At 36.9% G+C, this 72,089-nt stretch overlaps 2 protein-coding genes across 2 annotated transcripts; one reads left to right on the forward strand and one right to left on the reverse strand.

The window, feature by feature from the left end:
- Positions 1 to 27,887: 27,887 nt before the first annotated feature.
- Positions 27,888 to 55,465, forward strand: LOC131167919 (uncharacterized). Its single transcript, XM_058126996.1, has 9 exons — positions 27,888 to 28,284; positions 31,031 to 31,171; positions 35,233 to 35,425; positions 45,181 to 45,233; positions 52,009 to 52,099; positions 52,177 to 52,895; positions 53,621 to 53,848; positions 53,932 to 53,988; positions 55,031 to 55,465. The coding sequence occupies exons 1-9, from the start codon at positions 28,276 to 28,278 to the stop codon at positions 55,235 to 55,237; spliced, it is 1,698 nt and encodes a 565-aa protein (XP_057982979.1). The 5' UTR covers positions 27,888 to 28,275; the 3' UTR covers positions 55,238 to 55,465.
- Positions 55,466 to 68,047: 12,582 nt separating this feature from the next.
- Positions 68,048 to 69,835, reverse strand: LOC131167920 (lysM domain receptor-like kinase 3). Its single transcript, XM_058126997.1, has one exon. The coding sequence runs from the start codon at positions 69,711 to 69,713 to the stop codon at positions 68,274 to 68,276; it is 1,440 nt and encodes a 479-aa protein (XP_057982980.1). The 5' UTR covers positions 69,714 to 69,835; the 3' UTR covers positions 68,048 to 68,273.
- Positions 69,836 to 72,089: the final 2,254 nt, after the last annotated feature.

A 72,089-nucleotide genomic window follows, 5' to 3' on the forward strand; every position in this document is an offset into this window, starting at 1 on the left:
CATCATGTTGTGCAATTGTTTTTAATAGGAATAAACTCATGTAGTCACATGCTGATGTAATATCTTCCACCTTACTGAGAAGTGTCTCACCCCAATCTCACAACCTTTGTTTCAGGTCCTACAGGACAAAGGTCCTAGTTCTTCTGGAGGGACTTTGGTGCGTATAGTATTGTTAGTAGACGTAAGTTTTTGTATCTGTGCTAGGTAGTTATCCTGGTAGAATGTCAGTAAGTGTAATATGTTTATGTTTTAGACATGGATTTTTTGTACGGAGAAATATAGGTAAAACTCTGGTATATGTTTAATAAAACCCCGAATGGGAATGTTTATGTTTTCCGTTGTGCATAAATACAAATATGCATGAGTTACACCTGTTTGTCCCTATTTAGGGCGGGTTGTTTATGTATGTTTATCAGATACAGGTATTCCGTATGTGTAGTAGCACTTTGGGTTTGTATAAAGGACCAGAGCATTACAGTATGGTATCAGAGCCCTTAACTAGTGGGAAGTGTGATGCGATTCATACTGCCTAGTTAGGGGTATACTCAAAGCTTAGGTTACTAGGTGCAGGACTTTGGTACTTTAGTTGACAAAGTCACCGTAGTTGAGGAGAGTATGCAAGAGGATGTCGGGGGTCGGATCTCGAAGAACAGACTTGCACCTTCCAATTCTTATGGAGGGGCAAGGCAGGGCAATTGGAAGAAGAAGAACCATAATGGTGCTTCATAGAGTACCATATCCACTTCTGTTTATTCTACGTGTGGGAAACTTCATGTAAGGCAGTATTGGAGGGCTACGGGGGCTTGTTTACGATGTGGCAAGATGGCACATCAGGCGAGGGACTGTAATCTGCTGAGATACGGTGGAGCTCCACCACAGCCTTTTAGAGGTGGTGCGCAGGTGCCACGAGATGGACAGTTAGGGGTTACTTCTCAGGCTAGGGTGTAGTCTTTAACTCCAGGTGATGCAGAGAAAGTTATAGATGTGGTAACAAGTAATATTTACATGCTTTCCAATAAAGTTGTTATATTATTTGACTTGGGAGCAACACATTCCTTTATCTCTCGAGGATTTTTTAAACTATGTGGATTAGAGATGCAAGAGTCTGGTTATGAACTGGTAGTGGCTACGCCATCAGGATCGGCAATTGTACGTAGCAAAGTAGTCTGTGACTTTCCAGTAATGATCCAAGGAAAGGTATTACCAGTTGGCCTTATAGTATTTGACATGTATGGCTTTGATATCATCCTAGGGATGGACTGGTTGTCTTCTAGTTATGCGAGTATCGACTGCCATAGGAAAGAAGTGATGTTTAAACCTCCAGAGGAGTAGGAATTCAAGCTTGTAGGGTCATGCGTGCGTTCTGCACCACGGATCCTTTCAACTTTACAAGCTGATAGATTGCTTCGGGAGGGATGTCAAGGGTATCTGGCGTTTGTGAAAGACACGCTGGTAGAAGAACGTAAACTGGAGACCTTTCCTGTAATGAGCAAGTTCTCTGACTTGTTTCCAAAGGACTTGCCAGGATTACCTCCAGACCGTGAAGTGGAATTCATTATAAATTTAACTCCAGGTATGACGTTGATATCAAAAGCTCCTTATCATATGGCTCCAACTGAATTGAGAAAGTTGAAAGAATAGCTCCAGGAGTTACTAGATAAGGGGTACATTCGACCGAGTGTTTCTACTTAGGGAGCACCTATGCTATTTGTGAAAAAGGACGAGTTGATGAGGATGTGTGTCAACTACAGAAGAACATAACAAGGTAACGATAAAGAACAAATACCCATTACCCAGGATTGATGATCTGTTTGACTAACTACAAGGCACACAGATTTTCTCTAAGATCGATCTAATGATCTGGGCATCACCAATTGAAGGTGAAAACGGTGAATGTCCCAAAAATAGCTTTCTGAACTCGGTATGGCCATTACGAATTTATAGTTATGCCGTTCAACTTGACTAATGAACCTGCAGCATTTATGGATTTTATGAATAGGGTCTTTAAAAAATACTTAGATAGGTTCATCGTGGTATTCATTGATGACATCCTAGTATATTCTAGGAGTTCTGTAGAGCATGAAGTTCATCTGAGACTAGTACTGCAAATGCTTAGAGAGAAAAGGTTATACACTAAACTGAAGAAGTACGAGTTCTAGCTGGAACATATGGCATTTCCAGGGCACATAGTGTTTAAAGAAGGAGTATCAGTGGATCCAAGTAAGATAGAGGCAGTAGTGGACTGGGCCAGACCGAAGAATGTTCAGGAGATCAGAAGTTTCTAGGTCTTGCAAGTTACTACTGATGGTTCGTAGAAAGGTTCTCTAGTTTAGCAAGTCTTTTGACACGACTCACGAAGAAGAACGTGAGGTATGATTGGACTGATGAGTGCGAGCTAAGTTTCTAGGATCTAAAACAGCGACTAGTTACTACTCTAGTTCTGACCATTCCATCTGGGGATGGTGGATTTGTTATTTACAGTGACGCCTCTAAGAAGGGTATTGGCTATGTTCTAATGCAACAAGGCAGAGTAGTTTCTTATGCTTCTCGTCAACTCAAAGAGTACGAGAAGAACAACCTGACACATGATATGAAATCGGCAGCGGTGGTCTTTGCATTGAAAATCTAGAGGCACTACCTGTATGGTGAAAGGTGTGAGATTTTTACTAATCATAAAAGTCTTAAGTACATTTTCACCCAGAAAGATCTGAACATGAGACAACGTAGATAGATTAAGTTAATAAAAGACTACGACTGTACTATAAGTTATTATCTAGAAAAAGCAAATGTGGTAGTTGATGCTTTGAGTTAGAAATCAATTGATGCGTCAGTTTCTGTAGTGGGAGTTCAACATCAGATTTGTATCGACCTGGAGAGATTAATCTTGGAGGTAGTAGAAGGAAATCATCAGGATATTCTTGCCATCTTGGTGGTACAACCGACCTTACAAGAGAGGATCTGAGCAGCACAGAAGGAGGATCTAGAGCTTGTTGAGGTTATGGTAGGAGTCTACAGTGGGTTAAAGTTGAATTTCAGTATCTCTAGTGATGGGATTTTGATATTCCATAACAGAGTATGAGTACTGAATGACGTTGGAATTAAACGGGTCATTCTGGAGGAGGCACACCGTTCACTCTACACCATACATCCTGGTAGTACGAAGATGTAATAGAATCTAAAGGAATCTTTATGGTGATCCAACATGAAAGAGAGATTGCTCATTTCATAGAGCAGTGCCTGACATGTCAGCAGGTCAAGGCAGAGCACCAGAGGCCAGAAGGACCACTTCAGACACTTGACATTCCCAAGTGGAAGTGGGAACATATTTCGATGGATTTTGTGACAGGATTACTTGTAGCGGTGCATGGGCGGAATGCCATATGGGTTGTAATTGATCGACTGACTAAGACTACACATTTCATTCCTATTAGACTCAGTTATTCCTTGAATAAGTTGGTAGAGCTATATGTGCAGGAGATTGTACGAATCCACGGTGTTCCTATTTCTGTTGTTTCGAATTGAAATCCACATTTTACATCTTATTTCTGGAAGAGTTTACAGGATGCCTTGGGATCACAACTGACGCTCAGTACATCTTTCCACCCGCATACGGATGGGCAGTTCCAAAGGACTATTCAGATGTTAGAGGATATGTTGCAGGCTTGTGTACAAGTCTTTGGTGATAGTTGGATACAGTATCTACCACTTGTTGAGTTTGCGTATAGCAACGGTTACCAGGCCAACATAGATATGGCACCTTACGAGGCATTATATGTTCTTCAAGTGTCGATCTCTATTGTACTGGGATCAGGTAAGTGAGCGACAGATACTGGGCTCATAACTGATTCAGAAGGCCTCTGCAAAGGTCGAGTTGATCAGTGAGAGAATCAAGGCAACTCAGAGTCGGAAGAAGAGTTATGCTGATACTCGTTGACGAAAGCTGGAATTTGAGGTAGGAGATATGGTGTTTCTAAAGATCGCTACGATGAAAGGGATAATGAGGTTCGGAAAGAAGGGGAAGCTAATTCCTTCGTATATCGGGCCTTTCAAGATCCTGGAAAGGATGGGTTCGGTAGCTTACCAGGTGGCCTTACCCCCAGCACTATCCAGAGTCCATGACGTATTCCACATGTCACTACTGAGGAAGTACGTGTTAGATCCATCACATGTGCTGAGTTACGAACCTCTAGAGATCAGTGATGTTTTATCATATGAGGAGATACCGGTGCAAGCATTAGATCAGAAAGTTCAGTAGTTATAGGTTAAGGAAATGCCTCTAATGAAAGTCTTGTTGCGGAACCATGCAGTGGAAGAAGCTTCATGGGAGTTAGAAACTGAGATACGTCAGAAGTATCCTCAGTTGTTTATAGACGGATGAGCTATTCAGGTAAGTGAATGTGTGTATGTTAGTGTGTTTGGTAAGTAGATATGACCTTCGGGAGAGTTTTGTATGTATATTGTAAGCTCCCAAAGCTTTACATTGTAACCACAGTATACCTTCGCAATAAATGACGGTAAGTAAAAAATTTGGGCCGGAGCTGCTTTATGGGTAGCTTCCGACTCTTCTATAGATCTCTGACATAAGGTAGAGTGAGTTTGGTATCGATTAGTGAATTTCGGGGATGAAATTCTTATAAGAAGAGGAGATTGTAGGGACCCGAATCTGGGAAATAAATAAATAAAAGAGAAGGGAAATTAAAAAGGATAAAATAATAGAGCTCGTCGATGAAACTCCATCTATCGTTGACGAAATCTCTTCAGTTGCTCGGCAATGAGACGCAAAGACCCGTCGATGAGGAGATACTGAGGGATTTTTAGACATTCTGAAATCTCAGGCTTGTTGACAAGATCACCTTCTCGACCACGAGTGACCTTCTTTGGCTCGTCGACGAGAACACCGACTTGTCTAAGTTATCCCTTCTCTCTCTCTCTCTCTCTCTCTCTCTCTCTCTCTCTCTCTCTCTCTCTCTCTCTCTCTCTCAAGAACTCGAACCAACCCTCTCTCTCTCTCTAGGATTTCGTGTCTTCTGCTGCCGAAATCAACAATCCGACATCACTACGTGGATTATGAGGGGAATCTCTACAGTTATAACGAATTAGATTTTCGATCTGAGGATTTTCGGATTTTCCCTAAAATTGTGGTAAGGATCTGATTTCATTTCTGATTCGGTAGTTATGTAGTGGTCGAGATTATAGACAAGTTATGTTCTTCGATTTCTAGGTTTCGAGGATCCCAGGTCGTTGTTTTGGATCGATTCGTTCGTATTTCTATTTTTGGGATTAAGGTAAGGGGATTTTTTTACATTAGTATTTTTAGAAAACTAAACTGCAAGAAAGTTGGCTTATACCTTTATACACATTTTGACAACTTATCTGCAAAATTTTAATGGGTATAATTGTTGTTTCTTACGATTTTACGATTCTTAGCAAAAATAGGGGTTTTGGCATATGAACTCCAAACATTCCAAAACTACTTTAGCTGTTTTAAAACTAAAGTAGGAACTGCTTATCACCCATGTTTGCGGTCCAAATGGTATTTTTTGAATTATACACTATTTATAGCGGATTTTGATGAAACAAATGTGACATATGATATGAAATGGAACATACTGAACTGTATATTAGTAAATGAACTATGAAAACTAAAATTTCGTTCTGTTATCTGAAAATGTGGAAAACAGGTGCCGGTTAATCACGGAGCTTAATTTGTAAAAAGGGTTGAATCGAGAGCGTTTGTGCCGGTTAACACCACTGACTGACAGAAAAGAAAAATGCATGAAAGATTGCTTGATTACGGTTATGAAAATACTAAAACTGCACAGGTTGTTATGTTTTATTGTAAATTATATATATGATTGATTGGAACCACAACTTGTTACTAAAGGAGTTGAAAGACACTCTGAAGGAGTTGAAAGATACTCCAGGTTATCTAAGGCTTTAAATAGCTAGAGGTGCGGTTCCATTGCTAGCTCAGGTACAGTGCAGCCATACATGTGAATTAGTGTGGGTATCGAGATAGTCGGTTTGCAGGAGTGCATGGGCCACTGGTGAAATAATAGACTAGGTGGGCCAGCCGGACTATATCTATGATGCTTGACACTGCCTGTAAGAACAAGGCACTGTCAAAGTAATCAGTGCATAACCCGTGCCATAGGGTAATTAGGCATATTACTGAAAGTTCCAAAGTTGGTTATTGTCCTAAACTTTCATATACATGATTTAAAGACTAAAATGGGCAAAGTCACAGGATTGAGTATCGTGTGGAGGGAATCATACAGCGTATGAGCCTATACCCTACCCTAACCTCGAGGATTCTTGCTTGTAATGATGTCGTATTATGTTTATATATCTCTGATAGTACTGTATTGTGTGTGTCATACTGGCAACTTTTTTTAGCTGGAATAAACTCATGTAGCCACGTGCTAATGTAATATCTTCCACCTCACTAAGAAGTGTCTCACCCCAATCTTACAAATTTTTTTTCAGGTCCTATAGGACATCGGTCTTAGTTCTTCTAGATGGACTTTGGTGTGTATAGTCTTGTTAGTAGATGTAAGTTTTTGTATCAGTACTGGGAAGTTAGCCTGGTAGAATGTAAGTGAGTGTAATATGTTTATGTTTTAGACATAGATCTTTTGTACTAAGGAACATAGATAGAACTCTGGTATATGTCTAAAAGAACCCCGAATGTGAATATTTATTTTTCCGCTGTGCATGAATACCTATATGTATGAGTTACACCTGTTGTCTTTGTTTAGGGCGGGTTGTTTATGTATATTTATTAGATACAGGTATTCCGTATGTGTAGTAGCACTCTGGGTTCGTATAAAGAACCGGGGCGTTACAGTATGGTATCAGAGCCCTTAACCAGTCGGAAGTGTGATGCGATTCATACTGCCTAGTTAGGGGTATACTCAGAACTTAGGTTACTAGGTTCTATAGTTTAGAATATACTGGAGTTTAGGATGTGAATAAGATTAGCGAGTGTTGCTTTGTATACCTAAAGACAGAAATCCATTGACAGACTTTTGTGCTTTTTTGGATCATTTGAAAGGTTCAGAAAATCACGGCAATCTATTGGCGGTTTTGATTCTAAGTGGAAGGGCAGAACTCGAGTCAGAATAAGAAATGTGAATCATTAGGGTACGTCTGTACTAGGACTGTTATTTTGGGAAGTAGGTTTGTAGTATTGCAGTGCTAGTTGGTCAAGCTTCTAATTGGTTTCCTCAATTGTTTTCAGGATGGAATCCAGGAGTAATACTACCAATGTTGGAGGCGGTAGCAGTGAGGGAGTTGGCCCTGAGGCTGGCAATGATTCCACAAATGTTCTGCGGGACTTCGCTCGGCAGTTGATGGCTGAGGTGGTTCGGACAAATAGGGGGCAGGATCGTCTTGTGACTGAGTTGGGTTGTTCTATTGATTAGTTCACACGATTGAAGCCTCCTATTTTCATGCGAAGTGCATACTCGATTCGAGCTGAGAATTGGATTGGGGAGATTAAGAAGATTATGGATGTCCTGAACTGCACTGAGAAACAAAAAGTAGCCTTTGCAACGTTCAAGTTATCGAGCGAAGCAGAGAGATGGTGGAAATATGTAAAGATTCTTGAAGAGCATCAACCCATCCTTGTAGTAGTGATGTGGGCTAGGTTCAAGGAATTATTCTTTGAATGGTATTTTCAAGCCACGGTCAAGAATGCCAAGATGGAGGAATTTATGAGTCTGGAGCAGGGGCAGCTGACAGTTCAGTAGTACGCTGCCAGATTTCAGGAGCTATCCCATTTTTCTCCATTCATGGTTTCGGACGAGGCAATGAAGGCCTGGAAATTTCAAAGGGGCCTGAGGAAGGAGATTCGCAGGCAGACAACTATCTGACAGATGCAGGACTTTGTTACTCTGGTTGACAAAGCCACCATAGTTGAGGAGAGTCTGCAGGAGGATGTCTGGGGTCAGATCTCAAAGAAGAGACCTGCGCCTTCTAGTTCTTATGGAGGGGCAAGGTAGGGCAACTGGAATAAGAAGAACCGTAGTGGTGCTTCTCAGAGTACCACGTCCACTTCTATTTGTTCTACGTGTAGGAAACTTCACACAGGGCAATGTTGGAGGGCTCTGGGGGCTTGTTTATGATGTGGCAAGATGGGACATTAGGTGATGGATTGTAATCTGCTGAGATACGATGAAGCTCCACAGCAACCTTTCAGAGCTGGTGCGCAGGCGCCATGAGATGGACAGCCGGGGGGTACTGCCCAGGCTAGGGCGTACTCTTTGACTCTAGGTGATGCAGAAAATGCTAGAGATGTGGTAACAGGTAATATTTACATGCTTTTCAACAAAATTGTTATATTATTTGACTCGGGAGCAACGCATTCCTTTATCTCCCGGGGATTTTTTAAATTGTGTGGATTAGAGATGCAATAATTGGGTTATGAACTGGTAGTGGCTACGCCATCAGGATCGGCAATTATATGTAGCAAAGTAGTCTGTGACTTTCCAGTAATGATCTAGGGAAGCGTATTACTAGTTGGCCTTATAGTATTTGACATGTATGCTTTGATATCATCCTAGGGATGGACTGGTTGTCTTCTAGTTATGCCAGTATCGACTATCATAAGAAAGAAGTGATGTTTAGACCTCAAGAGGAGCAGGAATTCAAGTTTGTTGGGTCGTGCGTGCGTTCTGCACCACGGATCCTTTTAGCCTTACAAGCTAGTAGATTGCTTTAGGAGGGATGTCAAGGGTATCTAGCATTTTTGAAATTCACGCCTACAGAAGAACGTAAACCGAAGACCATTCCTATAGGGCATGAGTTCCCTAACTTGTTTCCAAAGGACTTGCCAGGATTACCTCCAGACCATGAAGTAGAATTTGTTATAAAGTTAGCTCCAAGTACGGCGCTGATATCAAAAGCTCCGTATCATATGGCTCAAGCTAAATTGAGAGAGTTGAAAGCACAGCTCCAGGAGTTGCTAGATAAGGGGAACATTCAACCGAGTGTTTCTCCTTAGGGAGCCATTGTGCTATTTATGAAGAAGAAGGATGCGTCAATGAGGATATGCATCGATTACAGAGAACTTAACAAGGTAACGATAAAGAAAAAATACCCGTTACCCAGGATTGATGATCTGTTTGACTAACTATAGAGCACGCAGATTTTCTCTAAGATCGATCTACGATCTGGGTATCACCAATTGAAGGTGAAAATGGAGGATGTTCTGAAAACAATTTTTCGAACTCGATACAACCATTACGAATTTATGGTTAAGCTATTCGGCTTGACTAATGCACCTGTAGCATTTATAAATTTGAAGAACAGGTTCTTTCACGAATACTTAGATTGGTTCGTCATGGCATTCATTGATGACATCCTAGTGTATTCTAGAAGTACTGTAGAGCATGAAGTTCATTTGAGACTAGTATTGCAAATGTTTAGGGAGAAGAGGTTATACGCTAAACTGAAGAAGTGCGAGTTTTAGTTGGAACAGACTGCATTTCTAGGGCAGATAGTGTCTAAAGAAGGAGTATCATTAGATTCGAGTAAGATAAAGGCAGTAGTGTACTGGACAAGACCGAAGAATGTTTAGGAGATCAGAAGTTTTCTAGATCTTGCAGGTTGCTACCGATGATTTGTAGAAGGGTTCTCTAGTTTAGTAGGTCCTTTGACGCGACTCGCGAAAAAGAACATGAGGTATTATTGGACTGATGAGTGCAAGTTGAGTTTCTAAGAGCTGAAATGGTGACTGGTTACTGCTCCAATTCTGACCATTTCATTTGGGGATGGTGGATTTGTTATTTATAGTGACGCCTCTAATAAGGGTCTTGGCTGTGTTTTAATGCAACAGGGCAGAGTAGTTTCTTACGCTTCTCGTCAACTCAAAGAGTACGAGAAGAACTGTCTGACACATGATATGGAATTAGTAGCGATAGTGTTTGCATTGAAAATCTGGAGGCACTACCTATAGGTGAAAGGAAAGAGATTTTTACTGATCATAAAAGTCTTAAGTATATTTTCACCCAGAAAGAGCTAAACATGAGACAATGTAGATGGATTGAGTTGATAAAAGACTACCAATGTACTATTAGCTATCACTTAGGAAAAGCAAATGTGGTAGCTAATGCTCTGAATCATAAGTTAGTTGATGCGTCAGTCTCTGCAGTGGGAGTTCAACATCAGATCTGTATGGACCTAAAAAGGTTAGGATTGGAGGTAGTAGAAGGAAATCATCAGGCTGTTTGTGCTAGCTTGGTGGTACAACCAACCTTACAGGAGAGGATCCAAGTAGCATAGAAGGAGGATCTAGAGCTTGTTGGGGTTATGGAAGGAGTCCATAGTGGGTTAAAGCCGGAGTTTAGTATCTCTGGTGATGGGATTTTGAGATTCCATAACAGAGTATGTTTACCGAATGACGTCGAAATTAAACGGGTCATTCTGGAGGAGGCACACCGTTCACTGTACACTGTACATCCAGGTAATATGAAGATGTACCAGAATCTGAGGGAATCTTTCTGGTGGTCCACCATGAAAAGAGAGATTGCCCATTTCGTAGAGCAGTGTCATACATGTTAACAGGTCAAGGCAGAGCACCAGAGGCCAGAAGGACTACTTTAGCCACTTGACATTCCCAAGTGGAAGTGGGAACACATTTCGATGGATTTTGTGACAAGATTACCTACAGCGGTGCATGGGCGGAATGCGATATAGGTTGTAGTTGATCGGCTGACTAAGATTGCATATTTCATTCCTATCAGAATCAGCTATTCCTTGAATAAGCTGGCCGAGCTATATGTGCAGGAGATTGTACAACTCCATGATGTTTTTGTTTCTATTGTTTCGTATCGAGATCCACATTTTACGTCTCGTTTCTAAAAGAGTTTACAAGATGCCTTAGGATCACAACTGATGTTCAGTACATCTTTCCACCCACAGTTGGATGGGCAGTTTGAGTGGACTATTTAGACGTTAGAATATATGTTGCGGGCTTGTGTACAAGACTTTGGTGACTGTTAGATACAGTATCTACTGCTTGTTGAGTTTGTGTATAACAACAGCTACCAAGCCAACATAGAGATGGCACCTTACGAGGCATTATATAGTCGTCAGTATCAATCTCCATTGTACTGGGATCAGGTAGGTGAGCAGCAGATACTAGGCCCATAACTGATTCAACAGGCCTTTACAAAGGTCGAGTTGATTAGTGAAAGAATCAAGGCAGCTCAGAGTCGGCAGAAGAGTTATGCTGATACTTGTTGCCAAGAGCTGGAATTTGAGGTAGAAGATATGGTGTTTTTGAAGATCGCTACGATGAAAGGGGTAATGAGGTTCGGAAAGAAGGGGAAGCTAAGTCCTAGGTATATCGGGCCTTTCGAGATCCTGGAAATGATAGGTTCAGTAGCTTATTGGGTGGCCTTACCCCCAACACTATCCAGATTCCATGACGTGTTCCACGTGTTAGTGCTGAGGAAGTATGTGTTAGATCCATCACACGTGCTGAGTTACGAACCTCTAAAGATCAGTGATGCTTTATCATATAAGGAGGTACCGTTGCAGGTGTTAGATTGGAAAGTTCAGCAGTTACGAACTAAGGAAATACCGCTAATGAAAGTATTGTAGTGGAACCATGCAGTGGAAAAAGCTTCATGGGAGTTAGAAACTAAGATACGTCAGAAGTATCCTCAATTGTTTAGAGACGAATGAGTTAGTCAGGTAAGTGAATGTATGTATGTTAGTGTGTTTGGTAAGTAGATATGACCTTCGGGAGATTTTTGAATGTATATTGTAAGCTCCCGAAGCTTTACGTTGTAACCACAGTATTCCTCCATTATAAGTGAGGGTAGGTAATAAATTCGGGCTGGAGTTGCTTTATAGGTAGCTACCGACTCTTCTGTAGATCTCTGACGTAAGGTAAAGTGAGTTTGGTATCGGTTGGTGAATTTTGGGGAAGAAATTCTTATAAGGAGAGGATATTGTAGGGACCAGAATTTGGAAAATAAATAAAGAAAAGAGAAGGGAAATTAAAAAGGATAAAATAATAAAGCTCGTCGACGAGGCTTCATTTCTCATCGACGAAGTCTCTTTAGTTGCTCGGCGATGAGACATAAAGACCTATCGACGAGGAGATACCAAGGGATATTCAGACATTCTGAAATCTCAGGCTCGTCGACAAGGTCACCTTCTCGGCCACGAGCAACCTTCTTCGGCCCATCGACGAGAACTCCTACTCATCGACAAGGCTGGCCAGGCCAATCATTATGAATGGAATATTCATTACTTCCATGCTAAGTTATCCCATTCTCTCTCTCTCTCTCTCTTTAGAACTCAAACCAACCCTCTCTCTCTCTTTAGGATTCCGTGCCGTTTGTTGTCAGAATCAACAATCTGACATCACTGTGTGGATTAGAAAGAGAACCTCTATAGTTATAGCGGATCAGATTTTCGATTTGAAGATTTTCGTGTTTTTCCCTAAAATCTAGGTAAGGATCTAATTTCGTTTTTGATTTGGTGGTTATGTAGTGGTTGAGATTATAGTGAAGTAATTTTCTTTGGTTTCTTGGTTTCGGGGATCCTGGGTTGTTGTTTTGGATCAATCCGTTCGTATTTCTATTTTCGGGATTAAGGTAAAGGGATTTGATTACATCAGTATTTTTAGAAAACTGAACTGCTAGAAAATTGGCTTATGCCTTTATGCACATTTTGATTGCTTATCTACAAAATTTTAACGGGTTACAATTTTACGGTTTTTAGCAAAAATAGGGGTTTTTGCATATGAACCCCAAACATTCCAAAACTACTTTAGCTGTTTTAAAACTAAAGTAGGAACTGCTTATCACCCGTGTTTGCGGTCCAAATGGTATTTTTCGAATTATACACTGTTTATAGCGGATTTTGATGGAACAAACGTGACATATGATATGAAATGGAACATACTGAACTGTATATTAGTAAATGAACTGTTGATTTAGGTGTAATCTCAATAGGGGTGAATTTGGTATTTTAATTCTTTGAATCTATTTACCACTTAATCCCTATTTGTATATTTAACAAATCAATTGTAGGCATTTAAAACTGAATTAAATTTATTTTATCAATAAGTTATTTTTACCCAATTAAGTGTGTGTAGAGTTATTCAACATATACATGCAATATGATTAATGAAATGTAGTGCGAAAAGTAAAGAGATAAGGGAAGAGAGAATGCAAACACAATTTTACGAGGTTTAGCCAACCCGGTCTACATCCTCGCCTTGAGGAACCCACTCAAGGATTCCACTATAATCCCTTCTCCTTAAATTGGGACAGAGCTTCCCTTACATCCGCTGCTTACAAGAGGTATAGCTTCCTCCTAATCCGTTGCTTACAATAGATATAGCCCTCTCCTCAACCCTAGTTCACAACTCGAATCGTGATTACAATGAAATTGGTAAAACACTCAAAGTTGCTTCTAACAAAGCTAGTGAGTACAATTGAAATTCCTAATACAAATCATATGATGAAACTCGAAGTTCAGAATGAATGTAATGATATAATCGTTATATGCAAAAATATGATTCACTAACTTCCCCTTTTATCAAATTACCCAAAAATATTTATATAAATCAATGTTTTGTAGGACTTAGGTTAAATCTTTGAATACACAAACAGTTTTGAAGATTGCAAAGATTTGAAATACACTTTGTCACAACAATATTTATCTCAAGTGTTATAGATAACCTTTAGACTTTTCAATCAAATAGATTTTGGAATATTAAAAATATCAAGTCTTTGAATGAAAACTCACTTGAATAAAAAATATCTAATCAATAACAAAAGCTTTTCTCAAGTGGTAATCTTATCAAAATGATTTAATATTTGCATACTCAAGATCAAACTCATAACAAATATTCAAAAGTAGATTTTGCAATGACAAGCTCTTTGGAGAATAGATATTAATTAGTAAATCAGTTTAGATGAATAAACTATAACATCCTCAAAATTCTTACCATTTTTTTTTATATATATGTATATCTACATCCATACCTAAGCAACGGAAACACAAATCATATAACCATTTATATATATATATATATATATATATATATATATTAATTAGTAAATCAGTTTAGATGAATAAACTATAACATCCTCAAAATTCTTACCATTTTTTTTTATATATATGTATATCTACATCCATACCTAAACAACGGAAACACAAATCATATAACCATATATATATATATATATATATATATATATATACATACTATACAATACCAGAATCCAGCATATACAAGCCATAACCATACAAAATAAACCCCTCTAGCATCATGTACCTCAAAAATACAAAACTCTATCTTAACTCACCCTACAACCGGGGTAATCAAGTAAACTTCCTATCCGCGAGCCTAATCTGCTCGCCTAGTTGTCTCACCTGAAAAATGGTAAAGTAATGGGGTGAGTTGACCTCAGTAAGTGGAAATATGCTATTACTAGTGTGTGGCGACCAAGTCATAAAATTATAATAATGGTATTTAAAAACTGCATAATTTGGCAATTCTGTACAACACATGTATAATATCTTAAAACATTTGTATCATCTGAACTTTCTATCATTCATAGTGCTACATCATGCTATATACAATAAAAGATGTAAAACTGTAGACATATACATAACTGTGTTCTTTCCCTGGGACTCTGTATGTCATGATTTGACCCCTCATGACAGGGTTGTGTGGCCTGTAGGCAGGACTTAACCTGGTCGGCCTTCCAGGAAAATCACTATACTCTACACTACCTCAGTCCAGCCAAATTGCATACTCTCCTAGGCGCGGGATTGGCTGCTACCTCATCAAACCGGCCCCCCTCAACCCAGCAAACTGGGGAGCTGCATACTCTCCAAGCACGGCTGACGATACCCACACACTATCTGAGATATGTGGTTGCACTCTATCTATATCTAGCAACGGTATCGTGCTTTGTATTCTATATCTATGCTATATTTGTCTGTAATCTTTCCACAGGCATCTGATACAATATATATACATACTATACTTTTTATATTGTTTTCATTATATTTCCAAAATAGCCATAACACTATATTGTTGTACTGTAAATACTATAATATATGTAGCATCTTAATGTTATAAGTATGTAATCTATTTGTACTTTCTTTCTATATAATTTGTCTGTACTTTCTTTCTATATAATCTGTCTGTACTTTCTTTCTATAAAATCTAAGTGTTATGGCATTTAGGTAAACATAACTTTCTATATACACTGTATATATTGTTCTGAATAAATATTTGTATACTGATATATATATATATATATACATATATATATATGCAAATTATATCTGTATAAAATCTTCAATTATCTCACTATATTTGTATAACTTGAAATACTGAAAAACTACATAAAATTCCATATCAATATCATATACTCAGGCTACACATGCTGTAAAAATTCATATCCTGTATAATATCTGGTATACATGCATGCATATATAAAATTTCTGATAACGTAAGTAAATTTCCTAGCATAACATATTTTTTTTACCTTAACTCTGAAAAACCCCTATAAAATTCTGGCTCTATACCCGCAGGGTTCCTAACTCAACATCCTAAAAACAATATCCCCAAAAATAAAATATCAGTATTTTCTTACCTACAACATTTCTTATAACTACAAGGAAAGCATAATCTGAACAAAATACCTTACCCTAGATTTCAAATCAACTTTCCCCATGATCTGCTCTAGCAGACTTGCAGAGAACTTTGCCAGGAGTGTCGTGGTGGCCTCGGATCTTTAATCCGGTGAGAAATGGGGCCAAGATCGAAGAGAGAAGGGGATGGAGTCATAGGAGAGAGAAAGAGAAGGGTTTTGCGCTGAAATTTGATAAAAAAAATCCGAGTTTCAGCTATTTATAGGGCTGGATTCATCGGCGAGACACGTCACCTCGTCGACGAGTCCTTCAGTAATTTCGTCGACGAACTTCCTCCCTCGTTGACGAATTTTAGACTGTCCTAAAAACCCTTTTCGGTATCTTCTCGTTGATGAAACTTGTCTTTGTTGACGAGGTCCCCTTATGCTCTCGTCGACGAATTTCCTGTGTTCGTTGACGAGGCCCTGTGTAAGAATCCTGGGTTGTTATAGAAACTCTATGAGAATACCTCTTAACACATAGTGTGATTTACCAAACCTCAATATCATAAAGAAATCAAGATGTGTATATAAAATCCCTTTGATTTTCTGAGTTGATTTGCCCAAGCTTAATGAGTATGAGCTGGCGTACAGGCAATCGTATAGCTATATGCTTAAGTTTCACAATTCTCTTTCAAAAAAAATGTTTCCTTCTCTTCTTGTTGATCTTCGCTCTTGCACTAGGGTTTAGATGATGTATAAATAGGTATCTTACCCTTAGAATCAATCCTAACTGTTGGATCAAAAAATAGCTCATGTGTTCTTTCATTTAAAAATTAGATTTTTAAACTTTCCTGCAAGTTCAAGCGACTGAGGTTAAAAGCCCAAATGACTGAAGTTCTTTAGAGCTTCAAAAAATTAACTTGGACACAAGGTCAAGCGATTGAAGTTGAGGATTAGGCGACTGAAGTGACGAGTTCAGGCGACTGAAGTTGAGTTCAGTCTACTAAGGTGTCTCGGCCAGGTTCTGTGTTTCACCATTAATTTTCAAGCGACTGAACTTAATCTTCGATCTCCTGAAGAAATTCTTTAGACGAATGAACGTTGAGTTTAGGCTACCGAAGTTACCAAATCCTAGATTTTCCTTTTTAGTTCAAAAAATCTACTTTGCTCTCTTTCTTGGTTCTTTTATAAAACTATTTTCCGAAGTTTTAAAAATATTTCTAAGCCCATAAATATCCCCTTATGATGTTCATGAGATGCATGAGTCATAAGGTCATTCTAGGGTATATGTTGAGCCTTAAATTAAATCATATGAAAATGTAAATACATTAGTTCTAAGTACCCATTCCCATGACGCTATTGAACTTGTTACTTGCATCTTCATTCTTGTACTCTTTGAGTTCCATGGATTGGGCCAAGATATGTATGCTTTAATCTTCATGGCTTCCATGACTTTTTATCCTTCCGTGCATGCTTAATATAGTTCATGTTCACAATCTCAATGCACAAATGAAATACCAATTGATTTGTCATTATCAAAGTAGGATTGGACTCGTAGAATTAACATGAACTATGAAAACTGAAACTCCATTTTGTTATATGAAAATGTGGAAAACAAGTGCCGGTTAATCACCGAGCTTAATTTGTAAAACAGGTTGAACCGAGAGCATTTTTTCCGGTTAACACCACTAACTGACAGAAAAGAAAAATGCATGAAAGACTGCATGACTACGGTTATGAAAATACTAGAATTGCACAGGTTTTTATGTTTTATTGTAAATTATATATATGATTGATTGAGACCACAACTTGTTCCTAAAGGAGTTGAAAGACACTCTGAAGGAGTTGAAAGATAGTCCAGGTTATCTGAGGCTTTAAAGAGCTAGAGGCGCAGTTCCGTTGTTAACTAAGGTACATTGCAACCACACATGTGAATCAGTGTGGGTATCGAGATAGTCAGCTTGCAGGACTGCATGAGGCCACTGGTGAAATAATAGACTAGGTGGGGTAGCCAGACTATATGTGTGATGCTTGACAGTGCTTGCACGAACAGGGGCACTGTCAGAGTTATCAGTGCACAACCCGTCCCATGGGGTAATTAGGCATATTACTGAAAGTTCCAAAGCTGGTCATTGTCCTAAATTTTCATATACATGATTTAAAAACTAAAATGGGCAAAGTCACAGAGTTGAGTACCGTGTGGAGGGAATCGTACAACGTATGAGCATGTACCCTACCTTAACCTCGGGGACTTTTGCTTGTAATGATGTCGTATTATATTTATATATCTCTAATAGTACTGTACTGTGTATGTCATATTATGCAACTATTTTTAACTAGAATAAACTCATGTAGTCACGTGATGATGTAATATCTTCCACCTCACTAAAAAGTATCTCACCCCAATCTTACAACCTTTGTTTTAGGTCCTATAGGACATCGGTCCTAGTTCTTCTAGAGGGACTTTGGCACGTATAGTCTTGTTAGTAGACATAAGTTTTTGTATCAGTACTGGGTAATTAGTCTGGTAGAATGTAAGTGAGTGTAATATGTCTATGTTTTAAACATGGATCTTTTATACTGAGGAATATAGATAGAACTCTAGTATATGTCTAATAGAACCTCGAATGTGAATGTTTATGTTTTCCGTTGTGCATGAATACAGATATGTATGAGTTACACCCGTTTGTCCCTATTTAGGGTAGGTTGTTTATGTATGTTTATTAGATAAAAGTATTCCGTATGTGTAGTAGCACTCTGGGTTCGTATAAAGGACCAGGGTGTTACAGGTAAGAGTCAAAAAAGTTGACTGTGGTTCGGGCGACCGAACCCAAAATGAATACACTGTTAACGGTCGACCGAACCTAAGGGAGGTCACTTTTCACCTTCTCCGGGCGCTTGAACTCTAAGTTCAAATATACCCCATGCGACCAAAGTATGAAGTTCGGCAAACCGAACTAATCACTAGGCATCCGAACCTCAAGCGTTTTAAAAATTGCCTTAGCCCAGCCACCTGAACCTTCACTCGGGCGCCCGAAGTCAGAAAGTGAACTTTTCTGATTGAGTCTATTCGGGCGACTGTTCCTAAGGACCGGACGATCGAAACTCTTGGGTTGCCTTATTTTTACCGTGGTTAATTAAGGGTAATTGGGGTTAATTTTTAATTAAACTTTTTCAAAATCCCTAATAGGTCTCCAATGGTCAAAATTTGAGGGATATCTATATATACCCCCTTATTTGCCTTGATTAGAGAGAGATTAGCAATTTGATTAATCAAAAATCTCTCTAAGATTTTTATACTCTTAAATTTCAAGCATATTCTACATACTCTTATTCATTTGTGTTTTCTTGATTATTTTAAAAGAGAACATCATCTTCACTCTCCTTAATTTGTAAATCAATTGCAACTTGAAGGGAGTTTTGATATTCATTATTGAGCATATTCATATATCTTCTCTTGGCATATACTCTCACTTAAACATACACATTTGAAAAAACTTCTTAAGAGTTTGCTATTGTGATTGTTCCTATATTATTTGATATAGATAAATATTGATTGGGAAAATCTCATCCTTGCTTCTGATTCTTAGCATCTTTATTGCAAGATTCAAAAGCTTGCATATTATTCTTTTGATAAAATCTTTGCAAGCTTAAACCCTAAGATCTATTGTGCTTGATACTTGAAAAACATTTTTGAGATATTTGCTTAGGGTTTCTGAAGGTCCTTTGATTATTCACTTGTTGAATATATTATATTGAATCAAAGGTATCACTCTCACGTATATACATATATATACATACACATTGGTTGAGAGTTGACATATAGTTTGACCTAGTCTCACTTAAGCATAAATCCTATCATTTTGTGAGTACATTGATTACATTGTGTTTATTGTAGTACAAATCTGCTTATTGAAGAAGCATGTACTTTTGTACACGAAATTTGTTTTGATTATTTGTTGTATTCCAGGTGTGGCCTGAAGGGGTGATAATCTAGTCTGAAAGGATTGTCTGTAAAGGTTAAGGTTAGCCCTAGTAATTTGACCTAATTGTAACCATTGTCGCTCCACCCGTTAAGTTAGCCGTTGTGGAATCCTCATGCTTGTGAGCTGAGGTGGGGACGTAAGTAGTATTGGCCAAACCCCGATAACATATCATGTGTCTACTTTTAATTTCCAGCACTTTATATTCCTTTACATGTATGTTATATTTGATATATTGTGAATGTTGCGTATGATTTAATTTCTGCATAATATTATTATCTGCGTAATTGGTATTTGCTTAGAAAGACCCTAGGCTGTGTATTACTAATATCTGGTTTAACTTAGGAGGAAGTTTTAAAATTTCAATTCACCCCACTCTTGGGAATACACCAATTCCAACACGGCCAATCCTACCTATGTCCCTGCCTCTAGCTTGCAAGCCCGAGGATTCCACTAAGGCTCACTTCATGGGTGGAGTGATACCGAATATAATACCAGGTCAAATTCCCATGGCTGACCTCAACCTTTACAATTAATCCTTACGGGCTATATTATCACCCCTTCAGGCCACGCTTAGAATACAACTGATAATCAACACAATTTCGTGTACAATTTTAATGCTTCTAACACAAGCAGATTTGTATGATATTACAATCTAAAATATATGCACTCACAAATGATAAGATCTAATGCTCAAGTGAGATTTGCTAAAACACTATTTCAGCTCTCAATAACAATGTATATATGTGTGTATACTTGAGAGTGATTACCTTTGATTCAAAACAACTAAAATTAGTATATGTAAAAGGAACTTTGAATCTCAAAGAGAAAATCTCAACACAATATATTTCAAGTGTAAGCACAAACGAGATTAGGGTTCAAGCTTGCTCAAAAATATTTTATTGAAAATGCAAGCAAACTTTCGAATCTGGTAATGAAGATGCCAAGACTCAGAAGGTACCAAGAGTTCTTCTCAAAAAGATATTTATCAGTTAAATATTTTGAGAAGAAACCCTAACTTTACTCTATAAGAAAATTATCAATCAATATACGAAAATGAGAGTAATGAGCTTCAAGAATAAATCTATGTAAGCACAGAGCAAGTAAAAATCAAACTCCCTCTAACTTGCAATTAGTTTGCAAGAAAAAAGTAAGCAAAAATTACTCTCTAGCTTTCAAAAGAGTTTTCAAGCAAAAATATATGAGAGTATGAAGTATAGGCTTGAAAAATATGATATGTAGGCTGAGGAAAAAGCAGAGAGAACTTTTGTCTAATTATGTTGCTAATCATATGCTAATCTAGACAAATGAGGGGTATATATAGAATTCCCTTAATTTTTGAATGTTATGGACATGGAGGGAATTTATGAAATGTTTAATTAACAATTAACCCCTGTTTAAAGCTAATTACCATGGTTAAAAATATGACAACTCGAGAGTTTTGGTCGCCCGGACCTTAGGGTTGGTCGCCCAAATAGACTCAGTCAGCAAAGTTCACTTTCTAACTTCGGGTGCCATAGTGAAGGTTCGGGTGGCTGAGCCAAGGCAATTTTCCAAACGCTTGACATTCGGTCGTTCAGTGGTCAGTTCGATCTGCCAAACTTCATACTTCGGTCACCCAGTGTATATTTGAAATTGGAGTTTGGCCGCCTGAGGAAGGTAAAAAGTAACACCCCTTATGTTCAATCGACCATGAACAATATGTTCACTTGAGTACGATCGCCCGAGGCCACAGTCAACTTTGTTGACTCTTACTTCTTCGGTCGATCGAGACGTTTTCAACGTCCCGAGTTCGGTCACCTGATGCCTATTCAAAACTAAGGATAGGTCCAATTTTTGCTTAAGTTTCACCCCTACTTGCATAGATATGACTTGTGAGTTAAAGGGGATTTTCTAAGTGATGTGTAAGGACTTAAGGTCAGTCTAAGACCTAGGCTTTTAAGTTAAGCCTAAAATTCTAACGTCGGTCGACCGAAGCCCTAAGGTCAAACAATGACCTTTGATTTCCTATGGTCAATCTATGGTTCTGTCTGAACATTAAGACCCTATCATGCATATAGATGCAGTTATTACAAATTATAATATTATTACAGACCCAAGAATAATGAATGTATTTACAAATAAAGATGAACATGTCTTCTTCTTTTCTCTTCATATTTCCATGGAATATGTCAGGAGTATGTACTCGTTTAAGGTCTTTTTGGCTTCCACTTTACTTTCATGTGTATGATCTGAATGATTAACTTGTTCAAGTATTTAGGCACACACATTAGTAACTTGCGGTTTGTCATTATCAAAATCAAGGATCAGACTCAAAAAATCAACACTAAACCTTTTGCTGCAAGAGTTGGTTGAACAAATCCTCCATCTTCTTATGGGAGACTTCCATTCTCCTTTGGAAGGCGGGAAATTCCTCCTTGGTTACTTCTGAATGATCTCCGAACGTGGAGTGAACAAACTAGGGCGACTCTTTATTGGCGGCAGGGCTGGAGCTTGAGCCATGGATTGTTGTTATTATTCGAGAATCGGAGGTCAGAAGCAAGATGAGCACCTCTCAGAAGCGGTTCCCACAGACGGCGCCAACTGTTGTGGGATAAAAATGGCGATGACTTGCGACGTTGCTCTATGGCTTCCGATGACCTGAAAATGATGAAAACAAAACAGGCCCAGGGTGTACTCCAGGGGATCACTCTGATGCCTAAGTAAGGGACCACTTCAAAAAGGTTAAATGCAACAGTAAGATCGGGTTAAGAATGACTTACCTTGACCTATTGCCCGAGCCCCTAATTATAGTGGCCGAAGTTGACTCGAGGGTGTATGGATATTTATTGGTGAGCTATGGCGCAGAAAAGAATTGCTCTAGCTTTTTAAGGAGCCAATTAGAGCTGTCTGTGATCGCTCTGGCCTGCATGGGGTGGTCACCTTCAGAGCAGCTGTCCTTGAACGATAATGGCCCTGATTGTTGTTGTACCTTAATGCTCCTTTATGGCAGATGGATATATATTTAGGGTATATCAACATATATATATATATATATATATATATATATAAACATTTGATTTTTAAAAAAAATATTAATCATACTAGGACAAATTTATTCTTAATGATTTTTGAATATAAAGAAAATATAAAACAATAAATTTCCTTCTTATTTTTCTTTTCTGGAGCAAATCCTTAATCTATTATAAAGGAATAGTCTAATTTTATGTTTTAACTTTAAGAATTAAGATATTTAGGATTAGAAATTGATTATTCATCGTATATAAATTCAATGAATCTTTTAATAAAATAGAAAAAAATTTAATTAAAATAAAATTCAATATTAGCATAGGGACAGGTGGATAGTACAATAATTATCCTTGACTCAGATTGTTGATTACATTTTATTATATTTTTAATTTCACCATCCTTGTTCCTATTACCCTAGTTTTAGTAAAGGGTAAAATTTAGCAACACCTCCTCACATTTCAAAATATAACACTCTATCTCTTATGTTTTTGAAAACTACCACAAAACCCCCTAAAATTTAATTTTATTGACAAAATAAATCTTTCGTTAGTTGACCGCTAGTTAATAGTTAAATATAGCAAAAAAAAAAATCCTTATTAAAATGATAAATTTATCCTTCCACTCAATTTTTATAAGATAAATTAAGAAAAATTGGTCATTTAATTATACTATGTTTTAAGAATTAAACTTATAAATGAATTAAACACCCATCAATAAAGTTAAATCAATTAGTTGACATAAACATGACAACAATTAAATTGTTAGTTTAAAAAATAAAAATATAATAAATAATAATTTATAAAAAATCACTTAAATAATTATATTATTACAAAATCTTTGCTATATATATTTAATGAAAATTAAATGGCACATATATCTTTAAAAAATAAAACATAGTTTAAAAATCAATTAGAATTGGATGGTTTGTTAAATTGTGGCTTACTTTTTGAGTCTCATTGAGTATCATATTTAATAACATAGCAATTCAAATAAAATTAGGAAAAGTTGATGAATTGTCTCAAACAATAGTCAACTAATTAATATGAATTTGAGTTTTCTTTATTCATTTAACAATCACTTTTTTACACAAAAAAAAATTATAATTTTAATTTATAAAGAATGAACTTTAAAATTTTAGTTTATCTTTTTTTAATACTATATTTGATAAGTTACTTGAATTTAAAATTATTGAACTATGTTTTATTTATTTTATGACGTGTTTATCCATTACATTTGTAGTATTATAATTATTAGGTATTTTTATAATTTATTTAGTAATTTTTATTTTCTCATTTTTTTTTAAAAAAATAAAATAATAATATTTTTTTTTGTTATCTTGATGTTAATGGGTTGATCTAAACCAATTGTATTGAATAGACCAATTAATTTGTAAATTAATTAGGTCTTTGAGTCACTTAATTAGTTTTCAAGATATTATACTAACTATTTTTTCAATATAATTTATTAAATATGTATTATTTTAAAATATTATTTCATTATGACTAAAATTAATTTTTGTTTTCACATATATTTAATAGTTGACTAACGATCAAGTAGTAGAAGATTCATTTTGTCAATAAAAATTAAACTTCCAAAGATTCTTCGATAATTTTTAAAAATACAAGGATAAAGTGTCACTTTTAAAAAATTTAAAGTGAAACTGTTGGAATTAGTATATTCCCAAGAGGGGGTGAATTGAAATTTGAAAACTTCTTCCTAAGTTAAACCAAATATCAACAGTATTTCGCAACCTAGGGTCTTTCTAAGCATATACCAATTGCGCAAATATAAATAATATGCGGAAGTTAAATCATGCGTAGGAATATAAAGTACAAGAAATTAAAAGCAGACATACAATGTGTTATCGAGGTTCGGCCAATATTACTTATGTCCTTGCCTCAAACTCACAAATAAGAGGATTCTACTAAGTTGCTTACTTGCGGGTGGATCGACACCGATTACAACACTTTAGCAGAATGGTGCACCTATTTATCTTAACCGGGTCTGAACCAGTCCGGTGCTCTCTTAACCAAGTCAAAGCAATACGACACTATTCAAAGGGTTATTCTCCCTCTTTCGACAACCTGTCAGAAATACAACAGATAATCAAAATTTTTTGTGTACAAACATACATATGTACTTCCAAACGAAGCACATGATGTACAATAGTATGCTCAACATACTCACGTATGATGGGATATTAAGCTCAAGTGAGATCTGGTTTAATAGTATGTCAACTCACAACAATATGTGTATCTATATGTATATGTGTGAGTAAGTGAGACCTTTGATCCAAGCTAATATATTCACAATATGAATAGTCAAAGAGTCTCTACAATCCTAAGCAAATATCACAACAATATTTTTCAAATATCAAGTACAATGGATATTAGGGTTTAAGCATGCTGAAAATATTTTTATTAAAACACAAAGCAAGCTTATGAAACTTGCAATAAGGATGCAAGTTCTTAAGCAAATAAAGAGTTTTTCTTAATCCAATATTTATAAGTAAAATACAATGGGAAAAACTTTAAGCTACTCTCCAAAATGAACAAACGACAAATGCAAGTTTGAGAGAGAGTTTAGCTTGCAAAAAGTATGTGAAGAACAAAAATGATCTCTCTAAAAAATATTTAATTGAATGAGTATGAGAAATAGATTTTAGTAATATGTTTGTATAAGGTAGGAGTATGAAAGATTTAGCCCAATAAAATTTTTAGAGAAAAATTGGCTAATTGATATGCTAATCTTGTGCTAATTAGAACAAATGAGAAGGTATATATAGTTTTTTCAAAAAATATAACCGTTGGGGACAACAAGTGTATTTTGAAAATTGTTTAATTATGTTTAACAAAAATTAACCATGTTTTATTGCGATAAAAATTTTGTCAACCCAAGAGGTTCGGTCGACCATATTTAAAGTTCGATCAACCATATTGTTAAGTTCGGTCGACCGTGCTAATTTTGAACTACGGAAATGGTCAATCGTCTCAAGGCGATTTTGAACCCTTCGTAGGTTCGGTCGACCATGACTAAGGTTCTATTGACCTCTCATATGGTTTGGTCAATCGTTGCCAGTTTGAACTACACAAATGGTCAGCCGAACAGTTGGGGGATTAGACACGTTCCGGTTCGGTTGACCAAGAATGATATGTTCATTTTAGAACGGTCAACCGTGAGAAGTCAACTTGTTGACTTCTAACCAATTCAGTCGATCAAGGCTTATACACTGCCAGAGATTCGGTCAACCAAGGCTTAGTCAACTTTTGACTTTTCAGCCATCAAAGTGTTCGGTCAACCAATCTAGTTATTACTAGAATGGTTCGGTCTACTAGGACTACTTAAAAATGAGAATTTATGTCTTGTTTAGCCCTCGTGCTTTTTAAACCCTGGTGAACAAGCTTATGACATTTTAGTTTAAAGGTTTGGTTGACCGATACTTTTAATTAAGCCCAAAAAATCCGAAATTGGTCGATCGAAGTTTTTGTAAACTTCGTTTTAACCCTAATTTTTGACCCTAATCAATTCGTTATTTAAGAAAAGAGTAGTATTAGTCCTTAAGGTCTGTCTATGGCTATTGATCGGTTCCTTACGGTCAATCTAAGGTTGTCTAAACTTATCATCCACATCATGTATGTCATGTATTATTACATACCAAAACTTAAATACTAAATGCATTTATAATAAAAATAAACGTTTTCTTCTTTTGCTCTTCACTTCTCCATGAAATACGCTAGTTGATGTGAGTTTTAAGTTCCCGTTGGCTTCCATTCTCAGTCTTCTTATGTGTGTGTTGAATTATAACTTGTTCAATCACTAAATACACATATAAATAACTTACGGTTTGTCATTATCAAAATCAGGGACCGGTTTAAAAAAGTCAACAAAAACCTATCTAGACAAAAGATTCAACAAAGTTGTCACATCTGTAAAAATTAGGGCATAAAATAATGGTACAAATGGGCATGTTGGATGGTCTACATGGTCCTAGACTAGGCCCTAGGGACACAAAAGTGGGAGTGCTAGGGATGAGCTAGACCTTCACATGCCAATGAGTCCCAATCAACCCAACAATTCATCAATATATAAACAATAAAAAATAAAATATTTTATTTAATAAATTAAATGAATAATATGTATTTTAGATGATCGCGAAGTCTATTTTGGTGAGCCTTTCAGATCTATTCAGACAACATCAAAGAAGAGAAATGAAAATATCATCGCCTACCTATTATTACTTTTCTAGTAATTTGCTTGACAAATCACTAGTGAATAATCAAATCTGAGACCTTAGGGTCGCTAGAATTTAATTTCATTCTTTTTACTTAAACAAACCTAACTAAACTAAATTAATTAAATATAAATATATGAAATCTAATTTTATTATTATCATAAACAAATTTGTTTATGGCTTAATAGTTTAAACTTTGTTCATAAAAATATATGATAATTAGGTGAAATTTTAAAATAATATGACATATTCAATTATTTTTAAAAGCTAAAAGCATAAAAAAATTTCCTAATACTCTTAAAACAACCGCTTCAAATTTCTTTTTCTCTCAACATTTTATATGATGATATGAATGTTTCAATTTATTTGTGTTCGAAAAATTTTTAAAATAAATTATTATAGATACTCATATAATAAATTTATAAAAATAATATTTTAATGATTTTTACTATTGCTTATTTAAAAAAAAATTATATATGTATATATATATATATTTTTTATCTTAATTATATTTTACATGGTTGTTGTTTCTTTAATATTAATAAAAAAATATGCATAAAATAAACATTTAATTTGTAAAATTAATTATTAATATTAAAATATTGTAACAATATATTATCAAACCTAAAATAAAAAAAATATAAAATTAAATAAATTTTACTGACAAAGTAATTATAAAATTAATATCATAAACAAATAGGTGATATCATATTTTATAAAAATTGAATAGACAAATCTAAAGTTATCACGGCTGGCCGCAACTGCCTATCGTGCTCGAGTAAGACCACACGCTGGTGGGCTAGAGGCTAGAGAGGCAGCCCAATGGGCCAACACCCCTAAGCTCTACTCCACTAGCGCTGCCGCCTCTGTCACCTTTTTCAACCACGTAAATTACACCACGTGCACGTCACGTAAATGGAATCCCCGCGGGGTCACTCACGGTCCAGATCTGCGGTCGCGATCAAACGTTGACGGTCACGGATGTCACAGTCCGACATATGAACTCCTCTCTTGATCCCCCTTATGACGTCCATCCATGACTAACGAGGACGCCGACCGACGTGGGAGCCGCCGTCTCGGTCTCCACGTTTCGTCGGATTTCACTGCATTACACTGCAATTTTGAGAAAATGTTTCGATTACGTAGACGAAAAAAATAAAAATAAAAATAAAAAAAAAAACCGAACGCATTGCGCTATTTCTCTCGCTTCGCGCGCGCTCTATCACTCTAGCATTCGTGTCGCTTTTTGGCGGCTTTTCCTCTTTGGTTTCGAACATTCGCTCGAATTTCGCTGACACATACCCTTCCCCGAGGGCCAAGCGTCAGATCCTCTCTCTCTCTCTCTCTCTCTCTCTCTCAGACACTAGATCTTGAAATCGCTCGTTGTCCCTGTTTTCGGAGGATCGGACTGTTTTAGCTCTTCGAGCTGGCTCTCCCGATGAATGAGGTTTGTTCTTTGTACTTCCCTATCTTTTTTTAATTTTAATTTTCGAGTGTCACTCTGTTTGGATGCTGAGAAAACGAAGCGGGAAAAATACTGACTAAATGTGAAGGAAAAAAATTGGAGTTTTTTTGTTTTATTTATTTATTTGCTTGTTGAAGTGTGAGCCGAGCTCAACCCAGTTAGGCAGTTGTGCGAGGCTTAGTCGAGTGGGATTTTATTTATTTATTTTTCCAATTTAGTGACTTTTATTTCCTTTTTTTCCTACATTTTTTCTCCGGTGAAGCAACGGACTTGATTAATGTTTAATTGCTTTTACAAGTTCACGATATTTGATTCTTAACATTTTTTTTTGCCCTTTCGATGGCAACTCTTAGATGTGCTTGTTTAAGAATGCATGCCTATGCCATGGGGTGTGGTATTGGCTTTCATTTTTTAAGTGGCGGCAGTACTGATGATGGTTTTTGTTACTTCAAGTTCTGCTTAAATAAAAAATGGAAACATTCAAATGCCTAGCATGCTCGAATGGGCCTCCAAAAGCGATTATTTATTTATGTTATGATTGTCCTATTAACTATGATTATATTGATGTTTCTGTTCTCATATGTCTAAAGAAAAAATAAAAAAGCAGAACAGTATATGCATCCGCGATTATTTTAAATGTTAAAGAAACAAAAGTAAACACTTACAACAGTTTCCGGATCATATCATCTATGCAATGATTTTAATGAGCTGTAAACCACATTAAATCTCTGAAAACTTTTGCTTTCGCATGTTTTAAAATGATTTTGCCCTAGGTTACTAATTATTTCTCTATTGCATGTTGGAGCATAGAGTTAAAGCCTCATGTTTGGAATTCTGTGGAGTTTGACAAAGTTAGTACGGAATTGTTTTACGTTTTATCAAATCCACCCAATTCCAAGTCCAAGGCTCTAACTTCATGTTTCCAAAAAGCACTCAATGTTGAAGTAATTCGGATTTTGGATGCTTTATGTGAATAATATCGAGAATTGTTATCTAAATAGCATTCTACATTGCTAAATAGCTACTGACTAGGAAATATGAGCATTTACAGCTAAGTAGAGTTCATCTAGAAGGAAACAGTTACCTTAATAGTCAATTAACAAGTGGTTAAATATGTCAAGAAGTTCCAGATAAGTAATATCACCATGTGAAAATTATGAGAATTGCCCATTTTTAGTTTGTTTGAGGCTGGAAACAAAAGAATTGGGGAGAGATTTTAAGTGGATAATTCAGTACTAACTGATGGATAAATCTCATATCACATAACCCTCAAATTAACTGACATGTAACGCTCTTATGGAAGATGATCTCCAAAGTCCAAATGGTTCATAACTTCATGTAGATAAAAGTTTAAGGAAAAAAAGAAGAAGAAAGCTAGAAAATTTCCATATGGTTTTCTTTAAAAATCTTGAAACATAAAAAAATAAAAAACCTCATCAAAGAAAGAAACCTTAAAATATATTAAAACCTTAATGATATTGGTTGAAGATCTTTCTTACTCTATTGATTGTCTCATTGAAGGTATCATACCATTTAATTTGTTGTTATATGCTCAACACATGGCAACTCAGTGAATGTGGACCCCTCCAATATCACAAGAACAGCTAAGTACTTATCTATGAATCAAAAAGAAGTAATTAAGTAAAACTAATATCTACACTGTATCACCCAATTTTCTCGCTCAACTTTGATAGGAAGTTGTAAAGAAATATCCTTGAAACTTATAGCATTTGATCTTAGAATATTACAGTAGATAAAAGGCTTTTGAGTTGAGTAAAAGGCCTATGGTTGGGAAATCTTTAATTTTCTCAAATAATTATCCCAATGTATTCACACCCTTGCTGCCTTTTGAGTTTCAATAGCATTTGTTACAAGATATAGATTTTGAAATTATGTAGGCATTTGTGTTGTTAATGCTTAATAGTAAATTCAGAGGATTTTCTTAACAGGAACAATATAAAAATTAAAATGATTTCCTGAAAGTCACATTATTGTTAGTAAAAGTATTAATCATGAAAAAAATTAAAGTAAAGAAATATTCAAATGATATGGACTTCTCATTTATAATTGTAGATGATAAAAAAAAAAAAAGTGAAGGTTGACACTATCTTTGCTCAGTTTGACTTGAAATCAATATTTAAATTGTATGGGTGATTAGGATTTATGTTGATTAAGTAAATCAAATTACTCTAGTCAGAGGAATGTAAAAAAGAAAAAAAGAAAAAAGAAAAATAACCTTTTAAAGTTCCCACAATCTTTCACATCTAATTTTCGTAGAAAAGTTAAGTTACAACTTACAAGAATTCCTTGTAATTCAAAATTAGAGTTGTAAGATTTTAGTCACTGTTGAAATGAAATATAATGCCAACAACATCTAAATAAACTCAATTATGATTTCTGGATATTTAATGAAATAAAAATTTGGTGTGGACCGGATTTATCCTCCAGCTCATGTGTCATCTTGATGTAGGACGGGAAAGGGTGGCCTATGTCCTACATAGGCAGGGCATGCTGATCCCCATCACATCTGACAATCTATTTTGCTTTGCTTGAGTGTAGCATTACAATATTGCTTCTTTTAAGTTCTAGAAACATAGATTTATTTTTAGCAATTTAAAAATGTTAAACATAGATTTATTTTTAGCAATTTAAACATGTTACCCTATGTGTCTTGTACTGAAAATCGACAGATTTTTTTTTGCAATTGGCTTCTTCCTTCTAATGGCAGGAATTTTTAAGGGACCAACCCATTGCTGCATGCTTGCCCAACCTTAAAAGCATATCTGGCGGAAATGGGAAAGCATACTGGCCAGGAATGCAACAGGAGGCACATTTGCTTGAGAATTTTGTGAACATGAAGTGCCAAAGGGTGAGCATGTTTTCTGTTTTCAGAAAATATGTTTTCAGTATTTTCATTTATTCAAATGCTTGCAAAGTGTATCTATTGTTTTTGCATGACTGATGTGTTCTCAACTCTATGTATTGCATATTTTTCTAATCCTATTTCACTTGCATTATAGATCCAAGTTATCAAAATCTGTTAGTACGTAGAATTTCTTGTTCATAATATTTAAGGCCTTGTTCACTTGTGGAAAACAGTTTTATTTTTTCATTTCAAGTTTTTAAAAATAATTACAAAATTATCACATTGTTTTGCACTTCTCCAAATTTGTATAGGAAAGTTGGAAGACATATTTTTATTATTTTCTAGATTTCTTAAGTAAATCTTGAAAAATAAAACAAGATGTCGTTTTTGTAATTATTCAAAAAATATGAAATGGAAAATGAATTTTTTTTCTCAACAACGAAAAAGGCTAATATTTTCTCCATTATTTCTCTTAGAATGACTAAAGTTGCATTTCATGTATTCTGCTTTGCTTATACTTATGTTGCTCATACGTATGTTCAAACTCCTAGATTCTATAACTTATCTTTGTAATTTCCACTTAAATTTTATACCACCTCTAATTTCATCAATCAAGACACTATCATCTCAAACATGTATCGTGGAACCTCATTCTGGATATCCCTAAAAAGTTTATCCAAAACTAAAGTAGAAAGGTGAGGCTCAAAGCAAACCCTTCATGTACACTTATTGTGATTGGAAACAAAAATAAACTCTCAGCTTGTAGTTCAAGCACAAGTTATTGGCTCATTGCCCATTATATATGTCCTTAATGATCTTTATTGACAAATATATGCTTGCTGCTAATGATTTATTTTTAATAGAACCCATTCTAGAACTTTCTAGGTACCCTATCATATGCTTTCTTAATAGAAATCATATGCAAGTCTCTTTTTTATTAATCATGTTGATTGATATATAGCCTCTGTTGTTGATCTTCTAGGTACAAAAAAACCAAGCTGACTTATTGAAACCCTCATCTCTAACATTATCTCTGCAACATTACCCTTTCCCAAAGTAAATATGAGTTTAGTTCCATGATAGTTATTACAATTTTGAATACCTGTCTTTACTTTTGCATATAAATACTATAGTGCTTTTCCTCCTTTGATTTGACATTTTCTTAGTCCTTCTAATTTTGTTAAGTGAATTGGTTAACCATATTACTGTTCTATTCCCTAAGAATTTTCAAACTTTTGGGATGTCACCCGCTCCTACAACTTCTTTATTTTTCATTTACTTTAATTCTTACAACTTCTCTGGCTCTAATTTTGCGGATGAATCTCAAATTTTAGCCTTTTCTTCATTTGTCAATTCTAAGTTTAAGATTTTTACTTAGTTTTCATAAAAAGCTTGTTACAATAGGTTTGTATTCTTTATATCTTCTTCTTTACCTCACTATTGCCCGCCCTCATTTTGTTTATTTGACATTACCTATGTCTCTACTTTCTCATTCTTTAGCTGTAGCAAGTTCAAATATCTCTTTTTCACTTCTTTCGTGCCTAGTTGAGTATATATGCCTTGAGTGTAGCTTTGCTAACTGTTAAAGATTGATATACTTTGTCGGCCCTGCATACTAATAGCTTAAGCTTTTAGGTGAAGTGGTAATCTAACATTATATCAGAGCTGGTTGCTAAGAGGTCCTGGTATCTAGTCTTATTATCTATGTGTAATGTGGTATTTAAAAAAAAATAAAAATTGTATTATCTGTAATGGGTGTATTATCATGTGTTTATCTCTCTCTGTGCTACTGGGTTGCACGTGTGGGGGACTGTTAAAGCTTGATATACATTGTTGGTCTACAACCTAACAGCTTAAGCTTTTAGTTTAAGTGGTATTCTAACTCTTAACATTAACATTTTTTTTTATTACTTTTTTCAAATATGACTTGTAATATTATTGATGTCCTTACAGCAGTATGATAATATACTGGGGAGTAAATTGTAACTTAGTGGCAATAGAGTCGAAGTGGCATGATTTTAAAAATTTCCTCGAGATCTAGATGTAATATATCATCTAAAGACTTAGGTTTGGCTAACGTATATTACATGGCCCCTGATAGTTGATATGCTATCTTACCATCATATATTTACACAAGTTACACCATTATGAAGTCAGAATTATAAAACAACTCTAACTTAAGATTAAAATTTTTTTTTTTAGAGAAATTTAATGTTGCTAAAAAAATGTTATGATCTGTGTAAATGAATACTTCATAGATGTTCTTTAGAAAGTTTATTATGGCTGCTTGACCATCAAAGCTGTTTTATGATGGTTTACAAAACTGTCAGATTGAATGTGATACTATCTTAGTAGAATACTACAGGAGTGATCAGTCATAATGAGGCATTTTATGTCACTTTCAGGTTTTGGAAAATTTCTATTTTGAAGCAAGGTCAACAAGGGGTGTCCATAGTGCAGTTTTCAAATTTATTGTGCGGAGTGATTTTAGACACCAAATATCTCTTCAAAGTAGCTTTCAGATAGCTTGTCATTTCTTTTTTCCCCCCTCTTTTGCAGCATATTTTTTCAAGATACTTGCGCAAGTTGCGGAGATTGTTGCTACCATACTTTATTTCCTTGTCAATGGACTTTATACTGGGTTTGCTATTATTTAAAAAAAAAAAAAAAGTGCTTTATTCTGGGTAACTGGGTAGGGGTCCTTGATTTGTGCTCATTGCAAGTGAATGTATGGCAGGTTCTTTTGGAGTGGCTTGTAACTTGTAAGATTAACAAGAGGAAAGCTAGTAGAATATGATTTGATTTGAGAAGCTGGCCTGTCTTTTAGGTTCTGTATTATTTGATGGACTGGAATGAATGTGCATTGATGTTTCTCATCAACCACTTTTTCTGTGGATGTGATGGTAATTGCTGAAGGCCTTTTAAGTTCTTCTAGGGAAGGAAGGCAGGAAGACCCTATATTTCCTTTGTTATTTACTACTTTGGGGGAAGCTTTTAGTGAGCCTGTTTCCAAGGAGCTTGCTGTAGCTTCGTTTGAAGGATTTTTGTATAATGTATGCTTGTGGTATCTTGGTCGCTCTTTTTTGATTGACTTCATATTTTTGGTGATAATATAAGTTGGTTGAGGTATTAAGGCTGTTTGTGAGTTTAAAATTATGCTTAGAAGGGTGAAATTTTTGGTGTTGGAGAAATGGCTAATCTTCTAGTTTGTTGAAAGATGCTGTAGGATATCTTACTAGTTGTTCACGAGTGCCCTCTTTTTTTTTTCCACTCGTGAATTCTTGATATGGGGCTCTACTGAAGTGAGGATGCATTCCAAAGCAGGGAAAAGTGGTCTTATTGGATGCGTTGTAGCAAGTAAACTTGCTTTCTAGCTTCCATTGTTTACCATGTCTTTATTGCCACTTCAATGATAAATTATAGAAGGATCCTTGGAGGAGGGAAGGATGTTGAATTCAGTTTCAATTGCTCTTCACATACAAGTTACAACCACTTTATAATAAATTTTCACGCTTATGCATAAACAGATATCACACTTGTGGTTCCAAGTAACCTGAATTGTGAGGTTATGATTATGTATGCTTTATGTGGATTTTGTTCATGTGAAATAGTAAAATAAAATTCTATCTTAAAAAAAACATTGACCAAGTGAACTAAAGCCACAAGGCTTCTGCTTCAGTCTGCGAAAGGTGGATGATGGGCAGCCATCCACCATTTATGAAGAGGCTGATTCTCTGGAATTGAACCTGTGGCACTGCAAGGGCAGATGAGCATTGTCATTGTGAGAAGTCCAACCTTCAAAACTGAAATCTTTTATGCTTTTGTCAGGTGCTTCATCTGCTGCTGTATAACGCAATACCTAGCATTTTAGATTTTGGAAATCATTCGAATTTTTTTCAATGAACCTACAATCTCATTCCATTGTGATTTCACATGATAAGTTAAACTGTTATATTATGTTGGTTAATATTATAATTAATAAATATACTAATTTTTCCATAGTTGAAGATTTCTTTCATAAGCTTGTGTTTGTTGACAGATTTTCTTTTTCCGTCTTTTTTTAGGTGAAGGTAGATGAATCTTTTGTTCCTGCTTTAGAAGACGATGCACTTGAACTTGAGCATTTGCTAGCAGAACCTAAAAATGATCTCGTTTCAGTGGATGGTGTTTTGTGTTTTAGTAAGGAGAATCCAGAAACATGCTTGGGTATTGAAGACATTCCCTGTATGTTTGCATATGACTCGAATGCTAGTAGTGGTAATAGACTGATGGCCTCTTTCTTTCCTTTTTTTTGATGCTTCCCCCCCCCCCCCCCCCACCCTCTTCTTAAGTCCTTTTTTATTGACAATTTATCAGTAATACATGTACGTTAAGAGCATGTGTTAAGAAAAGAGAAGCTATGGAGAATTTTTAGGGTACTGATAAATACCATCTTTATTGTATGTGTACACTGCTATTATCATAGCAATGTTGACTGGCTTTCATGAGCACCCCCTTTTGATGCCTGGACTGGAATATATCTACCACTGTGTGTTCTGAAACATACCATAAGAAGAACATGTAAACATATTGATGGAGGACCACCTGTACCCCCTAGGTTGCCCACTCCGCACACGTATTTTAGGCGTAGGCTTAGGAAGGTTTAGGAAAGACTTCTATGTATTTTTAGGGATTTTAATATTTGTAATTATGTGTTTAGTTGGGTCCTATTTGTAAATACGTGTTAGTTGTTTTAGTGGTGTAAGTGCTGGACATGCAAGTAAATGTACAGTTATTGTTTTGAATCAGATTGCAGTTTCCCTCTCTATCACTCTCTCTCCCCCACAGGTTCTGCTATTCTTCCTCCTCCTCCTCCTCCTCCTCCTCCTCCTCCTCTTCCTCTCTTCTTCTTCTTTCTTCTCTTATCTCTCTTCTAATTCTGTCTCTCACCCCTGTTCTGTTCTGCAACTTCTGTTCTGTTTTGTATTCCTGCTGCTGCTGCTGCTGCTGCTTCTCTTCTTCTTCTTCTTCTTCCTCTCCCTCTTCTCCTTCTAATTCTCACAATTATATATATATATATGTATATATATATATTCTAACATCTGTCCTGCATCAAATTGGTATCAGAGCACACCACGATTACCATGCAGCAATTTGAAGTCTGAATTCCCAGAAATTCAAACACTGTACTGCCGAAACTTCCCAGAAAATACCAGTTGTCCCTAAAACTGAAACACCCTTTTCCACCAACCAAACCATGACAACTCCCTTACCACAAGAATCAGACACCCCCGAAATCCCTTCCCCTACAATTTCATCCCCAACCAACAAGGGAGTGGCCCCCACGCGCCACCTGAAAGTACCTCAGCCAGAAGCCCTTCTAAATACCCTATTTCCTGCATTTATTTTGCTACACCTCCTCCATCACTGGAATCCTTACCCCCTGATCCACCACCAGCCGGAACCCCATCACCAGAGGTCCATTGCCAGTGGCTCACGTGCTCCACGCGCCGGCCACGCATGTGGGGAAGTTGCTGGAGTTCTCCTGTTTTGCCCGGACTCACGAGATACTGCTTCATGCTTCGAGAATTTTACTTGTTTCCTAAGATTATGAAGCTGTCAGAGGAGAAATTGAATTATCATGCTTGGTTTGCATTCCTAAGATCACATACAGCCTAATATTAGGCTGCCTGAGCGAATTTCAGACTTTTGAATTGTCGTCAGCATTCAGATCAAGTTCAAACTACTGTTTGATGGCTGTTTTCCTGAGAATCGGGGAGTAGGGACTCGAGAAATTGCTGGTCTAAGATTGGAATTTGATGGCAAACTCAAGTTTTACTCCAATTACTTGGCAGGGTGAACAAACTCTTGCATTTTCTTGACTATTGTTTGTATGACTAGGGAAAATTCGTAGTTGCATACTTCCAAGTTTCTTATTGCTAATAAAAAAAATAAAAAAAATATGCCCTTTCGTTTTGCACATTCCTTAGCTAACTCATCATGGCATCCTAGTTCAAATCCATGCATAGTCAATCCCATGTTGCCATGTTATGTGTGACCATATCCATTCATATGCATTATGTTCTACAGCTTTATGTTTGTGCATTGTAGTAATTTTAGGATTCATATCATTCATGGTCAAGTTTAGTCCTCCTCAGCATAATTGTAGCATATTGCATTAACCATGGTCACCAACAAAATGATTGACCCCAACGAACTTGCACCCATTGACACCTAGTCCTTGTCTACCCGATTAGACACTCTTCAGGAGCTTGTGGACCAAAAGTTCGAGCACCTCACACAACTGTTTGACCAAGTCTTGAGGATGTTAGGTAAATGCCCTGTCATGGAAAACATAAAGTCATTTGTTAGACACCCTAACGACTCCCCATATTTTTGTAGGTTCAGCCTAGGGTACTCGTCCTACTCCCAGGGTTCCTTTAGTGCCTAACAATATGAGTTAGGCTCCAAAATAGACCGGTAGGCCATTTCAGCTCCCCCCCCCTCTCCCCCCCAACCTTAAGTTAATCTAGAGTTTAGGTTTAAGGAAGGTAACCTTGAGGAGTTTAATGATGCAAGGTACCAACCTAACCCTAGGCATGCTCCGCATTCTCCTAGGCAGGGTTGGAAAGACTATGGAGATGTGACAAAAAAAGGTCAAGGTGGATGTGCATGCTTATGATGGGAAACTCAACCCAAGCTCTTTTTTAGACTGGGTATCGGAGATGAAGGACTTATTTAATTGGTACCATATATGGGGTGAGGATAAAGTTTGGTTTGCCAAGATGAAACTAGTAGGGCCGACAAAGAAGTATTGGAAAAATGTACAACAAACCCTAGAACGGTTAGGTAAACCTCCTATTACCCATTGGGAAGTGATGAGACAGAGATTGAAAGAAAAATACGTCCCTTCTTCCTCAGGAGCTAGTAGTTTAGTGAGCTCTTGAACCAAAAACAAACCACTATTGCAGTTAGCTACATTGATCGATTTGATGCTTAGGAGTGATGTTATTGAGGTCACACATCACACTGTAGCGAGGTTTGTGAATGGTCTTAAGGGTGAGAGGTTGAGTTGCTCTCTCCTAAGTCCTTAGAGGCAGCCTATCATAAAGCACTTGCAATCAAAGGTACCTCAAGAGCTCTTGTAGGTCTTCATCCTAGGTGAGTGAGTAATGTTAGTCCAAATCCTTTCCTCATCCTAGGCCTACCATCGCTGAATTTACCCCTAGAGAGAGTTCTGCGAAGCAAATAGAGTCACATCATGTTGTTCCCTCTAGTGGACCCTGTATTCCTCAAGCTAGTAGCTCATCTTTGCAGTGTCATCGTTGCCGTGCTAGAGGTCATATTGCTGCCCATTGTCCCCGACGAGCTTTAGCTTTAGAGCATGAGATTGATGATTTGACCGATTATGAGGATCAGGTTGTAGATGCTGTTGAGTACTTAGGAGACGAGGGGGAGCTTGTAGATGATTTTGAGGAGGATGACCAGCTTGTTAGTGTGGTTAGGTGCGTCTTATCCATTACTATAGATAGTGAGAAGTGGAATCGGACCACTATTTCCCACATTTTCTTTCGTTGTGGTGTGAGGACATGTAAGCTTGTTATTGATGGGGGTAGTAGCATGAATGTGATCTCCAAGGTTGCTCTAGGAAGATTAAACCGTAAAGGTGAGCCACACCCTCAGCCTTTTAAGGTGAATTGGGTAAACAAGAGAAATATACCCGTTGCCGAGAGGTGTCTTGTACACACTTAGATTGGAGATTATAAGGATAGGGTCTATTGTGATGTACTCCCAATGGATGTGGCCCATGTTTTGTTAGGGCGATCGTGGTTATTTGATCATAATGTCACTAATCATGGTAGGGAAAACACTTACGTGTTTAGGCACAAAGATAAGAACATCATTTTGACCCCTAACAAGCCCACTCCCAAAGATCCTAAGTTAAGGAACAAGATAGTCCGTCAAGCCCCATGTCAAAGAAATGTTCACTTGCTTGATTGTAGGACTTTTGAGCGAAAGAGCTTAGAAAATAGGTGCATTTTAGCTATCATCGCTTGAGAGGTTCCTTCTGAGGAGCAAGAGTCTTTATTCGAGTGCCCACCTAAGGTAGGAGAGTTGCTAGTTGGGTTCCTTGATGTTGTGCCTAGTGAGTTACCTAGTGAGCTACCACCTTTGTGAGACATTCAGCATGCCATAGATCTCATTCCAGGTTCACAGCTCTAACTTGCCACATTATAGGATGAACCCTGAAGAGCGTGCTGAATTGAATAGGTAGGTAGGAGAGCTCCTTGACAAGGGCTTTGTGAGACATAGCCTTGGTCCATGTGCTGTACCAGCTCTCCTAACTCCAAAAAAAGATGGATCTTGGAGGATGTGTGTGGATAGTAGAGCCATTAACAAAATCACCATCAATTATACGTTCCTTATCCCTAGACTTGCAGAAATGCTTTACATGCTAGTTGGTTCTAGTTGGTACTCAAAGATTGACCTGCGTAGTGGGTGTCACCAAATTAGAATTAGATTGGGAGATGAGTGGAAAACGGCCTTTAAGACCCAGGATGGTTTATTCGAGTGGTTGGTCATGCCATTTGGACTTTCCAATGCACCTAGAACTTTCATGAGGGTTATGACACATTCTACAACTATCCATAGGAAAGTTCCTAGTGGTCTACTTTGATGATATATTGGTCTATAGTAAATCTAGGGAGGAGCATTTGATACATCTTCATGAGGTCTTTGCCGCCTTGAGGGAAGCAAAGTTGTTTGCTAACCTCAAGAAGTGCAGCTTCCTACAATCTAGTGTGCTCTTTCTTGGTTTTGTGATTTCTACATAGGGAATAGCCACTGATCCAAAAAAGGTTAGAGCCATTAGAGAATGGTCTGAGCCTCGGACTACTATTGAGGTTCATAGTTTTCATGGCTTGGCTACTTTCTATAGGCGATTCATAGGGCATTTTGGCTCCATCATAGCTCCTACCACTGAATGTTTGAAGAAAGGAGGGTTTGGACCCCATCAGCTGCTAGAGCGTTTAGAGAGGTAAAACAGAAAATGACCAAACTACTTGTACTTGGGTATTCGAACTTTAGTAGAGTTTTTGAGGTGGCTTGTGATGCCTTTGGGATAGTTATAGGTGGGGTCTTGAGTTAGCAGGGACATCCTATAGCATTTTTCAGTGAAAACTCTCAAATGCCAAATAGAGGTATAACTCACATGATAAAGAGTTTTATGTTGTAGTGAGATCTCTCCAACATTGGAGATACTACTTGTTACCCCAAGAGTTTGTACTCTTCTCTGACCACCTTGCTTTGCGATATATGAGTTTGTAGAAGAAGTTGAGTAAGAAGAATGCTAGTTGGGTGGAGTTCCTTAATGAGTACACTTTTGTTCTTAAGCATCGTTCCAAGGTTGAGAATAAGTGGCCGATAGCATTAATAAGGTAGCAGTTATTCTCCATATCTTGAAAGCTGATCTCATTGGGTTTGATCGTCCGAAGGACAAGTAATCCTCTTGCCTTGATTTTGGGATTATCTTTCAGGAGGTGAGTGAGGGCCCCCTTAGGGGTTTTGTAGATTTCATCATTCGGGAGGGACCTATTTAAAGGTAGTAGGTTATGCATTCCCCGTACTTCCTTTAGAATTCTTTTAGTTTGGGAATTGCATGCTGGGGGGTTAGTTAGTCACCTAGGGAGGGATAAAACCATTGCCTTAGTTGAGGATAGGTTTTATTGGCCTTCCTTAAAAAGGGATGTTGCTAGGTTAGTATCTTAGTGTCGCACGTGTCAGTTAGCCAAAGCTAAGAGACACAACACTGGCCTTTATACCACTCTGCTATTGCCACACATGCCTTGGAGAGACCTAAGTGTATGGATTTTGTTCTTGGACTCACCAAAACAGCTCGGAGACATGATTCCATATTTGTTGTTGATAGATTCCCCAAGATGGCACATTTCATTCCATGTAATAAGACTTCCGATGCATCTCATGTAGCTAAATTGTCGTTTAGAGAGGTCATCAAATTGCATGGGTTGCCAATCTCCATATTGTCTGATAGGGATATCAAGTTCTCCAGCTACTTTTGGAAGACACCTTGGAAAATGTGTGGAACTCACTTGTTGACTTAGATGTGTTGTGGGAGAAAAACTGGGCAATTGGGACTTGGTGCTGCCTACTGTTGAGTTTGCTTATAATAATTCTGTGAATAACTCCACAGGTAAGAGTCCTTTCAAGTGGGTATTTGGTTATAAACCCCGTGCACCCATTGATCTTGTTCCTTTGCCACCGGATGCCTGTATTTCTAGGCCTGCTGAGTCTTTTGTCCATCACATTCATGAGCTGCATGCTGAGGTTAGGCGAAAACTTGCTATGAGTAATATGGATTATAAGCTTGCTGCAGATATACATCATAAAGCTAGAGACTTTAAAGCAGGTGATAGTGTCATGGTCCGCATAAAACCTGACCACTATCCTAGAAATTCATTTAAAAAGCTCCATGCTTGTACCATTGGCCCTTTCCTCATCCTCAAGAAACTTGGACCTAATGCATATTTACTTGATTTACTGACGCATATGACCGTTAGTCCAGTTTTTTATGTAGAGGATTTGACACCTTACCGTGGCACTTTTGAGTCTCCTGGTTTGCCATTTGATGCCCATGCAGGTTCAGCCGCTCCTCAGCCTCCCTCTATTTCTTGACCACAGGAAACAGTGGAGTCTATTTTGGATGATGAGTTTGTGACATCTCCTCATGGTGGTTTTCATTGCTACTTGGTTCAGTGGATAGGTTTGCCCAGGTCAGACGCTACATGGCTTGCCGAGGATGATGTTCGTGACAGCTCTCCTGACTTGCTGGAGTCATATTTGCAGTCCCACTGTGCAGAGCAGAGTTCCTTTCATGTGGGGGAAAATGATGGGGACCGCCTGTACCCCCTAGGCCGCCCATTTGGCACACGTATTTTAGGCGTAGGTTTAGGAAAGACTTCTTTGTATTTTTAGGGATTTTAGTATTTGTAATTATGTATTTTGTTGCTACTTGTAAATATGTGTTAGTTGTATTAGTGGTATAAGTGCTGGACATGCAAGTTATTGTACATTTATTGTTTTGAATCAGATTGCAGTTTCCCTCTCTCTCTCTCTCTCTCTCTCTCTCTCAGGTTCTCCTCTCTTCTCCTTCTTCCTCCTCTCTTCTCCTTCTTCCTTCTCTTATCTCTCTTGTAATTCTGTCTCTCACCCCTGTTCTGTTCTGTATTCCTGCTGCTGCTTCTGTTCTGTTCTTCATCTTCTTTTGCTAATTCTCACAATTCTATATACATATATATATATATATATGCATACACATCTTCTAACATCTGTCTACACCACATTTGAGGTTCAATTCTCTTTTACTTGATGGCATAAGCTTCAAAACAGGCTTCCGTATGGGGAAAAGGGCTTTTTCTAAATTTGATATGTACCAATGAAGCCTTAAGTCTCACTATGGGTTTGCCTGTATGAATGTTTTTTCACCGTTCTCCTCAATCTGGGCAACATCCTCCAAAGACTGAAGGGCTGTCAAATCCCTCTTTAACACCTCAAACCTACCTATTTCCCTCCTAATATGTCTAACTCTAATTAAATTGCTCTTTATCACTGGTTTATTATTTAATATACTTTGTAAGTGCCCAAAACTATCTTAAATGCTCCTCTTATCTGGTATTTCTAGGTGGAACAGCTCTTTATGAATGTGTTCTTTTTGATTTTATCTTTTGGAATTATATCACACATCCATATAAGCTTTGTTATTCAATTATGTTTACTTTTTGCATATGTTGTTTTTAGTTGCCCAACACTTCAAACAATCTAACTTAGATGGGAGTTTTTAGAGCTATTTCATGGTTATATAACGCATGGAATGCGCGTTTATTTTATCTGACTTTCTTTATGTGTGATAATATCATCAATGTTTGTATCTGTTCAAATGATTGAAATAAAGAGTCTACTGTTTTGAAAATTTCATTGCCATGAATTTTAAATTTTTCTTTGTTGGCTCCTCTAGGATTGTTAGAAATTACACTTTATGCATTTTCTAGGTGTACATAACTTAAATCTGTAATTTCTTAAGCTTGTTTCCTTTCATAGTGTTTATATTTTAATCCTCCTCCAGTTTCATCAATTGACACATGTCATCAGCAAACAAAATACATCAGGGGACCTTGTCTTGATTTTGTTTACAAAAACCAAATTGAAGGATAAATATATGGACTCAAAGCTGTACTGTTAAATAAGCATATTGTAATAGGAAATTATCTTGGTTTCGCCTATTGTCCTCACACTACTCATCGCCTAGTACATATTCTTGAAGCATGTGCATTTGTGCGCACACACATTTTATGACCCCTTCAATTTGCATATAGAATCTACTGTAATACTTTCCTAAGGACCATATCATAAGCCTTCTCAAAGTTAATAAAAACCCATGTGCAAATCCCTCTGCCTTGCCTTTACCTAAACATTTTCATAGGTATCCACTGTTGCTTTATTCGATATTTTTGTCCTAAGATTCACTGTGAGAGTCGCATAAGTTTAATTTTGCAACAGTCACTACAATTTTGGATATCTACTGATTTTCGTATAGTCTTGTTGCTTGAATTAATCTTTATTTGATATTTTTCCCCTAAGTTTCACTGTGAGAGTCACATGCGTTTAATTTTACAACAGTCACTTCAATTTTGGATATCTACTTTTGTTATTGTATATAGGTATTAAAATGCCTTTGGTCCATTCATTTGGCATTTTCTTTGTCGTCAGTCGTATTGTTCCATTATCTCCTAAATGTTAAGCATTTTTAGAAGTTTAATAGGAATGCCTTCTGATCCAATGGATTTTTCTTTTACCATCTTTTAAGTTCAAATTTTTTTGAACATATCTTAAATTCTTAGATCTATTAAACTTTCTTTAAGTAGCTTATTGAATAGTCAAAGCTTCTTTATTTCTACAATTTGTATCGTGTTTTATGCCACAATATTTTTTGGTTTGGACTGCTTTTAAGATATCCTATTATTGCTGCTAGCACTTTAATTAGTTTGCCTCACCCTTTAGATTTGTTTAGGACCTCTCTCTCATTGTTTTTAATAATTGAAAAGCTGTCTTATTCAATGAAATTATCTTCTACTATCCAACTTGTTATTTAATAATTTTAGCTTTAAATTTTGTTTACATATTCTGGATGCAAGTTCAATCACTGCTTTACCTTAAAGCTTAAGTTGTTAGATTGTGAGCTGACATTGTATGTCGAACCTTAACATTCCTCTGCATGTGCAAATCAATCACATGTGTAGATAAAAACGAACAATGAGTTGCACTATTACAAATAGAAGATAGTTTTTAACAACTTCACGTAACATAGGGGCAACAAGAATAAAACCCAGTACCTTCTGGTATCATGACAGTAATACCATATTAGATTACCGCTTGAGCTAAGGTGGTTGTGGGCTAACAATGTATCAGGCATTAACTATTTTTGCTGCCTGTTTCTCTCAAGACTGATCTATTTTATCTTTCCTTTTTGATTTTCCAGTTACCTAATAGCAGAATATTTGTGTAGTTAAAGTCTTCCTTGGAACTGCTTTACACTCCTTATAATATAAAGATCTTAGCTTTTATTTGGTTCACTCAGTTATCAAGTGTAATTTTCTCTTCTTAAAGCATGTTTTTCCTTTTACAAGATCAAGCTCTAAAATCACACTGCACCCAAAACTATAGGGGCTGCTAGAATGATTCTTAATAGTTCATCTTGTAGTTCTTGAGCATTCTTGCATGGCTTTTACAGCTTTCAAGTTCATAATTGCTCTGTTTCTATTAATAGAGGGGTACCCTTATTTCAAGATATGGTTGTGGTTGTTAGAAGTCTTGACATTTTGGATTAGTGATAATGTATTTGAGGTCATGTGAAATACATTAATTGAGATGATTGTATTGGTTCTATTTCAGTCTTGTTTCCCCATTAAATATGGCTCACTCTATTGCTAATGCAGTTTTTTGTGGTGGGTCTTGTTTAGGTGGTCTGGATTCTAATATTACTCGAGAAAAGGAAAATGAATTGAGACTCAAAGTATGTATCTTCTTTTGTTCATACATTTAATTTGTATCATGCCAGATTTTAAATTTTTTATCTGTCGATTCTTTTTACTCATTATGAGGTTCTCAATGAATTAAATTTTGGATGAATGATATGCTTGCAGATGAATGATATAATTGCATTACATTTTATCTCCTCTCTCTCTCTCTCTCTCTCCAAACACCCCCCCTTGCATGGTGTTTTGTAATCTTTATCTACTGTAAATTTGTAAGGGCATATAAACAGTTATTATTTACTACATCTAATTTTCTGGGCCATGTTTTATTTTTGATGATCTCTATTATCATGCGGGAGTAACTAAAGGAGGCAGAGAACTGGGTGAAGTGCTTGATTGGTTTGGGGGGCCAGTGATGTTTGCTACTCTATCCTATTTATGTCTGTATTTTCATGGATGAAAGATGAATTTGTTTAGGAGAGGAAATATAAAATAGAACAAGGGTGATTTATGCAAAAAGAAAATAAAACTGAAGCAACAATGGAAGCTTATTTGGAAAATTAAAGTAAACCCCCAAGCAACCTGCTTAGAGCAAGGAAAAAAGAAGCGCTGGAAATAAGTGGGAAAGCTTTGTGTGGTTATGATTCCACTTTTGGCTTAAAAAATTGATTTTTGTTTTGGCTAAAATCTGCAGCTATGGAAAACACATGCATGCTGAGAAGAAGAGATGGAATTTCTGCAGGTTTAACAGCTTCTTACTATGTTGCTGCCTGGCATGTGCATTTGCTGCCCTCTATGGAAGATAAAATTTTCTTCTTTGCCTTTAAAGAACTGTATGTTTGCACCCGTGGTGGGGGGGGGGGGGGGGGGGGACCAACCCATATCCATGGAGTAGTTAAACACATGAACATTGTTGAGTCCTAATCATTCACATGTCACCACTCGCCCTTGAATTCCCCGAGGAGCATCTTAGGAAGTTAAATTTGATCATTCACCTGATTAGGTTGCTTACTTACCAGAATATTTTCTTCTCTTATTTCAGATATTGGTATTATTCTTAAAATTTTCTATACAAGATTAGAAAGTGGGTACAAGTGCTAGCATCTTCTACAAAATATTGCAGTGGGTGCATGGTCATGTTAGAACTATTGTCACTAGCTCACACGCAAATTCCTAAATTCAGTAAGAGAACAAAAATGGATAAAATGCTACTGCCAAAAAAAAACAGAAAAATTCAATCCTTAAGCACGTGACTTCTGCTGTGTTATCCTTACAATTTGTTTTAACCTGATAAACCTTGCAATATGATGCAGTGTGCATGGAGAAAAGATTGAATCCACCAAATTAGAAATTTACAGGGAGATTTTAGTGGCAAGAGAGATCCTCTAGCATGAAAATGCAGCGGTAGAGGCTATGGGCAGGTGCCACATGCCGAATGCTCAACCCACACTTCCAAGTTCTCAGGAAATTTGTGAACAGAACAGAATTGATAACCAAAATGGGAAGGGAAAATTCTGTATATCTGCGCTAACATAAAGACAAAATAGAAATACATAACAGACTTGCATATTAAATATACCTAGGGGAATGACTTGTTTAATGCTGTTTCTAACTTCTCCAGACTCAAAATCTTATTTATGGTTTGATTCCACTTTACCTAAAAGTTTAAACTATTAGGTTGTGGGCCAAAAAATGTATATCAAGCATTAACACTCCCCTGCATGTGCGGCTCGACAGCATGTAGAGAGATAAACACATGATAAATAACGCCCATGATAGGGAATACAATAATTTCTTTAAACACAACACAATAAATGCGGGCAACAAGACTAGAACTCAGGACCTTCTGATGACCAGCTCTGATACTGTGTTAGAATACAACTTTACCTAAAAGCTTAAGCTGTTAGGTTGTGGGCCAACAATGTATATGGGGCTTTAACATTTATGAACTCTGAAAATAAAACTGGACTTAATAAATGATACAATTTGACTAGACCCTAATAATGATACCTAAATCACAAACACTAATAAATATTATGGCAACTAACAACATTAACTATGCTTCACTGGTGCCACAGCACTGCATCAGTACCCCCTTGTCAGAAGAAACTTGTCGCTGCTTGAGTTTGCATCTTTAGTGATTCACACATCTTGGCATCTCTAAACATAAGCTCTTGGTTGCATATCTAAGACTTCCCATGGTTGGGCTTTCCATGACTATAAACTGAAAGTGCTTATCCCAGAATTTGATAAGAAATTTTCGATCCCTATCTGATATGGTCTTGGGCAAGCAATGTGACTTCAATATCTTGGAAAAATAGGTTTGCTCCATGAGTAGCATCAGATGTCTTTTCACTTGCTGTGGAATATGCTGTTTTCAAGAAGTCATCAACCGCCTCAAATACAGAATCAACACTTCTTGCTGTTTTAGGCAATACCACAACAAAATCCATACTTACCTTGACCCATGGAGCAGCAGGTTTCAGTAAAGATGTGCAGAAACCAATATTTTGCTGCTGGCTTTGGCAAAATTTGGTATGTTCAACATCTTTCCCATACTTGTAAACATCTTAATGTAAGGTAGGCCAAAAATACCTTTTAGACACCCAATGCAGTGTCTTGTCTTGACCAACATGCTCGATATTATGCACTTCAGCAATTAGAAACTCTCTTAAAGAACCAGTTGATACATGCAGCTTGTTATCCTTTAATAAATATCCATCCTGTAGGAAAAATTCGGCGAGCACCTTGTTGTCCACGGCTTCATGTCTTTCTAAGATGTCTTTGAAATAGGGTCTTGCATTCTTCCAGCAGCCTGCTCACATGCTCTGGAGTTAAACGAGAACGAATTTTTGGATTCCTGAGCATCATATAAACAGCTGCGCACTCCTTGCTTTCTTTAATAAACTTCAAACCCAGAAGTAAACAAGAACATCTGGCCTTCTTTTTCATCACCGCATCCTCTTTTATTTGTCTTAGAACCTTCTTTTTACCATTAAAAAAGAAAGAATTAAGTGTTTGTGTTACCATGATGAACGGTATTTCCAAACCAAGTAAGATATGGCAATCATCCATTGGAACCACGTTGCACTAAATTGAATCTTTAAATGAATCGCCAATTGAAAAACTTACCAAACATCTTGACAATACAAGCACCTCAGTTCCTCTGCTGAACCAAAGGATGCAATAGGGTTGGAGGTGTTTCTTAGTCTTGAGTTTCTGCTCGTCCACCATTTTTCTTATTGTACTAGATTCTCACTGCTGTTGTTGTTAACTATTAAAATGCAAAGTTTCACCTGATGTGCAGCATGCAAAAAATGTTATTATATATCTGATCTTAGCCATTTGTTGCTCCAAACAACCTGCATTTCACCTACCTTGTCAGCTTCAATCCATTATTCTTCCAAGTTAGCTTCATGCCCAGTCTCATGGTGAGTTTCATCAGCATCAATGCCGTCTGGTTCTTCTTCCTAGTTTTCTGAAATATATTTTGTTGTGGGCTTCTTTTTTGGGTACTAATTTGATCTATGTTCAAGTTTTGAACACCTGTAGCAATTAATGGCATTCTGACTTTGTGGGTCATGAGGCTGATTTCCATGACTAGCAGTATTTTCTGCAGGAACTGCTGGTTCTGCCTTCATGTTTCTGTTCAAGGCCGTGTGGCTGGAAGAAACTCCTGCTGTGGATCTGCCTAGATTCCTCAATGTGTTCCATATCAATTGAGCCTCAACCTTCAAGGCAAGCTGATGGGCATCACTTACTTTGAAAAGTTGCTGCAAGCTTACTGAATCTTGAATTGCCACTCAAAAACCATTGATGTAATGACTACCTTCTGGGATTCAGTTTCAGCAAGATTACTCCATAGTATCAATTGATCAAATTCCTTTGTGTACTCTTTCACACTCTTCCAAGCTGCCTTGCACTTTTTGATACAAATTTTCTTGTACTTGGATAGGCCTGCCAGTACTCAGTGGGAATTGTGCTTTGAGCTTCTCTGTCATTTTATTCCATTGTTTGAGCTTCCCTTTGCCTCTAAGTTTACAATCATTATGGTAATGTCTCCACCAAGCATACCTCTCAATTTTGCAGCCACCAAGTTGACTCTCCAATCTTCTGGAATATATTTGTATTCAAAGCAGCTTGCTTAGCTGTCCATTTGGTCCAGGGATTGTGTCATCATCAAATTCTGCAATTTGGGCTTGAACAACATATGCTCTAGGGTTTTGATGATTTCATGCTATCCAATCCTCCCAGCATTCTGATTGAGTTTGTCCTCAAATTCTCTCATTCATGATCCCATCTCTTTCCATTTCCTTGATTATTTGTGAGAACTGTGAAGAATCAACTGCATGGGGTTTTGAACTTGTTCATGCAGTTCATAAGTCCTGTTCTTCATCTGCAGTTTACTCCTCCCCTAGCAGCCATCTATAAATGCCCAAAGGACAACCTTCTCTGATGCCAATTTGATGCAGCGTGCGTGGAGGAAAGATTGTAGGATCTTTCAGATTAGAAATTTGATTGATTAAGGACAATTACTGGAGTTTTAGTGCAAAGTGAGATATTGCCGACCCTACCTAGTGGGGCTTAAGGCTTGGTTTTGTTGTTGTTTTTGTTGTTGTTGTTTGTTGTTGGAAATGCTTTGGTGGAGGCTATGGAAGGTGCCACCCAGTGAATCCTCATTTCATAATTCCAAGTTCTGAGGAAAATTCTGAGCAGGCAGAATTGACAACCAAAACGGAAAAGGAATTTTCTGTACTGCTATTCATTGTCTAGGCTTGCATAAATAAATTACATAACAGACTTGCACATGCCTAGTGAAATGACTATTCTTGACTAAAGCTTCTTCTGACTTCTCCATTCAAAAAGCCTTATTAATAAACTCTGAAAGTAAAGCTGCACTTTGGAAATTATTCACTTTAACTAGACCCTAATGATATCAAGATAACAACTACTACTAGATATTATGGCAGCTGACAACATCAATTATGCTTGACTGGTGCAGCAGCACTGCCTCATAATGTTACCTTCAGCACATGTACCAGGATCTCTAGATTCCTTACAAATTTTAAATGGCAAGAGGTCTAGAGTCAAGTTTATTCTGCCATAATTTTTCCAGTGATAATGGGTTTTGATAGGTAAATGAGTTTTCAATCTTCTTTTTCTATATAGTGATTGCAGTGCACTGCAGTGAGAAGACTCAGGAACATCAACTTAAAGATGCAGAGCAACATACACGTCTTGATTTATGATGATAATTAGACTTGGGAAATCCAAGAGATAGAACAAAATAGTATTTGCTGATTTGAGGTTTGATTTGGGTTAAGGATAATTTGTTTGAAAGCATCACAAATGCTCTCATTCTCTGACAGTCTGGCCCTGAAGTTTTCTTATAATGCTAATCTAGATACACATCTTAAACCCTCATTAGGAAAATTTAAGTTTCTGAAAATTTTCAATTCTATATTTATCTTATTGGTTTTTGCCATGGGCCAACCTGTTTTAAATTTTAGAGAAGTTCTTTTAATCAATTTTTAATGCAAATTTTTTAAAGCAAATTACCGATACATACATGGATTGACAAGATAGTGACACAATGATATGGCAATTTTGAAAATATTAGGACACAACACGGCAGGGATGTGCTAATTAATTAATGTAAAATATATATTTTAAGGCATGGTTTTCCCTTCTACGTGAAAAATATTGAAATTATTTTACTTTAAACTGAAATATGGGCATCATTCATGCACATTCAACAAATAAATTCTCTGTACAAATTACAATTGTACACACATTCAGTAGCTACATTCATATTAGAGAATACTCAACCTTAAAAACTGTGGTCCGAATACAAGAAAATAACACAAGGTAGATAGAGGCAAGCAGGCAATGCTATGCCCTGGCTCATTTAGAAATTCAAAACGAAAAAAAGAAATGGAGTGGCTAATATCTGGTGGGGAAAGAGGGAAGGAGGGAGGAAAGAGGGAGGGAGAAGAGAGAAGCTCGATATTACTGGTTGGCTCAAACTGGAGATGGAAAATCTTCCTCTGGCACTCACTTTGGCTGCCGCTCTAATATGTTGCTGCTCCAGCAACTCTTGTCATTGCTGTTCCGGTGGTGCAAGACAGCGAGGTGCTAGGGCTTAAACTCTATTGTATTGCCTCTGCATCTCTCGACTCAATTTTTTCTCGTTTTTTATTTTCTGGGTTTTGTTCTATGTGACAGTATTAAGGGGAGGACAAAACACGGCATCTTAGGTCCAAATGTGTCCCAGCCATGTCCCAGTGTCCATCCATGTCTCAAACATGTCAATTTTTTTTAAAGAAAAACAATTCAATTAGCTTATGACATGTGTTGGGCTGTGTTGGGCACGTGGCAGTGTCTGACATGTGTTGGATACTGACACAGAGAGCTTTCAGGAGTGTCGATGTTTCCTAGCATTCAAAGGAGCTTCATTTTCAGAAGATTTTTAGTGATTTACTAGCTTGTAAAAATGTCTAGAATTGGAGAAGGTTTTCAGGTTTAATCTTTCATGAGATGTTGAGGCTAACGTCTCCCAGGAGCTGCTTTAGAAACGCCTTTCCGCTAGAACTGACTTTGAGAACCTGCGTGTAGATGCATTTAGCAGTGTTTTGGGCCATTTTTATTTAAAAATTATTTATTGATTGCAAGAATCTCTTTCTGCTCTTGCTTATGCTTAAGCTTTAGTAACTGAAACTACTATTTTATTATGTCAATATTTGTGACATTTTTATGCGTTACTGTTGCCGTTGTTGTTGTGATAGGCTATCTAATGAGAGAATGTTTTAGTAGATTTCTGGTCAAATGCTGGATGAAGTTGGTGAATTGGGAGATCTTCATGCGACAAATGGTCTCTCTAATGCATGTGAAGATTATCTTTTGGGTAAAAATTATGGGCATCTTCTGTGGCTCAGTTACAGCATGTTAATTAAAATTTATTCATAATTTTTATGAGTGCAGACATTGACATGGTTGAAAAAGGCTCCAGATTGGATAATGGTCCGAGCATAGAGAACTCATGTTCAGAAAGTCATTCTCCAGGGTTTAGTGGAAATGATGTTGATCCTGTTGGGATGTCGGACTCGCCAAGAGCAACTAATCCAGTGCCTGAATGCCAGAGCTATATACTTGACACGAGGACCACATTTGAACTACATGACTCCTGTGGGGGTGAATGTGGATGTGATGGGCCAGATGACAAGTTGGACAGTAATTCAAGCCTGTTGGAGGGTAGTGTATCTTCTAGTAAGGACAAGATTTGTGCTCGTGGTCCTATCCCTGAGATTACATACTATACCTCCTCAAATGAGGGAGTTTCTAAGTATAATCCAGGTTTAGTTGAAGAAGGCCTATGTGGGCAGGATGCTTCAAAAAAGAGTCTTGTTGAAGCAAGTGAAATTGGTGAATTTCTTACACGCAAGAGGTTGCGAAAACCTACTCGGAGATACATTGAAGAATTTTCAAATCTGAAGTCAAGATATCTGAAGGGAAAACGAAAAATTGCTACTACCACTTCTAAGAATAAACCTCTGGGTGTTAGATCTCTCAATGAGCATCAAGTGGGATTGAGAGCATTGACGTCAGTTCCTGGGAAAGCTTCTACTGGTGGAAGTCACTATCAGGCATCATTTGGACTTTGTGAACAGAAAGGACATCCAAAGAAAAACACATCCATTTTGGTGAGGAAAACTGTCATCACCATTACATCTCTATTCACCTTTTTTCTGATAAAGATGTCTAATTTTTTTTTTTTTTGGGGGGGGGGGGGGGGGGGGTGGTGTTTGGGAAGGAAGTGTCTATTTAAGGGCACGTATATGTCTTTGCTAATTTCATGTGTATGCATACCAATTAGGTAAAAGATAAATTCTTATAAGGGTAAAAAAGGCATGGTTTATAAGGTGGTATCATGCAGATGTTAAATTCAGGCTACTGTACATGCTTGCCATTTAGAAATCTGGATATGGAGATCAATCACCAGCATTCAAATTGTTTTCTTTTGATTGCCATTAGCAGCATTCTGGGGCTTTGGAAGGACATGGCTTGTCCATTTTGGTTGGGGTTGCGTCTTTTGCTAGGATCTAAATTGGTAATCCTTTCGTTAAATGTGTAGCACCCAGTGCACAATGCTCCCCTGCCTTATGGGTTTGGGGATGGCATGGTGCATGCATTCTTACCTCCACGGTTAGAGAGACTGTTTCCATGATTTGAACTTGAAGTTTGGTAAATCCTTACATTGGTTCTGTAAATATTTGATTCCTGTTCCTGTTACACATTCTAAGCTTAGTGGGTTTAGTTCACATATTTCTTAATGCAAGAATTGCTCAGCTTGTACTTAAAATCACAGTTTTTCTGCAATTACCAGTTTAACTTGATCTCAATTTTTTTTGTATATTTTCCTGCACAGGAGCTTGACTCCGATGACAATCTTAGTCAAACTGAATCTGAAGATGAATGCATGATGAGAACAAGATCTGCAAAAGGTGTTGATCGGAGGAAGAATCAAAAGCTATGGACTCTTTCTGAGGTGATGATGCTGGTTGATGGTGTTTATCAATATGGAGTTGGAAGATGGACAGATATTAAAAGGCTCTCGTTTTCATCATCTGCTTATCGGACACCCATAGATCTCAGAGTAATTCACAATGCTTTACATAATCAAACTACTACTCTTGATCTTGAACCAAAAATTCTATATATAACTTAAGCATGCTACAGGACAAATGGCGGAATCTTCTAAGATCTAGCCATGCACACCTACAGGGCAGGAGAGAGGTTCACATTCTGACTCTTGTTTCTTTTCATTGTAGAATTTGCTTTCTGCGAGGATTAGGTGTAGGCTTTCATCTTGTTATATTAGGCCTTCTTTTGAGGTTATACTTATTTAGAAATTTGTCATTTTGAACATTTTATGTGGCTGCTGAGATCATCAAAACACTGGTGCTTATATGCAAGTGACTAAGAAACCCCAATATACATCTGTTTGGCACCTGTCGGAAAAAGCATGGTTATTTCATACATTGGTCATATGGTGTTATTTGTAAGATATTGACAATCATGCTACACATTGCTTCAGTTTTCTTTTCTTTTTTTTTTTACACTGCAATTACCAAAGGTTAATTGGGTAAATCACCCTATTTGAAAGTTCATTTTGGTACTTTCCCAATTAAACATCGATATTTTAATGAGATGGATAATTTGTTTGGTTCAAATCATTTGATAATTCTTGTTTGATTATTATGTCTCAGCAATGGTTTGGTTTCAATTCTGTGTGTAAAATTTTGCATACTAAAAGATACAGTGATCTAAAAACTTAAAAAGCTTTTGATCTTTTCTTTTGTTTTAATTTAAGCTGCCAAAAAGTTGCCTGTATATGCAGTTGATCTGCTCTACCCTTGCCGCATATCTTGGGCTATGAATCTCCACGTGGGCAAGATTGATAAAATATTGTTTACTGACTTGCATCATCTCATTCTATAGAATTGAGTGGAGTTGACATGAATGTATTGGAAACACAACAGGGTCTTTGTCCTTGATGATTATAGTTCAGTTACAAGTAATTTTGGAGTCTCATTTTTACTTTCAAGTTAGCAAAAAATGGTTGATCAAATATTATTTAGTGACTTGCATCATCTCATTCTATAGAATTGAGTGGAGTTGACATGAATTTATTGGAAACATAGTAGGGTGTCTTTGCCCTTGATGATTATAGTTCAGTTATAAATTATTTTGGAGTCTCATTTGTACTTCCAAGTTAGCAAAACATCATTTTTTTTGTCTTCTTATGATATAGTGTATGAGAAAATGGCTGATGCAGGTTGAGCAGAACCGGAAGCACGCTTTACGTCCCTTACCGAAATCTTTGCTAAACCGTGTTCGTGAACTAGCCATTATGCATCCATATCCAAGGGAGTGCAAGTCTAGGATTTCACATCTAGGGCATGTCACTCCTGTTCTTGCCAGAAGTGAATGTGATGCATTCAGCCCCCGTGGAAGAATTGTACCTAGGAAGAACCGTGCATGAACCTTCTTTTTTAGCTGCAGCCTCGTCGAAGAACATTTTGCCCCAGATCTTTTTCGTTTCCTATGTTCTAGTGCCTCATCTGTGTTAAAAATTTTGGCCACAGAATGTTTTCCAAATGTTTGAAAACCGGATCTAAATCCAGAATGGTGTTCTAGTGTATATGCTGTGAAATAATCACACTTATTTTGAGCCATTTTGTTGCAATAAATGGTTAGAAAATTGATTCAACTCTTGAGTAACACAATGATTCAATTTCTTAACCAAATATAAGAAAAATAGATACTGATTAATCCTTAATACTTTTGACTTTTTACCTTTGATGGTACATCAGACTTAATGAGCTAAAGTCCCAATGGCTCTACATAATCTCTACAAAGCTTAGCTGGCAAAGTTTTAGCAGCGTCCTTGTTCTTGACTATCTCGTCATCTGATAAAAGGATGCTCCACATTATGCCTATAAAGCATGGTTGGCAAAGCGGTAGTCCCTGGGATTTGAGAGAATTAACTGAGTCTTGATGTCCTCAATAGTAGCACTTATTCTCGATCATCTCTATCTAATAACAGGATATTTAATGTCAATGAATTTGTTGCCACATTTATATTTTTTGGGAGAGAAAAGTACAACCACATTATCATAGAATGGTCGAGTTATGAAATCAACAAGTCTGTGATGAAATTTTGTAACCATAATGCCTCTGATGTTCATTTCCTCCATGGTAGAAGAAGAAACAAATTGTTAAGAGATAGCAGCACTAGTGAAGAATAAATAATATACTAGACTTTCTAGTATCTAAACATCTAGTAAAATCTAGGTCTAAATAGCAAAACGCTTTAAGAATTATCTTTTGTCTTTATGAAAATCCTAAGCATTTTGCATGATTTTCTTACCACGCTTCTAGTGCTCTAGTCCTAGATTAATTTGGTATCTAAGTAGAGCACTCTTAATGCAAAGTCAATGTAAGTCCTATGCATATGTTGATTGCCAATGGCAAAGGCAAATAATATGATTTTCATTTGATCTCCTTCCAAAGTGGGTTGTGTTGATTGATTAAGACTGAATTTGTCATATTTCATTATAGGAGTTGTAGTGGATGAATGAAAACTCATCTTAAATTTTTTAACTTTTTCATATAACCTTCTGAGATGATGTTAATAGCCTTAGGACTCTATCTCTATGAATCTCTATGCCTATGACATAAGAGGCTTCATTCATATCTTTTATTTCAAAGTTTTGAGAAGAAAAACTCTTGTACCAACCAAATCATTTTAACTCATTGCTTCCAAGTAGAATATCATCCATATATAGGTCAAGAAAAATGTATTTGCTCCTATTAATCTTAAGGTATATACATTGATCAATGATATTTGTCCATAACGTGATATGGAGTAATAACTTTGTATAACTTTTAAGTACCATGAGGGAAGCTTGTTTGGTTTGTCTATGGATTTCTTGAGCTCCCAAAGCAAAATAATTATTTTGGTCACATAAACATTCATGTTAGGTCATGCATACCTCCTCTTCAAGATCCCTATTCAAAAAGATTGTTTCACATCTATTTGGTGTAATATAGATCAAAATAAGCTACTAAGGTCATGATTACTTTGAAAGAGTCTTTACTAAATACTATAGATAAGGTAGGATGGCAATCGGTGCCCTTCCTTTAAGTGAAACCTTTGGCTACTAGTCTAGCCTTATACCACTCTAATGCTATGATGGGTTTTGTTTGGTTTTATAAACCCATGTGCAACTCCTTTTGGTAACTGTTGCTCGCGTTTTCTTGCGAGCCGCCGTCGCCGGAAGTAATATCTGGCGCTCGCGTGACCTCGTTCGCTAGTCGTCGCGTCTGGATCTCCGGGAGATTGGGTGGGACTGCCTTGCAAGCCGTCGTTAACTCGTCGCTCGCGTTTCTGGCCTGCCGCCTTCATTCTTGGGAGCCGCCGTCACCGGACGTTTCTGTCGCTCGTGTCTCCTGGCCTGCCGTCTTCACCGGACAGTTGCTCGCGTTTCTTGCGAGCCGCCGTCGCCGGACTTATTCTCTGTCGCTCGCGTGGCCTTGTTCTCCAGTCGTCGCGTCTGGATCTCCGGGAGATTGGGTGGGACTGCCTTGCTGTCGCCAGTGGGCCTTGCAGCAGCGGCATCCCGCGACCATCTGTGGAGTGCCCGCATCGATCACGGATTGGGCCTTGCAGCAGCGGCGTTCCGCAACGGAGTTCCCGGACGCAGTGGCAGCGTTTTCACCTCTGGCGTTGGCAGCGATTGGCTCCGGCGTTGTTGCGAGAAGTGTTAGGGAAAAGACGTAGTCGGCGAATTTGCACAAGAAACATACGGGGACGGCAGACGTAGATCTACGGGACTGCAGGTTTGGTTTTTTATTTTTATTTTTTATTTGTTATTTTTTATTTATTTTTGTATTCGCTTTTCGGTGGTCAATATGGAAAACAAGAAACTTATTTTTTAGACATGACTGAACCATCTTCGGTAACTGTTACCGGAGGATTGAGGGGAGGTGTCGATGCTAGTATACGGGAGATAGGGAGTGGTTCGGGGGATGTTAAGATCGAAAAGGGGGAAGGTTTTGTTGGGGGAAAATCGTTTGCGGAAGCCTTGAAGAGGCCAATTCCATCTTCAAAATTCAAAATCCCATTGAGGAAACCGGAATTAATTAATGGAGAATTAGGTTTTATTTTCTCAGATGTGGAGATGGAAAAGGCTGCGGAGGATCTGAAGTTTGCATTGGTACTTAAATTTCTTTCTACAAGGCCGTCTATTGATGTCCTTCGAAGGCATATTATCCAATCCTGGGGTCTCTCTGAAGTCCCCATGATAAGTTTCATGGATAACTATCATGTTCTGTTGCATTTGGTAAACGAAAAGGACTACATTCATGTATGGGCACGAGAAGGAAGATGGGTGGCAGGGTGCCAATTTCGGCTTTTTAATTGGTCCGTGAATTTTGATGTTAACAAGGAGCCATCAATCGCACCTCAATGGATTTTCTTACCAGGTCTGCCTTTACATTTATATAGAATGGACTGTTTACAGAGTTTGGCCACAAGATTTGGTAGATTCTTGGGAACAGATAATGCCACGTTATATAGAACACGAGCCACGGGTGCGAGATTATGTGTTGAAGTGGATTTGCAGAAGGATCCTGTGGAGGGTTTTTCGTTGGTGATAGGACAAAAATAGAATTGGCAAAGGGTAATATATGAGAAGAGGGGTTTCTATTGTAACAAATGTTGTAGACAAGGTCACACTGAAGTAGTATGCCGGTTTGGAGTTAAGTCTAAGGATAAAAGAAAGGTAGATATGAGAAAGGAGGTAGATGAGATGGTTTGGAAAAAAGTGAATAGAAAAGAGAATATGATAGTTGAAGAGGAAGATCTTATTTTAAAGAGTCAGGAACAACGGATGGAGGAGAAGAAGGATGGAAAAGTGAATGGTCCGTCCAAGGTGATTGAGAAAAATAAAGAAATTGTGAATGAGGTTAATAATGTGGGTACTACAAAAGTGGAGGAAGTTAATTTGGTAAAGAAAAATTGTGGAGAGAAAGTCGATCGTTGTAAAGACCAGAAGGCAGGGGTGCAGGTAGAACGAGGAGGTTGTTCTAGGTCTGTTCAGGAAATCGGAGTTATTGATGAAGGCGGGAGGGGAAAAGTTGAAAAGGATAAGGATGAAGAGTTGATTTTGTTGGAGGAGGTGGATGAGAGAGAGGGTGAAGTGGAGGGTGGATTGTGGAGGGATAATTATGATGTGGTATCTAAGGAAGATTTGGAGGTTTGCATTGATACTCAAAAAGAATATTATTCTGATCCAGGTAATGTGACAATGAGTGAATCAGAAGGAAGAAAGAAAGATGATGGACAAGTGAGAAAGTCTTAGAGGTCTAAGGCAGTACCTCAAAAGTTGAACCTATGATTGAAAAAATTATGTTTTGGAATATAAGAGGGTTGGGCACGTCGAGGAGAAGATTGAAACAAATCATGAAGGATCAGAAAGTTTCGATTTTGGCAGTCTCGGAACCTTTTCAAGATATAGAAAAGATACAAAGGTAGGCGATGTATTTGAATTTTACTAACTTTTGCTCTAATGTAGAGGAAGGTGGAAAGATTTGGTTGTTCTGGAAAGATGATGTTCAAGTGGATTGGGTGGGTACCTTAAATCAATGTGTGACAGTTTTGGTAACAGATGATAGAGACGCCTTGCTTCTTACTTTTGTATATGCTAAATGTTATCATATTGAGAGAAGAGATTTATGGGAACAGCTTCAGGGGATGTCGAGTGTTGACGTGACTTGGGTTGTTATGGGAGATTTTAATGTAATTCGGTCAGATGAGGAAAGGGTGGGAGGTAGACCTCGCTTGGGTTCGTCTATGGCTGAATTCAATGGTTGTATTAATAGTTGTGGGTTATTGGACCTCAAATTCGAAGGAAGTCAATTTTCATGGTGTAATGGCCAACAAGGTTTGAGAAGAAGTTAGGCGAAACTGGACAGGGTGTTGATTAATAATGTTTTTTCTATGAAATATGGTGAAGCTAAGACTTCTTTGTTGAAAAGAAATATTTCAGATCATTCACCTATCTTATTACAGCTATGTGCGAGTATGGAAAGGTATGGACCAGCGTCGTTTAGGTTTCAAAACATGTGGACGTCACATAGGGATTTTTTGGAAATGGTTGAATCATCTTGGAGAGAACACATTGTGGCAGATTCAGGATTGTGTAAATTGGCGGGTAAATTAAAAAGGCTAAAACAAAGGCTTAGGGTGTGGAACAAACAGATCTTCGGTCATATTGGTAGTTTTATTCGAGAGTTGGAGGAAAGGGTGGAAAATTATGAGAATTTACTGCAGACAGAATACTCGGAATCTGTTGAAGAAGAGTTCCTTGTGTCTAAAACTGAATTGGATGTTTGGTATAGAAGGGAAGAGGTTCGATTGGCGCAACAAGCAAAGGTGAAATGGTTGATAGACAGGGATCAAAATTCAAAGTTTTTCCATGCTGTGATGACGCAAAAGAGACGAAATTCTTGTGTAAATTCAATGACGCTTCCTGATGGTTCGGTATTAGAAAATATGCAGATGGTTCATGATGAGGCTGTGAAGTATTTTGAGCAATTCTTAGGGCAAAATAGTTCGGTGCAAAGGTCAAACCTGGAAGAGATTATCCAGTCGGTAGTTTCTGAGGAGTCTATAGGTCAGCTAAGTGAAGACCCAACCGAGGAGGAGGTTTATGAAGCTGTTTCGTCTATTTCTGTGAATAGTAGCCCGGGACCTGATGGGTTTGGGTCTTCTTTTTATATTACCTGTTGGAAGATTATTAAAAATGATGTGATGGATGCGGTAAAAGAATTCTTCAGAGGTGATATGTTGCCTCGGTATTTTTGTTCCTCTTACATAGTGCTTATTCCTAAGGTAAAGGATCATCAGTCTTTTGATAAATTTCAGCTGATAAGCCTGTGTAATGTAATCTATAAAATTTTCTCCAAAATCCTTGTTGGTAAGCTTTCATTGGTGATGAGTGATTTAATTTCTTTAGAACAGGGTGCTTTTGTGAAAGGGAGGAGTATTTTTGAAAATATAACGCTTACTCAAGAGATGACAAAATTATTACATAGGCGGGTGAGAGGAGGTAATATAATGCTAAAGATTGATATGAGCAAAGCGTATAATCGAGTGGAGTGGCAGGTGGTAGATCAGATTTTTAAGGCTCTTGGTTTTCCAAACTGGTTTTGTAAGTTGATTCAGAATTGTATTTCCACTCCATGGTTTTCTGTCATGATGCATGGCATTTATAGAGGTTTCTTCAAGTCAAAAAGGGGTTTGAGGCAAGGGGATCCGTTGTCGCCGTATATTTTCATCATCATGCAAGAAATTCTTTCTAAATTAATTTAAAAAAAGCTGTCTGAGAAGCTGATTTTACCATTTGCACACCCGTGTGGTGCACCTATTATATCGCATTTAATGTACGCAGATGATGTTGTTGTTTTTGCTAATGTTGGAAAAAAATCTTTTAGTCAATTAATGGAGGTGATTAAGGAGTATGAAAACTGGACTGGCCAAATGGTGAATAAAGATAAATCAGCTATTTTTTTCTCAAACAAGTTGGATGTCCAGAGGAAAGGAGAAATTCTTCAAGAGACTGGTTTTATTGAGGGTAAATTTCCTTTTACGTATTTGGGTGTGCCAATAGTGGATGGTAAATTGAAAGGCTGTCATTTTGACCCTTTAATCCAAAAAATCAGTAAGAGAGTTGAGGGCTGGAAAAGTAGACTATTGTCTCAAGGAGGTCGTCTTGTTTTGTTGAGGCATGTGCTTTCAAGTATGTCATTGCATCTGTTAGCTGTTCTAAATGTACCGAAACTAGTGATAAAAAAGATTCAACGTATGTTTGCTTCTTTTTTCTGGGGATTTAAGGATGGAAAAGAAAAAATGAAATGGAGGGCTTGGAAGAAATTGTGTGTTCCTGTAGAGGAAGGGGGCATTGGAGTAAGGGACATTTCGGAAGTGCAACAGTCGTTATTCATGAAGTTTGGTTGGCATTTATTAACGCAGAATTCTTTATGGGTTAGATTTTTTAAAGCTAAATATGTGAAAGGAGGACATATTGCTCTTTGCAGATCGCATGGATCAGATTCTTCCTTTTGGAGGAAAGTTCTACAGGGTATGCCTGATCTGTTAAGTAAATCTAAGTGGAAGGTTAGAGAAGGAGATGTAAAATTGTGGTATGATAAGTTTCTAGATTCGGGACCTTTTGTATGCAAATTGTCCAAATGATGCACAATCTCATATCAACTTAAAAGATTTGGTTATCAACAATGCGTGGGATGTGGAAAATTTGCAGAGGATTCTAAGGTATAATAAAGCGAATGAAGTGATGGAAAAGGTGGGAAATCTTAGAAATTTTTCGGACATTCTGATATGGCTCCCGGAAAAGGATGGCTGCTTTAATACAAAATCCGCATGGGATGTTATCAGAGTAAGAGCTCCAAAATTTGATTGGGCTAAGTGGATTTGGAACAAATGATTACCGAAGAAAATTTCTATTTGTATGTGGAAGGCTTCTTTTGAGTGCCTAAGTGTTGATGAAAAGGTGAGAAGGGTGGGGGTTTCTCTGGTTTCGGCATGTAATTGTTGTGAGATGAGACAATCAGAAGATTTGGAGCATGTGTTAAATAAGGGGGACCTTGCTTCTGAGGTTTGGAGGAAGGTTTCGGTGGAGGTAGGTGTTCCTTTCCTTAGGCAACAAAGTTGGAAAGAAAGAGTCCAAATGTGGTTTAATAGGGCTTCTAGGTTCTCTCAATTGGGTTCATTGATGGGTTTCATTCCTTGTTTAGTAGTTTGGAGGCTGTGGAGAAGGAGATGTGTGGCTAGAATGGGAAGAAAATTAGAGAGTAGTACTGATGTGTGGCTCTCCATTAAGTATTGGGTGGGGGTTTTGAGTAGGATGACAGAAATGGTTCAGTTAAAGGATGCTGATTTTCAAGTTTTGCAGAATCTGGAAGTGCAAATTGTGAATAAAAGAATTAAAACTATGTAAAGTGTAAGATGGTTAAAACCGAGGCAAGGGAGATTGAAACTAAACTTGGATGGGAGCAGCCTGGGGAACCCAGGGCCAGCGGGTGGTGGTGGCATCCTTAGAGACCATACAGGTTCTTTTGTATTTGGTTTTTCAAAATATTTTGGTTCTTGTTCAAATAATGAAGCTGAATTGAGAGCTGTGTTGGAAGGAATAAAGATTTGCAAACAGTTGGGTCATACCTGTATCGATATTGAATGTGATTCGAATATTGTAGTTAATTGGATTAGAGTCAGGAAGTGCTCATTGTGGTATTTGTAGGATTTTTGGGAGAAGCTTATTGGTTTATTGGAAGGAGTGGATTTTTCGATAAATCATTCGTATAGAGAAGGGAACAAAGTAGCAGATGCCTTGGCTCGACAAGGTGCTATGGGGAGGAATAGTTTGTTTACAAATAGTAGTCAACTCCCTAAAGTTAGCAATGGTTTGTATAAATTGGAGAAGATGGGTATGGCTTATATGAGGTATGTTTAGCTGATATTCTTTTGGTGTTTGCTCATGCTTTTTGCTATTTTTCTTTTGTTTGTTATGTTGTGTGAATTTTGTTTTGTAGGTCCTAATTTGTTTTGTTTTGTTTGGACTTGTAACCCGGTTTTGGCTGGATGTTGGTGTTGTTCTTTGGGAGATTTTTAACATTTGTCTTTTGTTATCTCTCATTGATTGTCTTGTAACCACGGTATTCTTCCGCCAAAAGTGGGGTTATCAATAAATAAATGGAGGTACCGCCCTTCTTTAAAAAAAAAAAAAAAAAAACTCCTTTTGGTAACTTGATGAGATCCCAAACTTGTTTTTGCCATAGATTCTATTTCTTCCTAAATAGGATCATACCATAATGTGGAGAGCTCATTACTCATGGCATGTGAAAAGAAAATTAAATAGGATCATCCTTAGGTCCATTATCAAATTTAGATTCTTGTAGGTATGCAAGATAATCATCTTATGCTGGTTTCCTTCTTATTGAGAAATTTCTAAGTTCTACTTCCTATTTACCAAAATTTGAGAAGTAAACTCAATGATTCCACATTCCGTATGATGATTGTGTGAATTAGAATTTCCTTAATGACATCTAGAAGATTAATAGCCAATTCTTTAACCAATGTCTCAATATACACCCTTTGTCCCTTACCCAAATTTACAAAAAGATAACTCCCACTTTCTCAAAATCCTCAAGAATACTTAGCATTTCTAGCCTCAATAATTATATGTACATGTGAAGGAGAATAAAACTTGTACCCTAAGAGTTCTTGCATAGGCAATGGAATTATGACTACCTTTGGGTCTAGTTTCTTTATATGCAGATGATAAATCTTCTCTTCAACCGGACAACCTCATATCTATAGATGTCCTAAATTAGGTTTCCATCCTTTCTACAATTCAAAAGGTGTTTTGGAAACACCCTTTGATGGAACCCAACTTAAGATGTAGAAAAAAATTTTCAAGACTTCACTCCATAAATACACGAGAATATTTGGATACTAAGCATGCTCTTTACCATCTTCATAAGCATTTGGTTTTGCCTTTTTGCAACACTAATTTTTGTGTGGTTCTAGGCATTGTGTGTTGTGCAATGATACCTTCTTATTTAACGAACTTAGCAAATGGACCTAGTGATCGCTCCATCTCTATGCACTTTCTACAATATTCTCCACTCCTACTTGTCCTTACAATTTTTATTTTCTATGTTGTATCTTTACCTCTGCCTTGAAGGTTTTGAATGGATCAAGTGCCTTAATCTTATCAAGAGGAGGTACAGATACATATATATATATATATATATATTGTACAAACATCTATAAATGAGATGTATGTCCATTAAAACAAGATGGAGCAATGGTTCACATATATTTATGTATATAATTTTAGGAATTCTCGAACTCATTTTAGAATCTTTAGTGTGTATTTGTTGGTTTGATTTTTTCCTTTATGTAATCCACACAAACACCGAAAGCTTAAAAAAATTGGAGTTTATAAGAGTCTGCCATTTATCAACTTCTCAATTCTTTTTATGGTTATAAAACCCGGGTCGGTGACCAAACCAATAAAAGCCTCTAGGTCAGTTGAAAGTGGGTCAAACCAATCAACATGACATATAATAACAATAATATGACATTGATTTGAAACAATATTTTAAAAATATTAGTCAATGACCTAATATTCAATTTCAATAAATAGTTATCAATAACTAATGTAAATAAAATTTGTATATTTTCCTATTTTTAAAAATATTGTTGGAACTTACTAGTAATAACAATTGTTCCTAATTATTTTATTTTATTTTATTTTTTTGCAGATAAACATTAGCAAGATACAATTGTGCGTAAATACGCCCAACATACATACCTAACTTATATAAATTAAGTCATATAACTGACACACCTACCTTGCATGAATTAACACAATTGATCCACATGTGTAAATACCTACCTTTTATAGATTAACTCCTATGATCCATGTTTGTAAGCACTTTGTATAAATTGAACCCTTTAGGTGCCAAAAGATGAAACAATCATTCATTCATTCTTTCTTTCCAAACTATACTTTGTTAACATGGTATCAGAACTATGGTTGCCAAGTGGTCCTTATTGGCCTATCTAGGTTTCATCCTGTTTTGATAATGACAAACTAAGACATCTAATTATACTACTAAGTGTGTTCATAGGAATTAAGGTATTAAGCTCAATAACATATGCAAATTGGAAAGAAATGAAGTGTACAAGATGATTGCATTTGGCTATAATCAATAGAGCTTATAAAGACCAAGCTTGAAGACTATGACTATGATCATGGAGCTCGTGAAGTCCAAGCTTCAAAAATTAAGAGAATTTATTTTATGTATATGACATATAGGACCTATGTGAATACACTATCATTGATTATATGAAGAAACTCATAGGCGACCTTGGTTGGACCCTAGACACTCTATATTTGGTTGAAAATCATTTTATAAATGTGCAAAAATTATTTCAAAGTGTTAAAATCTTTTTTGGAATAAAAAACTAAAGGTCTTGAGGTTTTAGGAAGTTCAGTTGACCGAATTGCCATTGGAAGTGAAATATAAATATTCTAGGTAGTTCGAGCGACGAAAATGGCTGCTGACTTGCAAGCTTCCAGCTCTAGGAACTCGGGGCAATTGAAAGTAGAGTTCGGGCGACCGAACACATAGTTCGAATAATCGAATCATAAAGTCAGTCGACCAAAAATTGTTACTGACTTTCGTGATTTTCATCTCTAGGGAATTTAGGCAACCAAATCTCAATTCGGGCGACCTAATCGTCAAAATTCAAATCGCAACGACTAGTTTTAAAAGTAATAAATTATATTTTAAAGTTCAATGATCATAAAACGGCTAGTTCATTATCTTGCCTATAAATACAAGTTTCTAAACTCGTTTTAAGTGATGAAAAAAAATTGGATTTGATTTCTATTATTATTGGTATCACTCATACATAAATCCAAGCTATCTTTATTGAAAATATTTTCAAGCACTCTACAAATTCTTTGTTTATCTTTCATGTGCTCACCTCCTAATTACTCCATGAGACATTTTATGAATTAATTTGTAACACTTAGAATTTAATCCTAATTACTACATCAAAGTACCATTAAATATGTGATTCTTGAAAATGAAAATTAAAAAAAAAAAAAAACACAGAAAACAAAAAATAGAAAGCAGTCACTGTTGTTACAAAATTGATAGATGGACTAAAAAGGTGAATTTATCATAATGTGTTAATTACAAATGCAATTCTTTTACAAGTAGGCAAAGGAAGGGAGTTTTCACCTTCTTTGATTTTATTTTATATAGAAATATTTAATAAAGGTTCAGAGGAAACTTTATTTCCCACTATGCTTCCTAAAACTCGCAGGATGGTCCAATATTTTTTAAGTAAAAGATGCTGGACCATTCAATGATTTTTAAATAAAAGATGGTCCAGTGTCTTTGGCATGGTTTTTAAATAAAAGATGGTCCAGTGTCTTTGGCATGGTTAGAGAGAGAGAGAGAGAGAGAGAGAGAGAGAGAAGGGAAGGATGATGGAGGGCATGCAGGAATTAAATACTGAATTTACTAGCACATAGTGGAGCTCCTCGGGAGGCTGACGCATCAGTAATAATAATAATAATAATAATTAGAGCATCTTTCCATTTGCATGGGTATGCTTAATTAGCTAGCCTCATTTATGATTTATAGTTATCATCTTTATATATAGTTTGTTTTTAAAAATATATTTATAAATTTAATAATTTTATTAAATGTCGTAACTTTATTACTGAATTACTGAAATGAGTATTTTCATTTTATTTCCTTCATTTATCTTTCCTTTTCAAAAGGACACACATGCGTGCACGTAATATGGTAACTATATATTCTTTGAATGGGTGCCGATAAGGGTGCTAATTGGCTAACTATCGCTGAGATGATTAGTCACTCACCTACGCTATGTGCAAATGTAATCTTGGATCTGATCTATAATTTTCACAGACTTAGGATTTTTCTCTGTTTTTCTTTTGAAAAATAAGGCGGCAACTCCATTTTTTGCATCCTTCTTTGTTTAGTCAACTTGCATCCATTCCCCTCTTCTTAACCTTTCTTAATCCTTGAGAAGACCAAAAATGAAGTTATTGCCTGTTATGAGTTCTAAGATTATATTGCCTCTTTGAGAGTATATATATTAATATTTATTTAAAAATTATTGAGGTGTGGCTTAAAATAAAAGAAATGTATTGGCCGAATATGCTCTGTGTTTCAGAAAGCTAGAGAGACCTTTGAATGCATACTTAAATTTGAACCTATTTATGCTTTGCGAATGCATACTTAAATTTGAACCTATTTATGCTTTGCTTTCGGACAACGGTTGTACTTTTGTATTAGTAATTAATTTGATCCTAATGATTTTGTACTCATTATGTAATTTTTTTATTTATGAGAGGAACAATAAATTAAAAATTATTAAATAGGATCCATTTCTACTTTTTATAATTGTATATTTTCTTATATTACTTAAAAATATTGCAGATAATAATGATTATTATCTCTCTCTCTCTCTCTCTTTTTTTTTATCTATTTTCATAACTACTACTATTGTAATATATGATTTATTAAAAATTATATACAAAAATTGCATTTATTTTCAATTTTTTTAATTATTATAATTACATACAATTTAGTAAATTTATAAATATATTTTTTAAAAATAAACTATATAACTATAAATCATAAATGGGACTAAGCGTACCATGCAAATGGAAAGATGCTCTTATTATTATTATTATTATTATTATTATTAGCCTTCTGCCGTCTGCTCCATCAAAAGAAAATTTAGCTTTTGATTTCTCGTAGCCCTCCATCAAAGAAAGGAAAAAAGAAGTATTTTTCACGTAAAACTACAGAAACTGGTATGATTTCAAAGAAGCCAGAAGCTTGTTTGTTAGTGGATTTGGATTTGGATTTGGACGTGGTTAACGGGGAGCAAAAGAGAGAGTCTGGTCAGCAGTCACTCTCATCCTGTCCGACCAAATCTGGGACTTCAAATACAGATTTGAAATCTTCCCGGCAACCCGACCCATTTCGGGTCTCCTTTCCGGATCCAAGTCCACGCACTCCAGTGCAACACGTGTCATCCTCCTCGCCACGCTCACCGGAAACGAGTCCTTCAGCCTCGGGTCCACCCACCGCCTCAGCCTCCCTCCTCTCCCTCCTTCGTCTTCGTCGCGTTCGCGTTCGCGTTCGCGTTCGCGATCGTGATCCGAACCGTCGTCGCCGTCGACAGCGTCTCTTGCCCTCTCGATCACCGAAATCCTCCTGTAACACCGGCTGGACCGGTCGAACTCGTACCGGAGTGGCTCGTCTCCCGATAATAGCTCCAGCAGCACAACTCCGAACGCGAACACGTCGGATTTCTGAGTTCCAACGCCGGAAGACTTGTACTCCGGCGACATGTACCCTCTCGCGCCCTCAAAAATCCGCAATTGATCAGTATCCGATCTGCTCTGCTCCCGAGGCTTCAACGGCCGAGGCGAATCCGCCGGGATCTCGGAATCAATGACGTCATAGTCTAGAATGTTCTCGCCGCTGAGCTCGGCCGCACCGAAGTGCCGAATCTTCGCGCGAAAGGACGGTTCCGTGACGATGATGCTGGTGGCTTTGATGCGGTTGTGAACGAGAGAGGAACCAGGCAGGGCGTGGTTGTGGATATAATCGAGTCCTTGCGCGACATCTGTCGCGATCTGAATTCGGGACATCCAGGAGGAGAGAACCGTGAAGTTAGGGTTCTTAGGGTTCCTGAGGCAGTCGGCGAGGCTAGATCCGGGAACGTGGTCGTACACGAGGTAGATGTGGTCGCCGGCGATCGAAGCGCCGAGGAGATCGACGAGGCTCGCATGGTGCGCCCTACATATCAAAGCGAGGCATTTGTGGAGCCGGAACGAGTCGATCGGGCGGCGGAACTTGCGCCGGAGGACCACAGCGTCGCGGCCGCGGAGGGAGCACCGCCAAGCAGTGGAAGCGGCAGATAGTGGTCGAGCGAGGAAGTTGTTGGTGACGGAGCAAATCTCGGAGAAGTCGAAGATGAGGGGCTGTTGGGGCAAGGAGCTGCGGAGGCTGGAGAGAGAGGTTCCGGTGGAGATGGAGGCTGCGGTGCTGGATGAACGGTTGAGGCTGTCGTAGGGGGCGTCGGAGCTTCTCGTGGAAGTGGGGGAGCGTTGTGAGGGTTTGGGGGATCGAGAGCTTCGCGGGGTGGCGATGGGTTCTGCGCCGTCGGATCTGCGTTTCGATTTGCACATGCGAAATTGTATTTCTTGCAGGAAAAAGTCGACAGACTTGGGCATCGGAGAGAAAAGAGGAGGAGGAGGAGAGGAGGAGGAGGAGAGGTTGAACTTGGAAATTTGGATAGCACACATATTCCAATTGTATTTATTTATTTTTAAAACGTTAAAAAGTGGCGTTGCGAAACGGAAGGTTTTGCGCCGTTTTGACTTGCTTTCTCTTTCGGTGGCCAACCTGATGCCCTCCTTCCAACGAACTCATTTGAAACGAAATTGGTCAACTGCGACTGCCTGTGCCTAAAGTATTATTATTATTATTATTATTATTATTATTATATGCAAACCAAACACCTTTAATAATTTTCTTTAATTCTCAACTACAAATAATCAATTTATTGGAAAGATGAATGGTAGAGTTGAAGAGTTAGATTCCATGCTAACTTTCTAATTAATGATTTCGTTATCAGTTGTGTAAGTAAATTCATTGATAAATAAAAAGCTTGTGAGACTAATAAATTTTATGGCAAAATCTAACAAATTTTTAATATGTATTTTTATATAATTCTACTACAATTTGATTATACATTGAAGTCACAATTTTATATAGGATTTTTTCTTAATTTGATAGGCTAAGAAAAATTATTTAGCCTATTTAACTTGGTTCTTTTGTTGACTTTTAATCTCGTGTTACGCACGGGAAATGACCTCAACAATAACTATTAAATAAAATTATTAAGTTATTAGATTACAAATAGTACGCATACTAATTTTGTATATTAAATCATCAAATTTAATCATGTAGTTAGATATAAGCCTCAATTTTTTGATAATATTTTAATATATTTTTAACATTTTTAATGAGGCAAAACATGAAATTGTATGTGTGTCTTGAAGAATGATTTCTTTGACCGAATCCGCAAAAGAACACAACAATATGTGTTTTAAAGTCATTTTATCATATAATTCTCTATTTTTCAAGTGTGTACTAAACAATTTTTGGGTTATTAGCCGAACTAGCAATAAATTTAGGGTTCTAACAATTTAAATTGAGAATCTTTGTGAGTAATGTTGGCTCGACATTATTTATTTAATGATTATGCATGTGTCTTTTATTCCATATAGTAGGTGATCTAGTATGTAGAGTAAGACTTATACACAGAAAATTAGATCATCAGTTCTTATAAAATATAAGTTTATTGTTCACAGTCTTAAATAAAATTGAACACACCATTGGTAGGACTGTAGCACAAGATTTTAATAGGTCTGTTTTGACTATTGAGAATGGTATAGTTTCAACTCATTGTGCTAGTACACTTTGTGTGTATTGAATATGATCGTTTTGTGGTAATTATTTTTTATACTAATTATATAAAACAATTAATACCTCGTGGTTATTGGACACATGCATATAATGTTTATTACTTTGATTCATAGAAGAGTGAGATTCTTTATGGGTCAAAAAATTTAGTGAGTTGGGTGATGACATTATGTGTATGGTGAATATTAATTATTAATGGAATCCAAGTCCCGATATCAGGATTGATGATATCCTTTTGAGGAAACTTATAAGTTTTGATTGTGTCAAACCCTGCAAGTGAATTTTGAATCTAACACATCAAATAAGTTAAATAAAAGGTCTTAGAGAATTAATATGTCAATTAATTAAATTGTTAGTAATTTAATTTAATAGACTGGTATCTGTAATCTTTACATAGGGAGATAAATAAGCATTTAATAATAGGAACTCAAAATTTAATTTTTAATATGACAGGGAGTGCAATTATAATTCTTTAGTGGTATGAATTATAATAAACGTTGTTGGTCTAGTACGACTTATAAATCTTATTTTGATGATAACAAATCAAGAGAATTTAACATGTGTTGGTTAAAGTGATAATTGTTTCAGGAAATAAACATATAAGTTCAAGATTGAGTTTTTACAATGCTCGCAAGGCTTATCAAAGGAGAAAGCTTATACTCCAAAGACAATCAAATGAAAGCTTACCGGATACTAAAGCTTGGATTTAAAGAGAGATGAAAGCTCAATGAATATTGAAGCATAGGCAACACTAATGAAGCTTGAAGCATATCGAGACATGAAGTCAAGATGGACTCAAAGAAATGAAAAAACATGAAGACTTAGTGTTTAGAGCGTTTAAGTTTTAGAAGTTTCATGTAAGTACTTTATTCAATATCAATATGGATATATGACGCTCTTTAGGGAACATTATAGACTTAGAGACCAATTTTTAAAAACCCCGAAAAATTATTTTTAAAGTTATATTTGAGTTTTTAAAAAATTAAAGGTTCAAATTATTGAAGAATTGAAAATTGTGAAATTTTGACAACTCAACCGACTGACCCAACAAGCCTAGTCGACTGATACTTTTAATTCTAATTTTCTGCTCAGACAGAATGGACTTAGTCGACTGACCCAGCTGATTGACCCCAAACAGAATAGGCCCTGTTGACTGACCCCAAATAGAATAGGCCCCGTTGACTGACTTGTGG

This window comes from Malania oleifera, chromosome 11 (assembly GCF_029873635.1).
Source record: "Malania oleifera isolate guangnan ecotype guangnan chromosome 11, ASM2987363v1, whole genome shotgun sequence".
Lineage (NCBI taxonomy): Eukaryota > Viridiplantae > Streptophyta > Magnoliopsida > Santalales > Ximeniaceae > Malania > Malania oleifera.

What these genes read in the sequence shown, in the direction of transcription:
- LOC131167919 (XM_058126996.1), top strand. An exon ending in TGACTCGAATGCTAGTAGTG is followed by an intron (nt 35,426 to 45,180) that starts GTAATAGACTGA and finishes GGTCTTGTTTAG; the next exon opens with GTGGTCTGGATTCTAATATT. An exon ending in ATGTGAAGATTATCTTTTGG is followed by an intron (nt 52,100 to 52,176) that starts GTAAAAATTATG and finishes TTATGAGTGCAG; the next exon opens with ACATTGACATGGTTGAAAAA.
- LOC131167920 (XM_058126997.1), bottom strand. Translation starts at nt 69,713, where the DNA reads ATGTGTGCTATCCAAATTTCCAAGTTCAACCTCTCCTCCTCCTCCTCT.